The sequence below is a fragment of the Gossypium raimondii genome, chromosome 7 (genome assembly GCF_025698545.1).
Source record: "Gossypium raimondii isolate GPD5lz chromosome 7, ASM2569854v1, whole genome shotgun sequence".
NCBI classification, from domain to species: Eukaryota; Viridiplantae; Streptophyta; class Magnoliopsida; order Malvales; family Malvaceae; genus Gossypium; species Gossypium raimondii.
Genome location: NC_068571.1, coordinates 25,468,489 through 25,529,436, shown reverse-complemented (window position 1 = coordinate 25,529,436; position 60,948 = coordinate 25,468,489). Strand labels below are relative to the sequence as shown.

General features: G+C 34.1%; 1 protein-coding gene across 1 annotated transcript; it reads right to left on the bottom strand.

Annotated features, from left to right (window-relative positions):
• Window positions 1–6,563: 6,563 nt before the first annotated feature.
• LOC128042527 (uncharacterized) lies at window positions 6,564–7,427 on the bottom strand. The gene is made up of 2 exons (XM_052633893.1): window positions 7,194–7,427; window positions 6,564–6,980 (listed from the first exon to the last, which is right to left on the bottom strand). Exons 1-2 carry the CDS (start codon window positions 7,425–7,427, stop codon window positions 6,564–6,566), a joined length of 651 nt encoding a protein of 216 aa, XP_052489853.1.
• Between the last annotated feature and the right edge of the window lie 53,521 nt (window positions 7,428–60,948).

Below are 60,948 nucleotides of genomic sequence, written 5' to 3'. Positions count from 1 at the left end.
AAATGGAGCTAAGAATGATTTAAAAAAAAAAACTCATATTGATATAATTAAAATAGTCATATTTTATACTATAAAATATTTATTATAAAATATTTACAAATTGTAATATATTTTTATTATTAAAAAATTAATAAAAATGTTTTTCAATAATATACTAAGAATATTATTTAAATTTTAAATTATTTTCAAAAGTTGTTATTAAAATAAAATTAAATATTAAATAATCAATTATGTTGATATCTTGTTATAAAATAAAGAGAGATGAAGAGAATAAAGAACAAAGAAAATATGAAAGTAATAGAGAATGTACTTTATTGATTAAAAGGGATGATTACAATGCTTCATCGAGTTTCTATTTATAGGCATAAGAAGTATAAAAGAAGTAGAGATCTAATTTTAATAACTATTAGAATTTAAAGTATATTAAAACTTTGTCTTGATCATGATGGACATCCACTTAATAAGATATTCATAACACCCCCTTTGATGTCCATTAGTAGATAATGTGCCTCGTTAAAACCTTATTAGGAAAAACCCTGTGGGATAAAACCTAATGAAGGAAAAAGAGTACATAATCTATAATACGAATAATATATTGCCTTATTAAAAACCTTACCAGGAAAACCTAATGGGACAAAACCTCAGTTAAGGGAAAAGGAGTGCAACGCATATTTACTCCCCTCATGAAAACATCACATAGTTTCTCATATTCTACGTATTCAATCTTGAATACTAGTTTTTCAAACGACTATTTGAATGTATTTGATAAGCCTTTATATTACCATTCTTTTAAAAGTCATGAGTGAGGGAAATTTGGGGGAAATATATTTTGATCTCTTCAGGAGATTCAACAATAATCATAACAAACTTTAATCATGATTCTTTTATAAAAACACAAATAGTTATTTTGGATCATTTTATAATCCTCCTTCAACTACTATTCACTAATTCAAATTTACCACATATGTTCAAATTAGTTCAATTCATATAAATGAACAATTTCTCGAGAATTTCAATATGCTTCTAGTATCCTAAATCGTTCAAGGATTCTAATATAAACTTTACTATATAGTGATTCATAAAAGGTTGTAACAAAAACCATTAGACGCAAGTTAAATATTTTATGAATTGTCAATTTAATAATATATCTAAATGCTATTGTATCCACCACAAAAGAATATTATATCTATTCATAATCAACGCCAGGACTTAGCGAAAAACTTCATATTTTTAATCCGCTTTTGCAAAACTACTTCAATTGCACCCTCAGTGGCTTTATATCTTTAGATATTTGGACTATTGGTCCAAAAACTCCACGAATTTAAGTGTACTTGAGTTGTGTCTTTCTATTTTTATCAATTTATTCCATATTTATATTTCTCAATATATTTATTCAAGATCTTCATTTTATTTCATTATTTCAATAATAATATTTCATGCAAAATCATTATCGACCACTTTTATTATTCGGTTCCACATTTTCTCGAATTGACATAACTTATCTAGATATCTTATTTTCATTATTTTAAAATTCAGTTTCAGGTGCCTGGATCTCTTCTGGAGTTTTACTTATTAGTTATGTATTGGGTCTCTTTTAGAGCACCCGCCTCCACTATATAACCATTTAGAAGAATTTTCATCTTTGTAATCGATCAATCTATTATTTATTCTAACTGATTGTCCTATTGAGACTTTGATTCAAATTAAAATATTAGATGATGGTATTTAGCACTTGGTTATTCTCATTAAGTTTGTAAATACATCTAACAGTTAACTTGTAATGAGTTATCTTTATTGAACTTCTGGTTCAAATTACTCTCCCCCTACACATTACTCTCCCCTAATGTGGGGAAAACTATCGAATCAAAATTGTAATAACAAATCATGTATAATTGAATCTTGAATACATTAAAAACATTTAATAATATAAAGAAACTTGTAATTAATATATTTTCTCAAGTTTCTTTGAAGATTCACTCATCTTTGTGCGTTCTGGTGGAGTAATTGGAACATATACGCACATACAAAAATTCAAAGATGAGAAATATTTAGCTTTTGGTCAAAAACCAATTGTAATAGGGAGTATTTAGAACTTATTGGCTTGACGCGTACAACACGTAAATCAACATAATCTCATGTTGAAATAGAAAATTTAGTTCTCGTAAGTAATAGTTTAAACTTTAATCAGAGGTGTTCAATCAATAATTTCTCTAAACCATTATGCGCAAACTTTTACAAAAGTTTTTCAAACTCAATCAATAAAAGATTGAGATATAAACTCATCAGTATTAGCAAGATGAATTGTCTTAATTGCATGATCTAAAATTAATTATTTAAACAAGAAATCTTACAAACGACAGGTTGCAAATTGATAACACATATGTGATTATTTTGTAGACGCATCTACCAAAATCATATATTATCAAAACCATCTACATGGTGGATGAATGGACTCATATTCATTTCAGAAATGCAAGACATTAAATCTCAACTTTAGCTAGTGAGTTTCTAATAATCAATTTTCATTGAGAACAAACAACATGTGAGAATTCTTTTAAATTAAAGAACCTTCTGGTTTTTCAATGAATGTCCATATGAATTCTTAATTAATTTTCGCGTCATAAATGATACAGGATGGTCTAACTGGTCACGCCAAGTAGTAAATGCATTTGTATTAGTAAACTTCTGGTTTACTTTAACATTTGTTTCAATTGTACTAAATTGTAACAAATTAATAATTTTACTATAATTCATTTTACTTTGTATCCATATATAAGTGCTATTGTGACATTTACTACTGGAAATGTTTAAATCAATGTGAATATTATAATGTCACTAAGTCAACAAAATAAACATAATTTTCAAACAATTATATGCAATGTTCGCTTTAGGGAATATGCCAAAATCTTCAAATATCTAAAAAAAATTTGCAACTTCAGGTGCATCCAACCATAACGAGCTTTAGTTAGAATTATCATATTTTATTGCTCATAAATAGATCTTTCACAGTCAAATATTTTACTTCCAACCCCATAATGGGGATGATGACAAAAGATCACAAATATTATAAAATAAATATAAATTAATAACTCAATCCTCTATTTTCATCCTTTCAAAATAGATATTTATAGCAATAGTAATTCATATGAAATATAATATTTTCTTCCTTCACAATCTTAATATAATATCCATTATAAATATCTTTTAAAACCAATAGATTAACCATCACAAGATATTAATATATTAGCTCTTCTAGAGCTTTCGACTATTTTGTACTATCAAATATTGGAATAATCTTTGTTTGATTTCATACCAAATAAGATAAATACTTTCTATCTATAATGATAGAATTTATTACTACATTCACATATCCTTCCTCAAAGAATATTAATGAAACAAAATATTTGGGCATATGCCACATGTGACCAATAATCTTTCATATCACATTGATAACATAAGTTATCTTTACCCTTTGAAGAGTAATGTATTCCTTCGAGGAATATATATATAATACAAATACATGAGTATCTCATGTTATTTATATATATGGTTTTAATGTAAAACACATGAAGGTTTTATTCAACATATATCTTCTTAATCGAAAAATAATATTATATTTTACAAAATTTTGCATCGAAGGAGCTAAAATATAAGCTCCTCAGAGCATATAATCATTTTATTGTATAACCTTAATGAATACTTATTTATTTTAAATAAAATTTTATTTATTCATATAAAAATGAAATGAATAATTATAAATAAAACATATATTAAACGTAACAAATAATAAATTCATGTCACTAATAAATCATTATGGTTAGATAATATATATTTTATATATCATACCACAACAAAATAAAAATATTATAATGTCAAATTAAAATAGCTTTACAACTATAAAAGTTTAAACATAAATATTTTCTAACCTCCACCTCTTATAATATAATTTCATCTCAAATTTTACAATAATATGAAATCATCACAGATAGGGTGAATATCCCGAAGTTCATGACAAGTAAGTATTTTTACTCACATTCCACAATAATTATATATCTTAATCAAAATCAAAATTAAACCAATCAATTCTATTAAAAATGAAAAAATATTTATCTCCACATAAAAATCACAATAACTAAATGCGTGATGTAACACCCCAAACCCGACCCAGACGTTATGGCTAAATCTGGAAATGTTACGAAAAAGGATTTTAACACAAAAATTTCATGTTAAACTTCTCGATATTATCGTTCTAAAGGAGTCTCCAATTTCGGAAAAACTTATTATTATTTTCTCTAATGAAACCGTCATTTATTGCCCTTTTAAGTAAAACATAAATTAAAGCGTAAATTGGCATCGAAAGTTTGTAAGTCGTTATAGTTAAAAATTAAGCTTGAGTTTTCAAAAAAACATTTGTTTGTGTAAAATCGTTGTTTTTGTGAAACATTGCAGAATAAAAGTCAAAGCACAACCAAACCAAAATTAAAATCAAACAGTCCCGAGAGTTCAAAAGTTACAAAAATCTCAAGAAAAATTAGAAAAGTAAATAAATCACTAATTTAAAGTAGTTTTCGGACTAGTGGTCACCGCTGAGACGCCGTTGTACCAACCCACCTATGTCTGAGGATTACTTGAACAGAACAGACAAACAGATCTGAGTTTTCATAAACCTAGCGTGTAACCAACGGAGATAAACATTCAAATATACTTAGAATTTCCATATGCAGAACCGATACAAATACAGACATAAGTCCTTAACAGAACCAGATCATGTCAAAATTAGATAATTAGAACACATATATGTAAAATCCTACCCCCATCCTTTACACACCATCTCCGACCATCCCATCACACCATGTGGGGTATAAAACACTCACCCATCCCTAAACACCACATAGTGTCTGCACGACACTTATCAGAATAATTTGCAGCTGTGCTGCCAGAATAAGGGCAAAATATTGCCTCGCAAAACACTTCCTCCAATAAAAAGATCCCACCCCATATACAGATACAAATAGCAGATAACAGATACAACATAATTATCATGTCTTGCATGCTTATATATATATAACATACATGTTATTACGAACAAGTCAAATAATACATATCAATTTCTAAATGCTCAAATCAGTATATTAGAATACATATATCATACATTAGGGTATGTTTTGCCTTTATCAACCCTACGGAAGGCCCACAGTCGATTGAATCGACTTTTGTGACCCTAGGGAAAATTTCAAAATTTTGGGCCCACATGCCCGTGTGGGCTCACACGCCCAAATTGTCTGTGCCCGTGTGGCACATACGGCCTGGTCCATGGTCCACACGCCCGTGTGGCATGCCTTTGTAGGTCCACACGCCCAAATTGGCCAAGCTCATATGACCTACACGACCACACGCTCACTCTTCACACGACACACGGCTAGGTAGACTCCCGTGTGGCGTTGACAGGCCACTTTTTTGAATTTTGCCGAACCTCGTTTTTCTGTGATTTCGTCACACACCTCATTCATTTTTTATGCAAAGGCAAACCCTAGACAACCAGAACCTACAATCCATCAAGAAAATGCTCGAAATCTATCTTAATTCTTCGATTTCAATTGAATCACCCCATGATTACAAAGCAACAAAAAACTGTTTTGACTAACAAAATAAATTTATAAATATTTCGAAAGCTTACCCATGAAACGGCAGCCCCGAAGCTTTACTACATTACCGAGGAGTTTTAAATTTCCTGAGAATTATCTAACAAAAAGATGTACAGATTCATCTAGCATTAAACCAAATACTTAAACATTAATCAATACTTTTCCAAACCTAAATCAAAGCGAACCCTTACCTATGAAATCGCACGAAGAAATCGAGAATACCTAACGCAATGAGAAACGTGAGTTGAGGCCAAAATTGATGGAACTGAATGAGGAGAAAGTAGGAATGAAATAGAGAAGACAGAAGGAAAAAAAGAAGAAACAAAAAATGACGTCAAAAGGGAAAGAGAATTTTGAAAAATAGAAATTAAAAATTAAAAATTAAAAAAATAAAGTTAATAAACTCCTCCAACTCCCCACTAACCAACTAACCAACCTAATCCCACCAAATCTGACTCACTAACCACATCCAACTACTTCAGACTCCCAACTCCACCAAACATCTATCAGACAACCGAAACAAAATTAACATCCAAGCTCACACGGGGATTCGAACACGAGAGCTTTAGCAAACTAACTCCTTACCACTCAAACTAGCAGGCTCATTCTGATATGAGTTTACTAAAGATAAAATATAACTCAATCCACCAAAGATAAGTTTTGGGTCAAAATGACAGAATTTTCCAGAAAGCGAGACTTGAACCCAAGACCTCAAACACACATTCAGAACATTAAGCCACTAAAGCAAATACATATTTATGACAGAATTCATAGAAAAAAAATTAAATATTTCAGGGAATTACAACTCTACCCCCTAAAAAAAATTTCGAGCTCAAAATTTACTTGATCTGAATAGGTGAGGATATGCTGAAGCATGTAGTCCTCAGGTTCCCACGTGGCTTCCTCAGTGCCATGATTCTACCACAGAACCTTAACTAATGGAATAGACTTCCTCCTCAGAATCTTAACATCTCGATCTAAAATCTGAATCGACTCCTCCTCAAATGTCAAATCTGATCTATCCTCAATCTTCTCAACAGAAACAACGTGAAATGGGTCAAACCGATACCGCATCAACATAGAGACGTGAAACACATCATGGATACAGTCTAACATTAGAGGTAGCTCTAACTGATAAGCGACCGATCCTACACGCTTCAGAATCCGATACAGCCCAATGAACCTAGGGATCAACTTGCCCTTACGTCCGAACCGTAGAATCTTCTTCCACGGAGATACTTTAAGAAAAACAAAGACATCCATAGAGTACTCAATCTCCCTCCATTTCAGATCTGTATAAGACTTTTGTCTATCAGAAGCTGTCTTAAGATGATCCTGTATCAACCTAACTTTATCTTTAGTCTCGGAGACCAACTCAAGACACAAAACTCATCGCTCACCTAACTCAGTCCAACACAGTGGAGTACGACACTTATGACCATACAAAGCCTCGTAAGGTGTCATCTGGATGCTAGACTGAAACCTGTTGTTGTAGGCAAACTCAGCTAAAGGTAGAAAATCCTCTCAACTACTTCGAAAATCAATTACACAGCTCTGAAACATATCCTTCAGTATCTGAATCACCCTCTCAGATTGACCATCAGTCTGAGAATAGAACATAGTACTGAAGTCCAATCTCGAACCCAGAACTTCATAAAGTTTCTTCCAAAATCGAGAAGTGAAATGAGGATCTCTATCAGAAATTATCGAAACCAGAACTCCGTGAAGTCTTACAATCTCAGAAATGTAGAGCTTCACCAACTTCTGCAGAGAATAATCCATTCGAACCGGAATAAAATGGGTGGACTTGATAAACCAATCCACGATGACCCAAATAGAATCCTTCTTAGTAGGTGTTAAAGGCAACCCACTAATTAAGTCCATCTTAACATGTTCCCATTTCTAAAAGGGAATCTTAATGAGTTGGAGCAAACCCGAAGGCAGCTGGTGCTCAACCTTAACTTGCTGGCACGTCAAACAATGAGTAACGAAATCTATTACATCTCGTTTCAAACCCAACCACCAATGCAGTTCACGGAGATCCCGATACATCTTATTTCTACCGAGATGCATAGCATAAGGGCTACTATGTGTTTCCCGCAGAATCGGCTATCTCAAATCAGCCTAAAATTAGATGTACTGCCACTCTCAACCTAACGAAACCGCGAAACTAGAGGATCACCCCTTAACTACTTATCCCAAATCTCATCAATCCAAGTTGACTTAACTTGCAACTCGGCTAACAAACTTCCATCATCAATCAAACTGAGATAAACGAGCATCGCTCTCAAATTAGACATTGCTCTACGATTGAGAGCATTGGCCACTACATTGGCCTTATTGAGATTATACTATATCGTATAGTCGTAATCCTTGAGCAGCTCAATCCATCGACGTTGCCTGAGATTCAAATCCTTTTGAGTAAGGAGGTACTTGAGGCTCTTGTGATCAGTGTAGATAATACACCTCTCACCATACAGATAATGCCTCTAGATCTTTAAAGCAAACACAACGACAGCTAATTCAAGATCATGCATCGGATAATTCCCCTCGTGTGACTTAAGCTGTCGGGACACCTAAGCCACAACCTTACCATCTTGTATCAGTACACATCTTAAACTGATGTGTAATGCATCACTATAAACCACAAACTCTTTACCGAATTCAGGCTATATCAGAATAGGAGCCTGAGTCAGAATAGACTTGAGCTTCTCAAAGCTCGATTGTTACATATCAGTCCAGACAAAAGGAATATTCTTACACAAAAGTTTAGTCAGAGGTGTTGCAATCAATGAGAAGTTCAATAAACCGTTGATATAATCCGTAAGACCTAGAAAACTATGAATCTCAGAAACATTCTTAGGCTATTTCCAATCAAGTATAGCCTCAATTTTTCTAGGATCAACTCGGATCCCCTCAACAGAAACCACATGCCCTAGAAACATTACTTTCTTTAACCAGAATTCACATTTGCTCAACTTAGCGTAGAGTTGTTTCTTTTGCAGTATCTGAAGTACTGCTCTAAGATGCTCATCATGCTCATACTCAGTTTTAGAGTACACCAGAATATCTTCGATAAATACTAAAACGAACTAATCCAAATACGGCTAAAAAACTCTGTTTATTAGATCTATGAATGTAGCCGAAGCATTCGTCAAACTAAATGGCATGACTAAAAACTCGTAGTGCCCATAGCAAGTCCTAAAAGCCGTCTTAAAGATACCAACTTCCTTAACTCTAAGCTGATGTTAGTCAGAACAAAGATATATTTTCGAGAATACTAAAGCTCCACGAAACTGATCAAACAAATTATCAATTCTTAAAAGTGGGTACTTATTATTCACAATCAGTGTATTCAAGTATCGGTAATCGATACACATCCTTATAGTATCGTTTTTTCTTTACGAACAAAACCAATGCCCCCATAAAGACACACTAGGATGGATAAATCCATGATCCAAAAGCTCTTGAAGTTGAGCCTTTAGCTCCGTAAGCTCTTGAAGTTTACTACCAAACTCAACTTCTCGATTCGGAGGTAAACCCAGTAGCTCATCAAGAAATACATCCGAAAATTCCCTCACTATTCTGATATTATTGACAGAAGAGTCTTCAGAAACTGAAACACTTAGAAGGTCTTCACACCCCTTCCGAACTAGTTTTTCGGCTACTAGAGTTGAGATCACATTGGATAAGTAATCCCGATGATTGCCAGTCGTAATCAGTTCCACATCACCCTCGGCTCTCAAAATAACCCTCTTAGTCATGCAATCAAAATTGACTCGGTGCTCTACTAACCAGTCCATACCTAGAATCAAGTTGAACTCTCTAAACGATAGCTCCATTAGATTTGCCGAAAACACAACCCTTTGAACTTCCAGCGATACATTCCTATACAGTCTATTAACCTGAACAGATTGACTCAGTGGACTCAGTACAGGAATCCCACCAAAAGTACTCTCAACAGTAATCCCTAAGTTTCCAAAGATAGTACTAGCTACATACGAGTGTGTTGACCCTATGTCTATCAAAGTAGTATAAATAGCACCAAAAATAAAGAACGTACCCGTATTCACAACAGAGACGTCTCTATCCTCATGGCATCGAATAGCATAAACTAGTGTAGGCTCCCTCACCTCAGTCTGATTAGCACCTTTTCCCGATGCTCTCTGCCCTCTACCCAAACCATTACCACCCCTAGCCGGACCATAGCCCCTAGGTGGCTGTTGTACTGCCCTTTGAGGCTAAACAAAACCTGAAACCTAAGCTTGCATTTGATCTGAATGCCTCTAATCTGATACTCCAATGACCCACAATGCAAACAAGCCCCTAATCTCCTCCAACACTCACCCGGATAGCGCTTACCACAATCGTTGCATGGCTGAACCTCAGTGGGAGCAACTGGAACTCCCACTCTAGCAGGCTCATTAAGTCTAACCCATTTCTTAGGCCTCTTAGTAGAACTAGAGGGCTCCAAATCCCTCTTATTCTAGCCACTCTCATGATCTCTGTTCTAGCGCTCAACGTGCTTAACCTCTTCGGCGTTCTTCACCTTGCCCACTAGAATGACGAACTTTCACTCCCTCTGCGGAGCTAACAAAACCCTCAGAATGTCCTTCAAACAATCCTCAAAATGCACACACTTCTCGTACTCAGATGCCACCATGCCTCGAGTGTAGCAGCTCAGCTTTAAAAATTCGGCCTCATACTCGGCCACAGTCCTATCACCTTGCGTGAGATTCATGAACTCATGTCTGTGAGCATTTACATAACTCGCTCCCACATACTTCCTCTAGAAGGCAGTATTAAAATACTCTCAACTAATTCGATCCGGCTGAGTACCCTTCTCAATCGATAACCACCACTGATATGCCTCGTCGGGAAGCAAAGAAATTTCACCCTTCAGTTTTTGCTCAAGAGTGCAGTCAATGTCGTTCATTATTCTCTCGGTGGCCTCTAACTAGTATTCAGCCACAGTAGGGGCAACTCCAATAACGCCTCTAAATAGTTCAACTCCATTGGACCAAAGTCATTCAGTTACCGACCCACGGCCCCCAGATCCACAATGGGTCCAACAACCCTCTCCAAAACTCTCAGCATGGCTTGGGATAATATGTCATCCCCAACCGAGCGACTTTGAGACCCAGTTTTGGTAGTAGGTGAAATTGGTGTCTCGCTCGTATCTAGATTTGACATACTGCCCAAAAAGGAGACTCAGCTCGAGTCCCCTTACGACACCTGCCACGCCTACAAATACGACGACCGCGAGTTCCACGAGTGCTCATTGTAGTTCAGTTTATCTACGTTATAGAATTTTATGCATCAGTTTCAGTGTTTATTAGCAAATGTTTTATGCTTCAAATATTTATCAGAAGTTCAGAAATCTTTCAGAAATCACAGTTTTTAGCTAACTCAGTATAGTTTCAGATAGTTCTAACTACAATATTTCTAAGTCCAAAAGTACTTATTTGATCGGTGACGGAAACTCGGTGTACCACATACTAACTCAAAAAGAAACAAATTTTGTTTAAAAACTAGTTCTTTTACAAATAGAATTTTGAACCCAAAATGCACAGCCCGAGATTTGTAACCTGGCTCTGATAACACTAAATGTAACACCCCAAACCTGGCCCAGACATTATGGCCGAATCTAGAAATGTTACGAAAAAGAGGTTTTGAAACAAAACATTCTTGTTAAACTTCTCAATTTTATCGTTCTAAAAGAGTCCCTATTTTCAGAAAAACTTACTATTTTTTTCTTTAATGAAACCGTCATTTATTTTCCTTTTAAGTAAAACATAAATTAAAATGTTAAAAGGCAGCGAAAGTCTGTAAGTCGTTATAGTTGAAAATCAAGCTTGAGTTTTCAAAAACCATTTGTTTGCGTAAAACTATTGTTTTTGTCAAACATCGTAGAATAAAAGTCAAAGCACAACCAAACCAAAATTAAAATCAAACAATCCTAAGAGTCCAAAAATTACAAAACTCTCAAGAAAAATCAGAAAAGTAAATAAATCACTAATTTAAAGTAGTTTTCGGTCTAGCAGTCACCGCTGAGACTCCGTCATACCGACCCGCCTATGTATGAGGATTACCTAAACAGAACAGACAAATAGATTTGAGTTTTCATAAATCCAGTGTGTAACCCAACAGAGATAGACATTCAAATATACTATGAATTTCCATATGCAGAACAGATACAAATACGGACATAAGTCCTTAACAGAACCAGATCATGTCAGAATCAGATAATCAAAACACAGATATGCAAAACCATACCCCCATCCTCTACACACCATCTCCAGCCATCCCATCACACCATGTGGGGTATAAAACACTCACCCATCCCTACACACCACATAGTGTCCGTACGACACTTATCAGAATAATTTGCAACTGTGCTACAAGAATAAGGGTGAAATATTACCTCACAGAACACTTCCTCCAATAAACAAATCCCACCCCATATACAGATACAAGTAGCAGATAACAGATATAACCGAATTTTCATGCCTTGTATGCTTATATATGTAGATAACATACATGTTATTAAGAACCAGTCAAATCATACATAACAATTTCTAAATGCTCAAATCAGTCTATCAGAATACAGATATCATGCATTAGGGTCTGTTTTGCCCTTATAAACCATACTGAAGGCCCACAGTCGATCGAATCGACTTATGTGACCCTAGGGAAAATTTCAAAATTTTGGGCCCGCATGCCTGTGTGGGCTCACATGCCTATGTGGCCCACACACCCAAATTGGCATTGTCCGTGTGGCCCACACGTCTGTGTGGAATGCCTGTACGGGCCCACATACTCGAATCGGCATAGCCCGTGTGACCTATATGGCCACACACTCGCTCGTCACACGGCCGGGCACACGCCCGTGTGGCGTCAATAAGCCACTTTTTCATCTTTCATTGGACCTTTTTTTCTGTGATTTCGTTACACACCTGGTTCATTTTTGACGCGAAAGAAAACCCGAGACAACTAGAATCTACAATCCATCACCAAAATGCTCGAAATTTGTCTTAATTCTTCGATTTCAATCGAATCACCCCACGATTACAAAGCAACCAAAAATTGTTTCGACTAATAAAATAAATTTATAAACGTTTCGAAAGCTTACCCACGAAACGACAACCCCGAAGCTTTACTACATGACTGAGAAGTTTCTAATTTCCCGAGAATTATCTAAAAAAATGATGAACAAATTGATCTAACATTAAACCAAGTACTTAAACATTAACTAAGACTTCTCCAAAACTAAATCAAAGTGAACCTTTACCTACGAAATCGAACGAAGAAATAGAGAATACCCAACGCAATGAGAAATGTGAGTTAAGGCCAAAATCGACGGAACAAAATGAGGAGAAAGTATGAACAAAACAGAGAAGACAGAAGGAAGAAGAGAATAAACAAAAAATGACGTCAAAAGGGAAAGAGAATTTTGGAAAATAGAAAATAAAAATTAAAAATTAAAAAAATAAAGTTACTAAACTTCTCCAACTCCCCAATAACCTACTAACCAACCTAATCTCACCAAATCTAACTCACTAACCACATCCAAGTGCCTTAGACTCCCAACTCCACCAAACATCTATTAGAAAACTGAAACAAAAATTAACATCCACGCTCACACGAGAGCTTCAGCAAATTAACTCCTTACCACTCGAACCAGTAGACTCATTCTAATATGAGTTTACTAAAGATAAAATATAACCCAACCCACCAAAGATAAGGCTAGGGTCAAAATGACAAAAAATTCCAAAAAGTGGGACTTGAACCCAATACCTTAAACACACATTCAGAACAGTTAGCCACTGAAGCAGATACATATTTATGGCAGATCACATAAACAAACTTAAATATGTCAAGGCATTACACGTGAAGGGTTTTATAAAATTCATAGAGATACGGAAAATGAATTATATAAATTGAACTTTTTAATAAAAATCAAATCAAATTTCAAAAGAAGTTGATTAGATTGACTTACGTTACCATGGATGAGAAGTAGTGATTATAAACATCCTTTGTAATGAAGAGAAACATATCATCCTTGAGTAAATATCAAAAGAAAACTTTGAGAGTGAATATTACTTCTTAATTTCATATAGATAACGGTATTAAAATTTTCACCATCCTTAAGAACAAAATGTAAAATAAGTTAATCAAAATAATGATAACGATATAATGAGAGAAGAATGAAAATAATAATCAAATATGAAAAATTAAATAAAAGAAATTTTCGTAAAAACTTTGCATCTTGTGTCAAAGATATTGAAAATCATGAAGGATAAATTTGATCGTCGATAAAAGGAACTATCACTTTGAGTAAGATTGTGCTAATAACGTGTTATAAAATAAAGAAAGATGGAAAGAACAAATAACAAAGAAAATATGAAAGTAATAGAGAATGTACTTTATCGATTACAATGCTTCATCGTAGTCTCTATTTATAGGCATAAGAAGTATAAAAGAAGTAGAGATCTAATTCTAATAACTATTAGAATTTAAAGTATATTAAAACTTTATCTTGATAATGACGGACATCCACTTAATAATATATTCATAATGAGATAGTTTATTATATTATTAAATATAAATAATTAAATATGAATCTTTAATAATATTGAATATTATAATAAATGATATTAATAGTTTAATAGTTTAAAAATTAAAATAAAATCTATATTGTTAATATAATTATATTTGGCTTTATTCAAGTTAATTTTTATATAAAAATAAAATTACTTATAGATGAACTCTTTTCCAAGGATGACTTACGCTTTTTAAAAGAGTAAGTCAATTTACAAGAAAACGGTCTTATTTTACTCATAAATGAGCTCTTTTCCGAGGATGACTTACGCTTTTTAAAAGAGTAAGTCAATTTACAAGAAAACGGTCTTATTTTTCATTGACTTGTAAATCATTTTTTATAATAAATGATATTAATAGTTTAATAGTTTAAAAATTAAAATAAAATCTATATTATTAATATAATTATATTTGGCTTTATTCAAGTTAACTTTTATATAAAATAAAATTACTCATAAATGAGCTCTTTTCTAAGGATGACTTACGCTTTTTAAAAGAGTAAGTCAATTTACAAGAAAACGGTCTTATTTTTCATTGACTTGTAAATCATTTTTTATTGATCAAGTTATTTTTCATGAAACAAACACAGAGAAATATAAAAAAAAAAGTATTTTCCGTAAATTCTTTTTCACAAAACAAACGACTCTAAGTTGTCTTCTGCAGTACAACCAATCTATGTAAGGCAACTAATTATTAATTAAGCCCTAGGTAATCAATGAACCAATTCTTACTTAACCATTTGCTTTACATTTAAAATTGTTGAGAACATTCCAGCACAAAGATAATGAATGTTGTTGGTATATTTTCATGAATAAAGTTTGACTATCTTAAAAATTTATCAAATATGATGAAATTACTACACTTAATACACAAAATAACCTAACAAAATTCAAATAAGCATTTTCTTTAATTATGTTTGTCCAAGTGAATATGTAGACATGGTAAAAGCCGGGATCACTGATCTCTTGAATGTCATAAGCCTTGGTACATGCTGCAAGGTGATTTATAGAAGTCTTACAATCTCTCATGCGTGGTTTTTGTATTTTCCTTTTCTGTGAGCTCCTCCATCTTATTTATAACTTTTTATAAATGCATTGTCTTCTTTGATGACCACAACAAAAGCAATCATTACCAAACCACAACCTCCGACGGAATAGGCAACCGAGATTACTAGAGTTTTCACAAATCAAAACACAATGGGTATGCTTTGTTTCAAACTTCTTGACTTGAACTTTTATATATTTGATAAAAGCTGTAAACCTGAGATGAGATAAGAATATTTTAGGCTAGACAGGGGTGTTGGAATTCTTCATTCTTAAACTTTTTTCTGTCCCTTATTCATAGAGTAATCCATTGTTTTCCTACTTCTTGTGGTTGTTTATTGTTTCCCCCAGCATTCTCCTCCCTTGTTTCAAGTTTCCCGACATTTCATAAAATAATAGTCTTTCATGGTTAAGGTTATTAAGGTTACAATCACGCCGTGCTAAGCTCAAGTTATAAGAAGGTCGAGCTCCAACTCAGAAGTTTTAAGGCTTAAAGGTTGGCTTGAGCTTGATATTTTTATTTTTGAAGTTTGAGATCATTTTGAGATAACAATCTAATTGATCGAGCACATTTGATTAAGCATAATTGAGTTTGTTTACTTTGGTAAAAAGTGGCCTTTTCTCTTACAAATATATTTGTGGTTGACCTCCAAGTTCGTGTTCAAATTAAAATTTTTCAAAATTAAAAAATAAAACCTTGATAGACTAAGGTATTGGAGCTAAATATTTGAATTTCTCTTTCCATAGCTTCACTCAAAAATAACTTAAATTATGATTAGTTCTATCTAACATTCCCTACATAGGTGAAAGAAATAAAAATAATAGAAAATTTTAAATTATTAGATTTTTTTAAAAAAATAGTGATAAAATAATGAAAATACAAAGAATTTTGTTCATTAGGTAATGCTAAAATCTTAAAACTTTATGCATCCGATATCAAATATTAAAAAGTGGCTTTTATTTTATTTTTATAATAAACTAAATTACTTATATACCCTTTTAATATATGATTTTTTTAAAAATTAATCATTTGGTAATTTTTCAATTGAATTAATAATATCTTATTAATCTAAAATACTAACTCAATCAATAATTTAAATAAATCTAAAAAATTTAAACAAAAGTATAAAAATACGTAAAAATAAATATATATAAATTAAAATTTTAAACATGACTATATGATATGAATATACAAAATTTTAAATCTCGCATGCTAGTGGTGGCAAAGAATGTGATGATAGACTGTCAGTTGAACTTGAAATATAACATAATCAAAATAAGTTGTGTGGGTTATACGTAAGTTGTCATTCATGGCTTTTGTCTTTATTACACGTTCATGATATCGCCTTGATTTCTGAGTTGTGTCATAATGAAAAGATGCTGCTGCTGCTTGATTTAAGGATATTAATAAATGCTCACATTTGCATTGCAGACATTACTTATTCCTTGTATATGAATATCTATTAAATCATGGTTTCTTCGCCATTTGTTATCCACCTCAACCTAACTAGCTTCATGTCTCATATATATAAGTTTGAAGGACTAGATGGAAAAAAAATCCTATAAATTAATAAAACATCAATTAGATTGTTAATTGATTTTTAACTTAGTTGTCAATGATATTATTATCAGTTTAAAAAATATAGGTTCAAAAATATTAAAATATAGTTTATTCTCTTATTTAAAGGTATCGAAAAATTATGAATAATTTTAAGATTTGTATCAAAGAAAATAACTCAAAATTATAAATTGCAACCAATTAAGTATTTAGATTTAATTGTTTTGAAGTTATCTTTTGATCTATTAAGTAATAACGCAGTAGATGAAATGGCTGATGATGTGAAAAATATAATAATATAACTTAAAATCTATAAAAATATTTAAAATTTTAAAAATTTAAAAATTAAAAAGTTGTAAATTTTCTCTACTTTTCTTTTCTCAACCGGCCCCTCCCCTTTTATCCTTTCTTTTGTGCTCCTTAAGAATTAAAGAACTAAATAAGTGGATTTCTTTCTTATAACATAATGATAAACGAATGATACCTTTTCTGTTTTTTTTTTGTCACTCATTTTTTATCAGCATAATATTTTTCTTAATTTTTTTCAATTATTGCTGGACTCTAGACTATATATAGTTTAGATAACCCGCGAAAATTTTCGACATTTTTTATTGTGATCTTGATATAGACAGGGCGCTCCTTCGTCTCAAAATCTGAATAGAACAATCTTTATTATTAGAAGCGGTTTTTTCGGGCAGTTATCAAAAGAGGGCAATTGCTTCGAATTTGATCAATTGAGATATCTGGAAACAATAACAATATCAATATAACAATAATATATATTTCATTCGAATTCAAAGTGGATTCTTATTTTCTATATTCTGTATTCTTTTTAGATTCAATTAGATTCAAGGGCTAAGCACTAAATCAAAAAAAAAAAAACAAAGAATAGATTCATGGGCCCTTACTTTATAATATAATGAAAGGCATGCTTGATAGAAAGATTAGATCAGATAAAGTCAACGAATGAGGTGGGTTCATTAACAACTCAAGATAAAAAAATGGCAATAAAAATTATTTAAAGTTTTAAAAATTTTAAAAATTAAAAAGGATTCCAAAAAATAAAATATGCTAACAATGTGCTTGGATGATGGATTTGGAGGAGAAATTTTATTTCTAAAAAAATTTAAAATCTACTTTTTTAGAGAAAATAATAATCTTAAAATTTGTAAGGATTTTCAAAGGTTGTGAGTAACCCTATTGAAATTCTTTAAATTTCTCATAAAGAGTTGTTTTTTTCTCATTCTTCATAATCTTATTTCATTTACCATATATAATTTTATTTTTAAAATATAAAAATATATATTAGCAATAATTATAAAATACATAAATATTTAAAGTATAAAATATAAAATTTAACCCTTAGCATTTAAAAATTTTTCAATTTAGTTCTAACTCTAAAAGTTTTATAAAATCTGAAAAAAATATTTTGGATAAAAAACTTACACAAATGACATAAAAATATAAATAAATTAAAAATAAAAAACTAAAAATATGTATTAAAAATTAAAAAATAAAATATATCAAATTATTCAAAAATAAATGAACATGAAATGGATTGATAATTATTAGAGAGAGATGAAGTTGGACATCCCTATGAGACATGAAATCGACAAATTTATATTTTTAAAAAAATTATATTATTTTGCAAATCTAATTATATCCATATTGCATTTTATATTATTTATTTTAATATCATTATTCTTCTTCTATAATTATTTTTTAACTTATGAAATTTCAATAACTTTTCTAAAAAAATTATCCAAACAAAATAAAATAAACTAAAAGAATTCTTTAAAAATCTAAAATATTCTAAAACTCTAAAAATATATATATATATATATATATATATATATATATATATATATATATATATACCAATCAATAAATTTAATAAAAATTTAGTCCATATAAATGATTTGTCTAATTGATTGGTGAACATGTAGATGATAGTAAGTTCTTTTAAGAGTTATTTAGGTATTTCATAAATGTTAGTTTGTGTTTTAAACTGATCTACGTTATTTTCTTAAAGCCACTAGTTTGTGTTTTAAATTGATCTACTTTATTTTCTTAAAGTTGCAACCAAAAAAATTAATACACTGAGATATCCCACATGCTTTCTGAAAACATGTTTTATTTTTGCATCTTAGTTTTATTCGGGTAAGTTATAAAAGAAGTCACTTTTGTTTGTCTCAAATTATATTTTAGTCACTTATATTTGAATGTTACGTTTTAATCACTTACGTTATCGTTTTGTTATGAAGTGGTCACTCTACCGTTAAACTCGATTACCTCCCTAACGGCAGTCTTACGTGACAGTCCAAATGGGTTTTAAAGGCTAACTTGGATATCCAGTTGCTGAGATAAAAATAAGGCTAATTTGTGACTAAATAAGTTTATGACTAATAGGTGAAAAGCTGGAACTTAATTACAAATTATTTAAACCCTAATTACATCTGTCCAATCGGTCTTGCCGCTAGCTCGTTGAAACCAGAAATGAATTGCATGTAGAATCAAATAAATAGAAATGGGTAGAAATGATAAAATTAGAGAATTGGGTTACATTCTCAAATCAATGTGTTTTCTCACTAAGTATAGAAATGACTTGAGAATTAATTTAAGGATTATTTAATTATTATTTAATTAAATAATTGAAGTTCGAATATAAAAATTAAATTAATTAGTCATTGTGACTCTCTTGAATATGGAAATTAAATATAAAAATTAGAATTGGGTTGAGAAAATAATTTAATTGGAAAATTAATTTATCCAATTAAATTAATTAAAAATAATATTTATTTGGGAAATAGAAACACATGTATTGAATTAGATTAAATTATAAAATGTTAGGATAAAAGTCCATGAAACACATTGAATTGGACCCAATATAGGAGATACTCAAATTCCCTCATATTACATAAAAGGGACAGAAACTCTAGTGTATTTAACTAGGGTGTGCCACCCCCTCTTCTAGTTAGACTAGAGGGCTATTTTTTCTATTAAATAAATATTATTTGTGTTTTACTAATTCAACTAGGATTCTCTTATCTCTTCCTATAAATAGATGTCACTAGTAGAGCTTAAAACACAAGTTTTACACAAGCTTTCAATAAGGTCTACATAAGAATTTGTCTTTTAAGTATAAATTATATTTTCTGGGAATAAAAATTCTGTTTGTTTTTATTGAGGGAATTACTTTTCTACTGAAAGTAATAAATCGTTTCTGGTTTTGTGTTTGGTTCATGATTGTTTGAGCCCACACTCGAAGTGATTCGTGCAATGAGAATAGCGGAGAAGGTCATCCAATTGAAAGTCGAGAACGTTTGGGATTCGTCTCGTACAAAGCACAAGTAATTTTCGGGAAAATATGTATTAATATAAATATCATAAACTGACACAATTTTCAAAAATTTAATTTTCTATCGTGATAGAAAATTATTTTATCAAATTAGATTATTCCAAAAATTGGTATTAGAGTCAAGTTGTGCTTTGTTTATAGTATAGACCGGTACTGAATTTTCTCTTTTCTTCCTGTTTGATTGATTTTTGATAAGATGTGGCATTCTTGTATAGATATGTTTTGGATTATGTATGTGAACAAATGTATTTTATTATATATTTGATAAAGTAATTTTGTTAAAGTTGTGATTCTTGGAATTTAAATTGGATGTAAATTCAGGTTTTAATAAATTTTGGGATATATAATTAGGTCGTGGACTCTTATCTCTATGCGGGTTTTATTTTATTTATTTTAGAAAAATTCATATAATTCGAAAACAAACTTAAGTTTTTTATGTAACCAAAATTTTCGATGAATCTCGAAGAACCGAGATGCATCTAGAACTAATCAAGACATCACAAACTTGAGCTAGCAAACAGAAAAATGGCCACTCAATGATGGTCCAACGACAACAGTTAATGGTGGTGGTCGACGACAACCCGATGGTGGCCATCGACAGTCCGATGGTGGGTCAATGGTGCCCAATGATGGCGATAGAGATGACCTAACGTCAGTGACAGTGATTTCGATTATGGTTGGAGGAACGATATGTGGTGGCGACAAAATTTCAACCTCAGATCCCTTCTATGTTTTTCAAGTCATTTGGGTTTTTCGGGAAAACCCAAAAACCTGGATATTTAGCTTTCACCCAGAAGATCCAAAGTATGTTTTGTGGTAATAATTGTATTTTTAATCTATTTTTCTAGGATGTAATCATGAAAACATTGGCATATCAGAGTCATTTAATTTTATGCTTTTCTGTGATAGTATGATGATATTTATTTTGGCTGAAAAATATGTTCATGCATATGTATGATAATAATGTTATATAGTTTAGGAAAATAATGTCACATGTACTTGTCATGACGTACTTTTCATGACATTTTAATCATTAATGATTGAAAATGGAAATAAAAACCTTGCATGTTCTTTAAAATATTAAGTGAGACAAGGTCCCTAAACAAGACCTACAACGTCCATCAATGGTCTCTTGTGATTATATGACAATTTGCTCACCCCACAGTAGGTATTGCCATGTGGACTTCATTAAGGAGATTTTCTTAAAAATAGATAATTATTTTGTGATAGCATATGATAATTTATCGACCATGAGGTAGGTATTGTCATGTGGAATTTACTAAAGAAGTTTTCCCTTTTATAGAGGACAACTAGTTACACATGTTACTCGTTGAGATAATCCTACGATGGCTCATTTAAGGTACATGAGTGATAGGTGTTGAGTTGTTGGTTATACACTCAAGATCATTCTAGATAAGTAACTTCCTATGAAGCTCTACTAAGTTAGAATGATGGTCAAACATTAAGCGATTATTAGTACGTGTGAATACCTAAGATTAGTTCATGTATTAATTGGATGGAAATCCATATTTTTACCAGTTTATTAAGATTGCCCCTCAATGACTTAATTCAATGGGTGTAGGAATTATTGTAACGTCGACTTACAAATGTTTTCAAGGTTTACGTAAGAAGCATGCATCATTTTTTGTTGCAAAAGGTTTTTAATATTTGCTTAACACAAAGATATTAATGAATGAGTGTTTTATTTTTAGTTAGAGAAATAACACCTACTCCCTTACTAAACATACTTACTGAGAAAAACCTAAACAAGAATAACCATAAGGAATGAAAAAGGAACCACATGATTATCCCAAGCTGTGAGAAACTCAAAACGATTTTTGATAATAAATGCCCTCCGACCACTCCAGCTAAGGCTAAAAAATGTTGGGAGAAGACTGATGAGATAGCTAATTGCTACATGTTGACAAGTGTGACAAGCACCTTTATAAGAAACTAGAGAGCTGTAAGATTGCCAAAGTGATTCTAGAAAAATAAAGGACATTTTCGGAGGTCAAGCAACCTTGGCTGGACAGTCAGCTATAACTAGTTTCATGAATGCCCAGAGATAGTTAGTTTCATGAATTCCCAGAGAAACCTAATACTCCTATCAAAGGCCATATGATTACTCTTATGTGTTACTTTGTTAAGGCAACAAATAATGATGACAATCTAGACAAAAAATGTAACAACCTGATTTTCAGTGGTTTCAAAAAATGTGATTTTGAAACCCCAGTTCCATAAACTAGGCCCGTAAATATAAAATAAGAATATTTAAGAAGTTAATATAAAAATATATTGAAGATTAGTCAAGTAATTTTGTCTAATTAATAGTTAATTAAGGCCTAGGGACTAAATTGTAAAGTCCAATTGCTATAGAGTTTTGATTGATCAAAGGTTTGAGGACTTGAATAGCAATTAAACCATTTCCAAATAAGAGTTTGTTGATGATGATGCCATACTCCATTACGGATAAATAATAGTTTAATAAAACTAAGTTTAAGATAATTAAACTAGATTAATTATGATTAATTAAAGTACAAAGGGTGAGTTAGTGGAAAATTCCACTATTTTCTTCATCAGCTCATAGGCCACCATTGTAGAAGCTAAGGAAAAACTTTCCAAGCTTTGAAAGCATTCAACCATTGATTTAGGTATGAAATTCATGTTCTTTTCTTATAATTTTTATAGACTTATGATCATGAGAGCTTGTTTTAACTAGCCCATGTACCAATTTGATAAACATTTAAAGTTTTAGAGAGTTTCTATTATTGATTACTTGAAGAATTAGGCTTGAAATTGATATATTTTAAGCTTAGATTGTGAAATGATTAGATTGTAAAGTTAATTTAGCTTGTTTGTTAACTTTGTTACATTAGGGACCAAATTGAATAAATATAAAACATTTTATGAAATTATGTTATAAATAAAAAGTACAGGATCCCTAATAAGAATATATGAAATGGGATTTTAATCAAGCTAGGAATCAAAAGTTTTGTCTATCTTGAGTTTAGGGACTAAAAATAAAATGTAAAATATGAGGGAATCGAAAAAATGAATTATATAGGATCATGCATATCATAACATAGTATGAAATTTTTGGTATTGGTTTGTTATTTAAAATAATTGTGTCGATTAAGATTTGGATCAAAGTGGAGCAAATAAGAGAAAAGCTAAAATTATGGATTAAAGCTTGGAGAATACACTTGTTTGGGTGTTTGAATAGACAAGTTCATATGGAACATATCCGTTTTCAGAGGAATCAGAATAGTGGTTTTGGGACCACAAATTCAATATGTGAATATCTAATTATTTATTATTCTAATGTCTAGAACGTATTAGTAGTATCATATAAAAATTTTGTTAAGAAATTTTACCGTTTGCATGCTTAATTCAATAAAAAGATTAAATTGTAAAAGGTACAAAACTTGAGTTCTATAAATTAAAGGGAGTTATTAGCTATGAATTTATATTAACCACTGAGTTATTAGTTATAAATTAAAGAGAGTTATTAACCATTGATATGGTTAATGGACAAAAATGGGCATGGTTTAGTAAATTTTTAAAGGTTAAAAACTATGGTTAAAATGGTAATTAGTAAAATAATCTTAAAACAAATAATAGAAAACTTAGTGATTATCTTCATGAGCTTTCTTCTCCATTGAAATTAGGCTTGGAAAACCCCATTTTTGGAACTTGGAAGTTTGGTTGAGCTTTTGGGATTGCACGGTATGAATTTGAACTTTGTTTTTAATGATTTTTACGTTTTTGAAGTCGTTGTGGCTTAATCTAGCTAGCCTAGGGACTAATTTGTAAAAATATTAAAAGTATAGGGTGTTACTATGAATGAAGTCATGTGAATTTGATGTTTGGTGGAGGAAAATTAATATATGTTGTTAGATAAACAACTTTTGTAAAGTGAATTTTGTTGAAAATGTCAATTAGGGGTTAAATTGAAAAATGTGAAAAGTTCATGGTGTAAATTGTGAAATAATGAAGTTTATGAGTTGATAGGGAGCTATATGAAATTCGACTAGTTTGGGTTAGGTATGGATTTTCATGAATTTCATTTATCGAGCTTAGGGACTAAATTGAAAAGAAATCAAATGTGTAGGGGCAAAACTGTACTTTTGCTAACATTTGAATTTGGATTGAATTGAATAGACTAGTTATTAAATTGGTTGAATTTATTTATTTAGATCAAGATAGATCTCAGCTGGATTTAAATCGAGGGAAAGCGAAAGTTGTGGATTAGTCGATCATACTCCTTCGCGATAGTGTCAAAGTAAGTTCATAGTAATTAAATTATATCATTTGATTTCCTTATGTATTTGTATTTTATAATCAAGTAGTTAATTATTATATAATTATATCCCTGATTGCACTTACGTGCCTCTGTCGTACTTTGGTACCCCTGATCGCACTTACGTGCCCCTATCGTACTTCGGTACCCTTGATCGCACTTACGTGCCCCTGTTGTACTTCGGCACCCCTGATCGGACTTACGTGCCCCTGTTGTACTTCGATACCCCTGATCGCACTTACGTGCCTCTGTTGTACTTCGGTACCCTTGATCGCACTTATGTGCCCCTGTTGTACTTCGATACTATTGATAGCACTTTTGTGCCGTGGTTACGTTTCAGTAACATTTATTAAGAAAAATAGAGGTTCACTCATTTAATGTTAAGTTAAATAAATTTTTATGTACTTACTAAGTTTTATTAGGTTATTTGAGTTTGTGTCATTTTGTAGATTACGTTTGCTGACTTGGGATGAATCGAAACTTCGGCTCACACTATCCATCATCGTTAGTAGCTTTTGAACCTTTTTTGGGATAGTGCCATGTATATGTGGCTATAAGTATATATTATGTATATGTGTCTAGTTCATTTTGGTATAAAATTGAATCACTAAATTGTGTGTTTGGACACTTTGTTTTCTAAGTTGTACATATGTATCTTTTGACTTGATAAATTGGTATGAATGAAATCGCTTATGGATAGTTTAATGTTGATGAAATTAATTTGTTACGCTAGCAATTGTATTTGTGTAATACCCCGGAAATTACTACAAGAAGAAAGTAAGATAATATCCTTGATATAGTAAAATAAGGAAATAAAGTGATAAAAAGGGTAATATTGAGTTATGTCAACATTGGGAAGTATATTATGACATATTAGTTCAAGAAAGGATGAAATTGAAAAAGTGAGAAAAGTTTTGTTGCCCAAGAGTAAATACTCAAAATTTGAGGGGTTAAAGTGTAAATACAACAAAGTTGAAGGACCAATAGTGTAAATATTTTAAGGGTGGAATAATCTAGAAACTAAGGAAAATGATGAATTAGGACCAACTTGAACAGGTGAAGAATTTTGAGGGACTAAATTGTAATTTTACCAAATTAAGTGATGACTCAAGGATGAAATTTCAAAAGATTATAAAGGGCAAAATGGTCAAATAGAGAGAGAATTCTATAAGGTAATGATGATGTTTGTGATATTTTAATTAATTAATTAGATAAGCATTATTTAATTAATATTTTATTAAGATTTTAGTATTATTTTATTATTAAATGATTAAAATAAAAGGGAGGAAAGATGATGAAAAGAATTATCATCTTTCCATGCAACCAACGTTAGAAGAGAATAGAAGAAAGAAAGTTTTGCTTTCTTTACAATTTGATCCTTTCACCAAAAATTTACTATTTTCTCCTAGAAATCAAAAGAATTTCCATAGCTTCCAAGAGAGAAAAATAATGAGACAATGGGGAGCTAGAATGTCAAGTTAGATTCTAGAAATAGAAGCTGGAGGAGAGAGAAAATCAAGTTAAAGATTGAAATCAATAGCACAAGGTAAGAACATCAAGATTTCAATATATTTTTAAGTTTGTTATTGTTGAAAAAGAATGGAAATGATGTTATGGTAGAGTTTTCTTAAATAAAGTCTTATGTTCTTGATATATTAGTGAAGGAAATAAGTGAAAATGATGGGAAACATTATAGAGAAAGGGAATTACGGAGTTATAAACTTAGTAATCAACATTTTGCACTAAAATAATTTTGGACAGCAGCAGTAGGTTAATTTTGAAAAATCACCATAAATTGTGCAAATTGAATTAGAGGATGAAAATAATATGGAATTAAAATATTATTAAGTCTAGTTTCTCATAGAAGAAACGGTGTAACTAATGGAATTGTAAATCATGAGATATAATAAATTTTGTGAGACAATGTCAGAATGAATTCGGGTTCCCCTGTTCTAACTTTGGAAAATCATAAAAAATTGAATAAAAATAATTAGAGGCTTAAATTTATATGTTTAAAATAATGAATGAGTCTATTTTCAATAGAAACAAATGGAAACATCATCAAAATTCTGTACAAAGAGATAATTAATTTTTAGTGAAGACGGGTCGGAACTGTCAAATAGTGAATCAGGGGAAACTTTAAAGAATAAACTATACTTATTGGGCAAACCAAAAATTATAAAATTCTTATGGTAAGAATATATGTGAGTCTAGTTTCATAGGAATTTAGCAGATCTTAATTTGGAGTTCTGTAGCTCAAGATATAAATAATTTAGTGACTATGACTCAAGTGGACAACTTTGAATTAATATATAAATAAATGGTGGAATTATAGATAATGTTACATATAAGCATATTATACATTAAGGATGTGGAATGGAGAGGAGGAGGAGGAAAATAAATGATTATTCAACTAGCATGAGTTCTCATTAAAATGACCAATTTGCATGTTTTAGATTCAAGGACTAAATTGTATAAAAGTAATATTTTAAGGGTAAATTGGTAAAAATGTCAAAAAGTGACCAAATTGCATGAAATGAATTGTTTTATTATTTAAATTAATAAATTGAATGAAATCTTAATTTATATCAAGATTGAGTGGAAATTCGAGGAAAATAGAAAATTACCAAAATGTCCGTGGATTTTGATATTTCTGCAATTTAGCCTGGTAAGTTCGTGTAACTTGAATTATATTCTTAGATGAATGAAATATATATATTGGATTGAGAAATTGATTTGAATTGTGAACATGAGAAATTGTGAATTGAATGAAATGAAAATGAAGCTTTGAATTACATGAGTAAATACCGGGTCTCGTATCCCTATTTGTTATGAATATAATATTTCGAGGATATGTTGTAATGAATTATAAAAGCACGTTAATAATTTAAAAGTTTTAATTTGGATGAAATTTTGTAACTCGATTTAATACGTATGCAAGTGTATATCTTCTAGTAATGCCTCGTACCCTATTCTGGCGTCGAATACGGGTAAGGGGTGTTACAATGTGACATCACCAGATTCGGTCATAATGTTTAGACCGGGTTTGGGGTGTTACAATTTGGTTAGGTGTTTGAATCCTGGAAGATGAAATGTTAGTAGTGAATTGGTACTTTGTTGTGAATGGCATATATAAATGTTAATGCTAGTAGTTGAATGGCTTGGTTAGCACCATTTGGTATGTTTTGGTAAGAAAATTATATGGTATGTAAAGATGCAAATATGCCTAGAAGTTAGTTGATTATTTCCGCCAAATTGAGTACATGGTTTTACATGTTTTGATGTAGTCATTGAGGTGCCTTTGCGCATATTGGTTGTATGTTATTATATCACATGTATATAGCTAGCATATGCATGATTTTGGTGCCTTGTTATGGCTAGTAATTGTGTGCAAATGTGCTTGTAGGTATATGCCTTGTTGGGTGAGAAAAATGGCTTGGAAATGACCTATTTTTTGTCCACACGGGCAGAGACACGGGCGTGTGTCTTAGTTTGGTGTGACTGAAGGCCAGGAAACAGTGCCGTCTGTCCCCTGTAGCTTTCAAAGGGTTACAAGTCAGGCTGTTACATGGCCTGACACATGGGCGTGTGAGGTTATTTCGAAAGGTACATGGCCTAGCACAAGGGCATGTGGCTTGGATGTGTGACCCAAGTCAGTGAGTTACACGGGCACAGACACGGGCTGGGAGACATCCTTGTGTCCCTACTTTGAATGCCCACATGGCCTGGCTACACGGCCGTGTGACCACTACAGTGTTGTAAATTTTCGCTATTTTTTGAAAAATTTTCTGAGTTCCCGATTTAGTCCTGACTTGTTTTTGACGTGTTTTTAAAGCTTCGAGGGCTCATATAAGGGACAACATGTATGATTTGGATTGGTTTTAATATTATTATCGATATGATTTGAAATGCTTGAAATTTTGTTCGTTTGATTTGAAAACTCCAGTATGCTCCGTAACTCTATTTTGGCGACGGATACGGGTTAGGGGTTTTAAATTTATTGGTATTAGAGCTACGATTTAGTCAATTATGGGACTAACGTAGCGAAATAGGAATTAGTATATACATGCCACATATACCTTGTGATAGTGTGATACGTTTTAATCCATTCTAACAATATTATTTCTTAAAGATTCAACATGTCAGCAGAATCCAATCGAGCTATAGTTAACGAAGCTGAAAGTAATGTTCAAGCTTTGAAGCCAGAAGTAAGTAACAATGCTCCTATTCCTCAATCAGTTGGTGATGAAATGAAACATATGTTTATGGGAATGATGAACCAGTGGTTCAACGAGTTTAACTTCGCCTCTTCCACCCCCGGTTATGCCTCCTTTGGCACCCTTGAATACTACCAGCCCTGTGCTGGTGTTGGTTACTCGGGTATCTGTAGATAAGGTTCAGAAATGTGGAGCGGAAGAGTTCAGAGGTACAGTAGATGATGATCCGTCAAAAGCTGAGTTTTGGCTATTAAATACAAAGAAAGTTTTTGCAAAATTATTGTGTACCCCTGAAGATTGCTTGAGATGTGAGGTGTCTTTGCTAAAAGACGAGGCATATTTATGGTGGGATACCTTGAGCACGATGGTATCGGATGACCCAATTAATTAGGGCTTCTTCCAGACTAAATTCAAGAAAAAATATGTTAGCCGATTGTTTATCGATCGAAAAAGAAAGAATTTCTCAAACTAAAACAAAGAAATCGGACTGTAGTTGAGTATGAATGAGAATTTGTGCAATTAAGCAAGTATGCTCATAACATTGTATTGACCGAGGAGGAAATGTGTATTAGGTTTGAAGCTGGACTGAATGATGAGATCCGGTTGGCTGTAAAAACACTAAAGTTACGGGAATTTGTAGAATTGTTCGAGCGAGCACAAAAGGTTGAAGAGATTTGTAAAATTAAACGACAATCAGATTCAAGATTCAGAGACTATAACAGGAGAGGACCATTCAAGCCTGCTCAGTCGTCTCCCTCAACGAAAGTTAGAAATGACACAAGCCGGTCAGTTACTCCTTCAGAGTTTGCTAACCGAGAGAAATTAAGACAAAACAATTTCCAGTTAGTCAACAATTCAGCGGTAAGTGTTGGAAGTGTAAGAAATGTGGAGAGAACCGTTCCAACATGTGATGACTGTAATAAAATACATTTTGGTGAGTCCGATCGAAATTAGGAGCTTTTTTCCATTGTGGAGCTACCGACCACTTTCTTTGTAACTGTCCTAAGAAGCAAAGTGATTTCAGGAATCAATAGGGGTAGAAGATTCAGAAATGCTGGAAATACTACTCTCGGTTGAGGAAAGATTAACGAGATGAATGAACGGTCAGAAGCGAGAACACCGGCTAGAGCTTATGCAATTCAGGCTTGAGAAGAAGCTATTGCTCCAGAAGTTATTGCGAGTACTTTTTCTCTCTTTGATATTAATGTATATACATTGATTGATCCTGGATCAACTTATTCTTATATATGCACTACATGAGTAGACAAAAATAAAATACCTATTGAGTTTATTGAATATACTGTTAAGGTTACAAATCTTTTAGGTTGGTGTGTTTTAGTTAATCAGTTATGTAGGTCTTGCCCACTGAAAATTAGAAGTTATGACTTTCCCGCTAGTTTGATGTTGTTATCTTTTGATGAATTCGGTGTGATTTTGGGAATGGACTGGTTAGCACAGGATAATGCTATTGTGAATTGTAGTAGAACATATATTGTGTTAAAATGTCAGAATGGTAGGTGGGTCTGAATTGAATCAAACAGATTGGATGGTACATCCAGTATCATTTCTGTTTCGACAGCACAGAAATATGTTGAAAAGGGTTGTGAAGCATATCTCGCTTATATAGTTGACTCTAGAGCTTAAAAAATGAAACTAGCATCAGTTCTAATGGTATGTGAATTCTCGGATGTATTTCTAGAAGAGTTGCCTAGGCTACCTCGAACCCAAGAGGTTGAGTTTGGTATTGAATTAATGCCAGGAACTTCTCCGATATCTATAGCACCATACAGAATGACATCTACAGAATTAAAAGAGTTGAAAGCACAGCTGCAAGAGTTGACAGATAGAGGCTTTGCTTAAGCTAGCTTTTCTCCTTGGGGTGTTCCTGTTTTATTCATCAAGAAGAAAGATGGATCTATGCTGTTATGTATCGATTATCGACAACTCAACAAAGTGACGATAAAGGAAAAATATCCATTGCCGCGTATTGACGATCCGTTTGACCAGTTGAAAGGTGCAACAGTATTTTCAAAGATTGATCTTCATTCTGGCTACTATCAATTGTGAGTTAAAGATTTGGATGTACTAAAAATTACATTCAGAACCAGGTACAAACACTATGAATTTTTAGTGATGTAGTTTGGTTTAACCAATGCATGTGCAATATTTATGGATCTGATGAACAGAATTTTCAGACAGTATCTAGATCTATTTGTTGTGGTTTTCATCGATGACATTTTGGTTTATTCACAAGACGAATCTGAGCATGCTAAATATCTGTGAATTTTCTTGCAAACTTTACTCACAAAATAATTATTCGTTAAGTTTAGAAAATGTGATTTTTGGCTTTGAGAAGTTTGTTTTCTGGGACATGTTGTGTTGGCAGATGGCATTAGAGTAGACCCGAGTAAAATTTCAGCTATAGTTGATTGGAAGCCTCCAAGAAATATATCTAAGACTAAAAGTTTTCTGGGGCTAGCTGGATATTATAGAAGATTCGTCAAAGGATTCTCGATAATAGCTGCACTGATGACACGACTATTACAGAAAGATGTAAAATACGAATGGTCCGAGAAGTGTTAGCAAAGTTTTGACTAGTTGAAAACACTGTTGACCGAAGCACCCGTTCTAGTTCAGCTTGAATCGGGCAAAAAATTGTAATTTTTGGTGATGCATCTTTAAATGGTTTAGGTTGTGTTTTGATGTAGGAAGGCAAAGTAATAACATATGCTTCCCGACAACTGAAGCCGCACAAAAAGAATTATCCGACACATGACTTAGATTTGGTAGTTATTGTGTTTGCATTGAAAATTTGGCGACACTATTTGTTTGGTAAAAAATGTCACATTTTTACTGATCATAAGAGTTTGAAGTATTTAATGTCGTAGAGAGATTTGAACTTGAGATAATGCAGATGGCTCGAGTTGTTGAAAGATTATGGTTTGATTATTGATTATCATCTGAGAAAAGCAAATGTAGTGGCTGATGCTCTGAGTAGAAAATTTCTATTTGCTTTGCGAGCGTTGAATACGCAACTGTCATTGTCTGTTGATGGTTTGATTTTTGCTGAGTTAAAAGCTAAATCGTTGTTCTTACAAGAGATTTGTGAGGCTCAGAAATGCGATAATCTTTTGGTAGCTAAATGGAAACCATGTGAGTCAACTCCTAATTTATATTTTCAGATAAGGTCTGATGATTGCTTACTTTTTAGAGGTAGATTTTGTGTACCAAAGAAATCAGAACTCATTCGAATAATCTTGTATGAAGCTCATAGTGGTAGCTTGTCTATTCATTCAGGAAGTAATAAGATGTATAGTGATTTGAAACAGATGTACTAGTGGCTTGGAATGAAACGCAAGATTTCGGAGTTTGTATCGAGATGTTTAGTATGTCAACAAGTTAAAGCTGAACATCAGGTACCTTCTGGATTATTTCAGCCAGTGATGATACCAGAATGGAAATGGGATCGAGTTACAATGGACTTTGTATCGAGTTTACCCCTATCTTTGAGGAAAAAAGATGCAATTTGGGTTGTTGTTGATCGTTTGACGAAATCTGCAGACTTTATTCCACTGCGTACAAATTACTCCCTTGAGAGATTAGCTGAGATATACGTTTCTGAGATTGTTAGATTACACGGGGTGCCAATTTATATTATTTATGATAGAGATCCACGGTTTACATTGCGATTTTGGAGAAAGTTCCAAGAAGCTCTTGGTGTTCGGTTACGATTTAGCACTGCATTTCATCCTTAGACCGATGGTTAGTCCGAGCGAGTAATTTAGATACTCGAAGATATGCTTCGTTGTTGCGTATTGGAGTTCGAATGCAACTGGGAAAAATATTTTTCGTTGGTTGAATTTGCATATAATAATAGTTATTAGTCGAGCATAAAATTAGTGCCGTATGAAGCTTTGTATGGCCGAAAATGCCGAACTCCGCTATATTGGACTGAGCTCAGAGAGAAAAAGATACACGGGGTTAACTTGGTTTGTGAGACTGAACAAAAAGTAAAAGTGATCCGAGATAGTTTGAAAGCAGCTTCAAATCATCAGAAATCTTATGCCGATCTTAAACGTAAAGACATAGAATTTCAAGTCAACGACAAAATATTTTTGAAAGTACCGTCCAGGAAGAAAGTGCTTTGGTTCGGTCGTAAAGGAAAGCTAAGTCTGCGACTTATCGGGCCATATGAGATTATTGAAAGAATCAGACCTGTCGCGTATCGGTTGACTTTACCGTCGGTACTAGAAAAGATTCATAATGTCTTTCATGTGTCTACGTTAAGACGGTACTGATCAGTCCCTTCACATGTTATCTCTTCGACGGATATTGAGATTCAGCATGATATGTCGTACAGTGAAGAACCGATCAAAATTATGGCTCGAGAGGTGAAAGAATTGAGAAATAAGAACATATCTTTAGTAAACGTTCTCTGGCAGCGACATGGAATAGAAGAAGCTAACTGGGAACCTAAGGAAGCTATGAGAAACATTATCTGAACCTCTTTTCTGGTAAGATTTTGAAGGACGAAAATATTTTTTAGGGGGAGAGTTGTAACAGCCCGTTTTCAGTAGAATCAAAATAGTGGTTTTGGGAACACAAATCTGATATGTGAATATCAAATTATTTATTATTTTAATTTCTACAACATATTAGTAGTATCAAATAAAATTTCGTTAAAAAATTTTACCGTTTACATGCTTAATTCAATAAAAATGATTAAATTGCAAAAGGTGCAAAGCTTGAGTTCTATAAATAAAAAGGAGTTAGTAGCTATGAACTTAAATGGTTTGAGGTTTTATGTTGTAATTATACCATTGATATGGTTAATAGGAAAAAATGGACATGGTTTAGTAAATTTTTAAAGGTTAAAAACTATGGTTAAAATGGTAATTAGTAAAATAATCGTAAAACAAATAATAGAATTCAATGCTCATCTTCATGAGCTTTCTTCTCCACCGAAATTAGGCTTGTAAAACCCCATTTTTGGAGCTTGAAAGTTAGGTTGAGCTTTTGGGATTGCACAGTATGAATTTGAACTTCGTTTTTAATGATTTTTCTGTTTTTGATGTTGTAGTTGAATCTACCTAGCCCAGGGACTAATTTGCAAAATGCTAAAATTATAGGGTGCTACCATGAATGAAATCATGTGAATTTGGTGTTTGGTGGAGGAAAATGAATATATGTTGTTAGATGAACAACTTTTGTAAAGTGAATTTTGTTGAAAATGTCAATTAGGGGTTAAATTGAAAAATGTGAAAAGTTCATGGTGTAAATTGTGAAACAATGAAGCTTATGAGTTGATAGGGAGCTATATGAAATTTAGCTAGCTTGGGTTAGGTATGGATTTACATGAATTTCATTTAACGAGCTTAGGGACTAAATTAAAAAGAAATCAAATGTGTAGGGGAAAAGTGTAATTTTGCTCACATGTGAATTTGGATTGAATTGAATAGACTAGTTATTAAATTGGTTGAATTTATTTATTTAGATCAATATATATCTAAACCAGATTTAAATCGAGAGAAGGCAAAAGTTGTCGATTAGTCGATCGTACTCCTTCGTGATAGTGTCGAATTAAGTTCATAGTAATTAAATTATATCATTTGATTTCCTTATGTATCTATATTTCATAATAAAGTAGTTAATTATTTTATAATTATATCCCTGATCGGACTTACGTGCCCCTGGCATACTTTGGTACCCGTGATCGCACTTACGTGCCCTTGTCATACTTTGGTACCTGTTATCGCACTTACATGCCCTTCTAGTACTTTGGTACTCCTGATCACACTTACATGCCCCTGTTGTACTTCGGTACCCCTGATCGACTTACGTGCCCCTATTGTACTTCGGTACCCCTGATCGCACTTACGTGCCCCTATTGTACTTCGATACTTTTGATAGCACTTCCGTGCAGTGGTTACGTTTCGGTACATTTATTAAGAAAAATAGTGGTTCACACATTTAATGTTAAGTTAAATAATTTTTTATTTACTTACTAAGTTTTATAAGCTTATTCGAGTTTATGTATCGTTTTGAAGATTACTTTTGCTGACTTGGGAAGGATCGAAACTTCGGCTCACACTATCCATCATCGTTAGTAGCTGTTGAACCTTTTTTGGGATTGTGGCATGTATATGTGGTTATAAGTATATATCTCTAGTTCATTTTGGTATAAAATTGAATCACTAAATTGTGTGTTTGGACACTTTGTTTTCTAAGTTGTACATATGTATCTTTTGACTTGATAAATTGGTATGAATTAAATTGCTTATAGATAGTTTAATTTTGATGAAATTAAGTTGTTATGCTAGCAATTGTATTTGGTTAGGTGTTTGAATGATGAAAGATGAAATGTTAATAGTGAATTGGTACTTTGTTGTGAATGGCATATATAAATATTAATGCTAGTAGTTGAATGGCTTGGTTAACACCATTTGGTATGTTTTGGTAAGAAAATTATATGGTATGTATAGATGTAAATATACCTAAAATTTAGTTGATTATTTTGGCCAAATAGAGTACATGGTTGTACATGTTTTGATGTAGTCATTCAGGTACCTTGGGCATATTGGTTGTATGTTATTATATCACATGTATATAGCTAGAATAGGCATGGTTTTGGTGCCTTGTTATGGCTGGTAATTGTGTGGAAATGTGCTTGTAGGTACATGTCTTGTTGGGTGAGAAAAATGGCTTGGAAATGGCCTATTTTTTGTCAACACAGGTAGAGACACGGGCGTGCGTCTCAGTCATGTGTGACACATGTCCAGGGAACACAGTCGTGTGTCCCTTGTAGCTTTCAAAGGGTTGCAAGTCAGGCTGCTACATGTTCTAGCACATGGCCTGCCACACGGGCTTGTGGCTTGGCCATATGTCGGTGAGTTACACAGGTATAGGCGTGGGCTGGGACACGACCGTGTGTCCCTACTTTGAATGCCCACACGGCCTGAGACACGGGCGTGTCTCTTGGCCGTGTGACCCCTACAGTGTTGTAAAATTTCGCTATTTTTGGAAAAATTCTCCGAGCTTTCGATTTGGTATCGACTTATTTCTAACGTGTTTTTAGATCTTCGAGGGTTCATATAAGGGACAACACATATGATTTGGATTGGTTTTAATATGATCATTGATTTGAAATGTTTGAAATTTTGTTCGTTTGATTTGAAAACTCTAGTAATGCTCTGTAACCCTATTTTGACGATGGATACGGGTTAAGGGTGTTACAATGTATGTTTTGTTTCATTATAATTATGTTTGAATATGACTTTCAATGTTGATTAAATTGGCATATATAGCTAGATAAGGAATTGGACTTGATTAAAATTGAAATGAATTAATAATGGTTGAATTATATTAATTGGTACAGGATATGAATATGAAGGATTATGGGATGTGAAAATTGAAAATGGTTGATTATAGAGATGATAATGAAAATATGTATTTTAGATGCCAATGTGAACCTAATAAAAGGTTAGGATACGATTGGCATGTAAATAGGGTCATAAACGAATGTAAGGAATTTTTACAGGTTTAGCTCAGACGAGTAACCTAATGTGATATGGTATAGGTTTACCCGAACGGGTAACCTGGTGTATTCGAGTCCAATTTACTAGGGATCCATCAGGCAAAACATCATTATTGAAAATCGAAGCTTGAAAATGTATTAAAATGGATATTGTACAAATGGTGTGACTTTATAGACTAAATATAGAATGTGACATTAACATGTTATCATGAATTGTGTTATTTATGACATGTTAAGTGGTATGTAAGTACTTTGGTATTAAATGATGTTATTCATGATATGTTAATGTGTCTAACCTATTTGGATGTCAATGTTGGCTTGTGACTAGCTATGACATTCTGTGCTAAGGATAGCCAAATTGTATGCCAAAATTTTTGGTAGTTACCATGCTTTTATGTAATCAAGGTAAGCATAGTACTTTCCAATTGAAATTACTAAGTATTTGTATGCTTGTTATAGTTGTTTTTACTACTTGTAGATCATCACCTTGCAGATTTTGCCGAGCCAGGTCAATATGAAGCACACACACTATCAATAAGGCGGTACAAATATTTTCATTTCGAGTCCAAATATTGTGGCATGCATATAAAAGCATCATGTGTGCCTATGGTCATTTTGAGTATATGGTTTTGTGGTAATTGTGGTGTTGGTTGGAATTTTATGTAAAGCTTAACATGTGAACTAAGTGTTGCATGAGTTTGTGTCATTATTAACGCTATTAAGTATGATGATTTTAAGTTATATGAACTTGGCATGATATATGTTGCAAAATGAAGTAAATAGGTAGAGATATATTGATGAATGGTAAAAAATGTCATGTTTTTATTATGATTTTTGATGCCTTGGGATGATTGTTTGCCAAGGTGTTCTTGAATTGAAATGGCATGAGTTGGAATTAGAAAAATTGAACAATGTAAGTGAAATTGTAGGTTAATGGTTGGAAACATGAAACTTGTATCAAATGTGCTTTTTGACCAAAAAAGGGGGCAACGTCGTGACATTACTCGACAATGAGTGATGTTGCGATGTTGTGAAGTTGCGACGTAACTCACTGATTGACGTTGCTACAATGTGGAAACTATGATGTCGTGACATCGACCTGAACTGTTGAAAACTTTACAGTTGGTCCTAATTCGACCTTGGATTAACAAAAGATCTTTCTTGAATTCATATGGGACTCAGAAATGATTATATAACATCGAATGAATGTGAAATACACTTAATTGCATGTGTGAATGGTTGTTTGGTGTATATTTGATTGTGGTTGCTCTAAAAACGGTTGTGGCATCTCGTAGCTTGGACACAGTAATCTGAACAGGTATGGGGTGTTAAAAGAACACATAAATAGATATGGTTTTCAAAAACTTATCTAAGGACTGTTCAGGATTTAGGGTTGGAAATAACCTTGGGAACAAGAATCTGACAGTTACACAACTCATAAAGGAATTATAATTTTATGTGTTGATGTTGAATAGCGATCAACCAGTTCGAAATTCAGAAGCAAACTTAGTAGTTGTTTCCTCCTTTAAAAGGAAGGGAAACCATGCTAAGAGAAAGAAGGTTAAGTCCTCTAGGCCGCTTAAAGTGGAAAGGAAGAGAACCAAGAAGCCTAAATACTTATCTAAGACTAAGTGTTTCTTTTGCAACTAGAAAAGGCACTTCAAGGCCAACAACAAAGAGTGGAAGAATTACCTAGCCACTAAGGGCAAAGGTATGAAACTCTTTATGATAGAAATTTGCTTAGTGGAAGATTCGATAGACCAATGGATTATTGATTTTAGAGGCACTAACCATGTGTGCATTTCTCTACAAGGATTCAAGGAAACGAAAGATATTAGAGATAAGATTTCATCGTTGTGGACCCGAAATAGGACAAGTGTGGCAGCTAAAGCAGTAAGAGATGTACATCTTTATTTTGATTATTTTAAGAAGATTTTTTGAAAAACTTTTTTCTATATACCAAGTTTCAATAGAAATTAATTTTTACTACATGTTTATATAAAGATGACTCGACCATAACTTTTAATAATAGTGTTGCAATGATAATGTTGTAATCGATTGACCAAAGATGTACACACTGTTTGAAATTGAATTAGTGAATAAAAGACTTAAAAAATTTCACTCTAGTGAGGTGTACCTTTGGCATTTGAAACTTAGTCATATTAACAAAGAAAGAATCACTAGACTTAAAAAGTTGATCTTCCACAATGTGAATCTTCCTTAAAAGCTAAAATGAATAAACGATCTTTTAATGCAAAAGGAATGTAACAGCCCGGTTTAGACCCTAGACAGAACAGTGGTTTTGGAACCACAAATCTGAGGTTGTAAAATTATTTTAATATTATTTTTGATATTTACATCATATTATTTGATATGTGTGAAAATTTCGTGAAGTAATTTTACCATTTGAATGTCTTATTTGATAAAAGGACTTAATCGCATAAAATGTAAAAGTGGCATGCAATTTGTTAAAGTGCTATATTGTTATGGCTTTTATAATGTGGGTTCCTTAAATTGAAATTTGGCTATTTAATATTATCATGGACGGTAGTGGACAACAATTATATGGTTTTCATATTATTATTTTAAGGTTAATATGGTAATTGTATATTAAAATGTAATTAAATAAAACAAAACTTAAAATGACCATTATTATCATCTTTTTGGTCGATTTCTAAGTAGAAAAGAAGCCATGATGAAGCCTTTAAGTTCGGCACCTAGGGAGCTTGATTCGAGTATGTGTTTTGCTCGATTTTTTAATAATTTTTATGTTTTTAAGATCGTTGCTTCGTTTACGAGTTAGCCCATGCTTTAATTTTTGGATTTGATGATGAATTTGAGATTTTCCATTTTTGGTAATGTGATGAATTTTTTGTTTGATGATGAAAAATAAATCTTTGTTAATGGATTATTATGTTTAATTAAGTGATTTTTGATAAAAATGTGTATTAAGGATTAAATTGTGAAATTTGTAAATTGAGGGGTCAAGTTGTGAAATAAATTGAATAAATGCGCTGCTAAGGACCTAAGGTAAATTCGGCCTAACATGGGTTTGCTGAAATTTTGAGTAATTTGTGTTATTTTGAAATAGGGACTAAATTGTGAAAATGTGAAATTTTAAGGGTTAAAAAGAAAAATGCCCAAATTATGTATTTTTGGATGAAATTAAATGAATATGTTATTAAACAAGCCAAATTTGAATTGAATTAGATCAAGAAAAAAGGAAATCAGATATGGATCAGGAAAAAGTAAAAAATTGTCGAATAGTCATCCGGTTCGTTCGTGTCCGTACGAGGTAAGTTCATAAGTAAATAAATGTTGTTAAATTCGAAAAATATGTGTGTTATATGTGTTGAATTGAATTATAATAAGTATATATGTATATGACGAATTGAATTGAGCATTGCAGAACTAGTTACGAGCTTGAACCGATTGAATTATGACGTCCGAAAGCCCCATACGAACCATAGGAATAGTATAGGATACATATGTCATAACATAGGATTTTGACATGAATTATCGTGTAAGACCGCATCTGGGAAGTTAGCGTCGATTTAAGATTTACGTGTAAGACCATGTCTAAGACATTGGCATTGTATACAATTTCGTGTAAGACTGTAATGCCCCAAGATTAAGTATTTAATTTTTGTATGTTTTGTCAAAAATTGCCTCTTTGGTTTAATGGCTAAGTGATTTGGGTGTGTTTGGGAGTGTTTGAGGAGCCTGGGTTCAAGTCTTGGCTTTTGCTGAATTTTTAATTTTTGCTCTTAAGTGAATCTGGACATAGGCAGGTAGGCATTATAAATTTTATTGTTAGTTTTATGTCACAAAAGAGCTTGTGGTCTAGTGGCAAGGTGGTGTGTGGAGTTTCCTTGAGGTTTGAGATTCAAATCTTGGGTTGCGCAATGGGGTATTTATTTTGCTGCTTGAGCCGTGTAGGTGACAGAGTTGGAGTGAAATACTGCCGAAGGAAGTTTGAACTAGTCATAGAGGGAGTTGAGGAGGAATCGGTGGAGTGATAAGGGGAGAGATTTGAGAAGAAAATCGAGGCGTTGATAAGTGGAAGAGTTGTGCCGAATTTGGACTTTGGCACTCTAGGAAATTCGGCTAAGGGGTTATTAGTGTCGAATTGGTCTTTTGGCTGCTAAAGTTTTATGTATTGAAGAGAATTCTCTCTTTCGCAGTTGAAATTTTGGTCAGTTTCAATTTTTATTTTTACGATTGGTACGGATTTTGCCATGTTCTCAGGTACATTGTAGCTCTTCCTCTCTCTCTCTTTTCTTCTTGCTATTGTCTGAATATCCCTTCCCTTCCCCTCTCCTCTTTTCCTTCTTACCAAAATCTCCCTATCCTATTTTCTTTCACCTTTGTTTCTCTTTCCCCCTTTCTCCTTTGAAAAAACCCCAATTGTTTATTTCTTTTTCTTAAGCCGACCTTCTCCTCTCACCTTGTGACCGAATATTACACCTCCTTTTTCCCCATCTCATCTCATCTCATCTCTTCTTTTCTTTTCTTTAATTCTGGGTTACCTTCATTTATTGGTTGTGGCTCAGCCGTTTATCACACCTCTCTGTAGGTTCGAACTCCTAAAGGATTAAGGAATATCAAGGGTTATCAAGTAAAGAAACCTTCCTATCCTCCCTCACTTTAAGAAACCTGTCTAAAGGATCATAGTCAACTTTCGTCAGTGGTATAAGTGGGTTAAGTCACTGTTGTCGATCGAGAATCTGGGTGGTCGTGGATCTTAGTGCGGTTTCACAAACAGGTGTGTAATCACACCCTCTCTCAACAGTAAAGCGGCAAAAGCTGAAAAGTCGTGAACACTGTGTTCGAGACCACACGGGCATGCGAGCGCTCGAGTGGTAAGCCCAACGTGCGATTCGTGGGCAAATTACCAAAATACCCTTGAAGGGTAAAATTATTGAAATATCCCGAAGGGTAAAATTACCAAAACAACCTCGAAGGGTAAAATTATCGAAATACCCTCGAAAGGTAAAATTACTGAAATACCCTCAAAGGTTAAAATGACCGTTATACCCCTAGGAGATAAAATGACTGTTATGGCCTTATGGTATGTATGATCATTTTGCTTTATGATATTTATATGACTGTTACTGAGTATGACATATTGCATACACGTATGATTTATGACATGACATTCTGCATAGGGTTGGGATTCTGATATAGGTGAAGTGTACTGTACTAGTGGCTTTGCCACAAATACTGTTACTGGTAGCTTTGTTGTGATACTGATACTAGTAGCTCTGCTGCGTTACTGTTACTGGCAGCTTTGTTGTGTTATTGATACTGCTAGTTTTGCAACGATATTGGTGTGTTGGCTGGGTGGGTCGATTTTATCCCCACATGGTGTGTTGGTGGTACGGAGTGGTGTGTTGGTTAGATTGGGATGGGTTGCATTACTGCATTTGTACTGATTACTGTTTTGGGCTAAGGCCACACTGTTACTGTATTGGGTTAAGGCCCACACATTATTACTGTATTGGGCTAAGACCCATACTCTGTTACTGTATTGGGCTATGAACCACACATTGCTACTGTATAGGGCTCAGGCCCAAACTGATTCTGCATGTTGCATTCTGATTGTTTGCTAGAGGATTACACACTAAGTTTTCGTAAACTCACCGTCTCTTCTAATTGTATAGGTAATCATCAGCCATAGGCGGTTCGGTGTAGTGAGGGACTCGGAGGTGGCCACACAATCACTTCTATTCACTTTAGCTTTTATTTTTTATTTTAATTAATAAGTTGGGTTTTGGTTTTTGTAATAAGGCCTTTTAATTTGGTTTTAAATTTTTAATTGGGTTTTTTTACTTTTATATTTTATACTGCTAGTTATTTGAAAACAGATTTTCAAAATAATTACTGTTTTCAAATACACGAGCTTTAAACGTTAGAGTTTTTAAAATGCTTTCACGTCTTAAAGCAACTTAGTGTAACAAAAAAATAGTTAACAAGGCAAGCGTATGAATAAGTGCTCCGTTAGATATTAATAAGAGGTTTCCCAAAAATAGAAATGAGTTTGTCAACAAGCTAATTTTTCGAGAGAGACTTCAATGTGATACACCGGATATGACCATAACGTCTAGGCCGGGTCTAGGGTATTACATTTAATGGTATCAAAGACAGGTTGCAAAACTCGGCTGTGGAATGAGTTTAAAAATATCTGGAATTTTTGAAAAACTGTTCTGAATTATTTATGAAGGTTGCAAGTATGGCACACCGAGTCTCCAGCGCCGAATCTGTAAGTTTCTATATACTGTAGACTACTTAAACTGAAAAATATTGAGAGATTACTATAGATAGACTGTACTAAAACTCTTAAGTTAGAGTAAAACTGATATCGTAGGAACTGAAAACTGTAGGGAGACCAGGTTTCGCGAGAACAAAACTTTGATTATTGCTCTACATAAGACATTTCTTAATAATTACTGGAACTACAAACTGGTGCAAAAAATTTCTTAAAACAGATAACACGTTATTCGATATGAGCACTAGGGGTACTCGCGGAAGGGGAACACGTTGTCGTGGTAGAGGCCGAGGAAGAGTTATGGCTGGGTCTTCGGCATTGGGCCACATGCCTAATGTTGGGGCTAGGGAAGCACCAGCTTCACCGGTGACTGAAATGGAATCATTCGATCGTGCGGCTAGGGATGATGCACTATCCCAAGCTATGCTCCGTATTTTGGAAGGGGTCGCAGGGGCCAGTACAGGTGTTGTGGGTCGTGGGTCAATTTCAGAGCGACATGTTCAAATGGAGCGGAAATTTTTAGGGGTGTTCCTAGAGTAGCCCCCAATGTGGCTAAATACTAGTTGGAAGCCACGGAAAGAATAATGGATGATCTCGACTACACTTCTGAGCAAAAGATAAAAGGTGCAGTGTCTCTATTACGAGACAAGGCATATCAGTGGTGGCTTACCGTGAGAGAGGGTACTCTGGCCGATCGGTTAACCTAGGATTTCTTTAAGTCAGCTTTTCAAGGAAAGTATGTGGGGGTAAGTTATGTGGACGCCCAAAGAAAGGGATTTCTGAGTTTGACCCAGGGGAATAAGATTGTGGCAGAATATGAGGTAGAGTTCTTACGATTGAGTCGCTATGCATGTGGGATAATGGCAACTGAGTATGAACTTTGTGTGTGTTTTGAGGATGGTCTCCAAGATGAGTAGCGAGTCCTGATAGCTCCGCAGAGGGAGCGAGATTTTGCTACTCTTGTTGAAAAGTCAAAAATCGTCAAGGATGTGAAGTGCTCTGAGTGCCAGAATTGTGAAAAAGATAGGGGTAGATATAGAAGGGATTTAGAGCCCTCAATTTCTTCTGGAAGGCCTAAAAAGAAGGCCAGGTTTGATGAGCCAGTCCGAGTTGGGGTTCCTGTTGCAAGACCACAACCTTGTGCTGATTGTGGGAGGCATCATCTGGGTGAGTGTTGGAAGAAGATTGGGGTGTGTTTTAGATGTGGGTCCAAGGAGCATCAAGTTAAGGACTAGGAGCATCAAGTTAAGGACTATCCTCAGAGGCCTACTCAGATGCAAGCTACAGGTTAGGGTTTTGCTCAGCCAGTGAGAGGTGGTTAGCAGCCACTGAGAGGTCGTGGGCAGGTTAAAGGTGGTAATGGTGTAGGGCAAGGTCGTGAAACGTATGGCAGAGGGGTTGGTAGCATTGAGGCGTGGTAACCAGCACTGATATATACTGCTCGTCGCTGAGAGGATGGTAACGAGCCAGATGTGATAACCAGTATGTTCTTAATTCATCATGTACCTTATATTGCCTTGATAGATATAGGGTCTACGCATTCTTACATTGCATGCACTGTGTCTGGCACTTTGGGTATCAAGTGTGAGAGTACTGTTAATGAGATGACTGTGTTAAGTCCACTGGGACAATAGGTTAAGGTAGACAAATTATTCAGAGATATGCCCTTAGAGGTTCAAGGAGTTATATTCTTAGCGGACTTAATGGAGCTACCATTTGGTGAATTCGACCTAATCTTGGGGATAGATTGGTTGGTTAAACACCTTGCTAATTTGGATTGTGCTGCTAAATATATGGTATTAAAGACTAATGAGGATGTGGAAGTGGCAGTGATTAGGGAGCGAAGGGACTTTCTGTCTAATGTGATCTCAGCATTGAGGGCCGAAAAAGTGGTTCGCAAGGGTTGCGAGGTGTTTCTAGCCTATGTTAATGCAACTGTTTCTGAGGGTCTTTCTGTTGGTGACATTAGAACTGTTAAGGATTTTTTCGATGTTTTTCCTAATGAGCTCCCTGGGCTGCCTCCTAACTGTGAAGCTGAATTTGGAATTGAGCTTCTGCCAGGAACAACTCCAATGTCTATCGCACCTTATAGGATGGCACCGAAAGAATTGGTAGAAGTAAAAGCTAAAATCCAAGAACTGTTGGATCGATGATTCATTCGACTTAGTGTGTGTCCGTTGGGAGCACCAGTGTTGTTCGTAAAGAAAAAGGATGAGACCATGCGCATGTGTATTGACTATCGGTAATTGAATAAACTGACTATCAAGAATAAGTATCCTTTACCGATGATTGATGATTTATTTGATCAGCTGTAAGGAGCTTCAGTTTTCTCCAAAATAGACCTTCAATCTGGGTACCATTAGTTGAGAGTTAAGGAGGCTGATGTGTATAAGATTGCATTTTGGACTCGTTATGGTCACTACAAGTTCCTAGTGATGCCGTTTGGGCTGAGGAATGCACTAGCTGCCTTCATGGACCTAATGAACCAAGTATTCCAGCCCTACTTAGATAGGTTCGTAGTAGTCTTCATAGACAATATCTTGGTGTATTCGAAAATCGAGGATGAGCATGATGCAAATCTCTGAATTGTTCTTTAAATTCTAAGGGAGAAACAACTGTATGCTAAGTCTAGCAAGTGTGAGTTTTGGCTGCGAGAAGTGACTTTTCTGGGTCATGTGGTATCTGCCGAAGGGATTAGGGTAGATCCTCGAAAAATTGAAATTGTACTAGATTGGAAACCACCTAAGACCATATTTGTGATTCGAAGCTTTCTGGGCCTGGCAGGTTATTACAGACGTTTTGTTGAGGGGTTTTCCTTAATTGCTGCACCTCTGACTAAGTTGTTGCGTAAAGGGGTACCATTTAACTGAACTGATAAGCAGCAAGAAAGTTTTGAGAAACTGAAGAATGTTTTGACTGATGCCCCTATTTTAATACAGCCAGAGTATGGAAAGAAATTCACTGTCTACAGTGATGCATCACACGTTGGCTTGGGTTGTATGCTGATGCAAGAGGGTAAGGTGGGGGCTTATGCGTCGCGGCAGCTTAAGCCTCACGAGGCAAATTACCCTACTCATGACTTGGAGTTAGCTGCGATGGTGTTTGCATTGAAAATTTGGAGGCACTATCTCTACGGCAAAAACTGTACTATCTACACAGATCACAAGAGTCTTAAGTACCTCCTCACTCAGAAGGAGTTGAACCTGAGGCAGCGAAGATGGATAGAGATGCTTAAGGATTATGATTGCTCGATTAAATACCATCCTGGTAAGGCTAACGTGGTAGCTGACGCACTGAGCCGTAGGGCTATATCTGATTTGAGAGTGATGTTTGCTCGTCTTAGCTTGTTTGATGATGGTAGCTTGTTGGCTGAGCGACAAGTTAGACCGACGTGGAATGAACAGATTAAGGGTAAACAGTTGTTGGATGAGTCGCTGGTTCCTCGTTTCCGTCAGTTTGAGAATGGGGAAACTTTTGATTTTGGGTTGAATAATGAAGAACTGTGTTTTCGTGGAAGATTCTGTGTACTGAGGGATAATGATTTGAGGCAGTCTATTCTACGAGAGGCACATAGTAGTCCTTATGCTATACATTCAGGCGAGAATAAAATGTATCGAGATCTTCATGATTTGTGCTGGTGGCCTGGACTGAAACGGGAAGTAACTGATTTAGTGGGTAAGTGTTTAACTTGTCAGTAAGTTAAGATTCCACTTTGGAAATGGGAGAGAGTAACCATGAATTTTGTGAGTGGGCTGCCCTTAACACCTACTAAGAAGGATGCGGTATGGGTTATTATAGATCGATTAACTAAATCTGCTAATTTTATACCAGTTCGTACTAATTACTCTTTACAGAAGTTGGCTAAACTGTATGTGGCTGAGATTGTAAGACTGCATGGGGTACTGGTTTAGATTATATCAGATAAAGATCCTCAGTTTACATCTCGATTCTTGAAGAAGTTACACGAGGCTTTGGGTACAAGGCTAGACTTTAGTACTGCATTTCATCCCCAGATAGATGGTCAATCTGAGAGGGTCATTCAAATACTAGAGGATATGTTAAGGTGTTGTGTAGTGGATTTCTGAGGCAGGTGGGAAGACTTTTTGCCGCTAACAGAGTTTGCTTATAATAATAGCTACCAGTCCAGTATTCAAATGGCACCGTACGAGGCGTTATATGGTTGTAGGTGTCGTACTCCTACTTGTTGGACCGAGCTAGGCGAGTGGAGAGTTTTGGGGCCTAAGTTAGTTTCTGATACTGAAGCGAAGGTAAAATTGATTCGAGATCGGTTGAAGGAAGCATCTGATAGGCAAAATTCTTATGTGGATCTCAAACTTCGAGAGATTGAGTATTCTGTGGGGGATTATGTGTTTCTCAAGGTTTCTCTTTGGAAAAAGATACTCAGATTTGGACGGAAGGATAAGCTTAGCCCTAGGTTCATTGGGCCTTACCGTATACTGAAACGTGTGGGACTAGTAGCTTATCAACTTGAGTTGCCTCCAGAATTAGATCAAATTCATGATGTGTTCCATGTCTCATACTGAGAAGTTACCGCACTGATCCCACACACATTGTTCAAGTTGAGGAAATCGAGGTTAGGCCAGATCTGACCTTCGAAGAGGAACCAGTGCTGATTTTGGACCGTGAGGTTAAAGTACTGAGAAAGAAATTGATTCCTTTAGTCATGGTGCTATGGCGTAATCACAGTTCAGAGGAAGCCATGTGGGAACCCGAAAAGGAGATGCGATGACAATACCCTCGCCTATTCTGATCAGGTAAATTTCGAGGCTGAAATTTTTTTAAGGGGGGTACAGTTGTAACACCCCAAGATTAAGTATTTAATTTTTGTATGTTTTTTCACAAATTGCTTGCTTGTTTTAATGGCTAAGTGATTTGGGTGTGTTTGGGAGTGTTTGAGGAGCCTGGGTTCAAGTCTTAGGTTTTTCAGAATTTTTAATTTTTGCTCTTAAGTGAATCTGGACATAGGCAGGTAGGCCTTATAAATTTTATTGTTAGTTTTATGTCACAAAAGAGCTTGTAGTCTAGTGGCAAGGTGGTGTGTGGAGTTTCCTTAAGGTCTGAGGTTCAAGTCTTGGGTTGTGCAATAGAGTATTTATTTGCTGCTTGAGCCGTGTATGTGGCAGAGTTGGAGTAAAATACTGCCGAAGGAAGTTTGAACTAGTCATAGAGGGAGTTGAGGAGGAATCGGTGGAGTGATAAGGGGAGAGATTTGAGGAGAAAATCGAGGAGTTGATAAGTGGAAGAGTTGTGCTGAATTTGGACTCTCGCATTCTATGAAATTCGGCTAGGGGGTTATTATTGCAGAATTGGTCCTTTGGCTTGCTAAAGTTTTCTGTATTGAAGAGAATTCTCTCTTTCGTAATTGAAATTTTGGTTAGTTTCAGTTTTTCTTTTTCCGATTGGTACGGATTTTGCCAAGTTCTCAGGTACGTTCTAGCTCTTCCTCTCTCTCTTTTCTTCTTGCTATTGGCCGAATATCCCTTCCCCTCTCCTCTTTTCCTTCTTGCCAAAATCTCCCTATCCTCTTTCCCTTCACCTTTGTTGCTCGTTCCCCCTTTCTCTTTTATCGAAACCCTAATTGTGTATTTCTTTTTCTTAAGCCGACCTTCTCCTCTCACTTTGTGATCGAATATTACACCTCGCTTTCCCCATCTCTTCTTTTCTTTTCTTTGATTAAAGGTTACCTTCATTTATTGGTTGTGGCTCACCTATTTATCACACCTCTCTGTAGGTTCGAACTCCTGAAGGATTAAGGAATATCAAGGGTTATCAAGTAACTAAACCTTCATCTCTTCCCTCGTTTTAAGAAACCCGTCTAAAGGATAAGAGTCAACTTTCATCAGTGGTATCAGTGGGTTAAGTCACTGTTGTCGATCAAGAATCTGGGTGGTCGTGGATCTTAGTGCGTTTTCACAAACAGGTGTGTGATCAACTGCAAAGCGGCAAAAGCTGAAAAGCTGTGAACACGGTGTTCGAGACAACACGGGCATATGAGCACTCGAGTGGTAAGCCCAATGTGCGATTCGTGGGAAAATTACTAAAATTCCCCCGAAAGGTAAAATTATTTAAATACCCCCGAAGGGTAAAATTACCAAAATACCCTTGAAGGGTAAAATTACCGAAATACCCCAAAGGGTAAAATTACTGAAATACCCCCGAAGGGTAGAATATTTATATGATTGTTACTGAGTATGACATATTGCATACATGTATGATTTATGACATGACATACTGTATAGGGTTGGGATTCTAATATAGGGGAAGTGTACTGTACTGGTGGCTTTGTCACAAATACTGTTACTGGTAGCTTTGCTACGATACTGATACTGGCAGCTCTGCTACGTTACTATTACTGGCAGCTTTGTTGCGTTACTGGTAGCTTTCCTGTGTTACTGATACTGTCAGCTTTGCTGCGATATTGGTGTGTTGGCTAGGTGGGTCGATTTTATCCCCACATGGTGTGTTGGTGGTACGGAGTGGTGTGTTTGTTGGATTGGGATGGGTTGCATTACTTCATTTGTACTGATTACTATTTTGGGCTAAGGCCACACTGTTACTATATTGGGCTAAGGCCAACAAACTGTTTCTGTATTGGGCTAAGGCCCACACTCTGTTACTGTATTGGGCTATGGCCCACACACTGCTACTGTATAGGGCTCAGGCCCACATTGATTCTACATGTTGCATGCTAATTGTTTGGTATAGGATTACACACTAAGTTTTCGTAAACTCACCATCTCTTCTAACTGTGAAGCTAATCCTCAGCCATAGGTGGTTCGGTGCAACGATGGACTCGGAGGTGGCCACACAATCACCGCTGTTCACTTTAGCTATTATTTTTATTTTAATTAATAAGTTGGGTTTTGGTTTTTGTAATAAGGCCTTTTAATTTGGTTTTAAATTTTTAATTGGGTTTTTTACTTTTATACCTTATACTGCTAGTTATTCGAAAACAGATTTTTAAAATAATTACTGTTTTCAAAGACACGAGCTTTAAACGTTAGAGTTTTTAAAATGCTTTCGCGTCTTAAAGCAACTTAATGTAACAAAAAACAATTAACAAGGCAAGCGTATAAATAAGTGCTCCATTAGATATTAATAAGAGGTTTCCCAAAAATAGAAATGAGTTTGTCAACAAGCTAATTTTTCAAGAGACACTTCAATGTGATACATCGGATGTGGCCATAATGTCTAGGCCGGGTATGGGGTGTTACAAAAACCCTGTCTGAGACAGTGGCATTGATATTTGATTACATGTAAGACCACGTCTGGGACATTGGCATTGTACGAGCTTCCAAGCTATCCGAGTATCCTTATTGATTCCGAACAGTTCAACAGGCAATATCGAGAAATGAATGATTATGTGAGAGTACATATGATTCAGGTACGTACAAAATGGATATGATATTCAAAAATGAAAGGTGAGCACATTTCCAATGATGATATGTGAAATACATGACATTGAATGAAATGTATGTATACAAATGAATGTTGTGATACATACGCTGGTTTATGAAAAGTGAAATTAAGTAAAGTACTTAATGTGATCATATAAATTTATGAGTATGATGAATGTACATGTGGTTGAGATTTGTTAATTTCGACCTATTTAAATTGAATTATGGATATCATTGAGATAATATATTTGCTTATGGCTTACTAAGCTTTTGAAGCTTACTCCGTGCTTTTTTTATATTTATAGATTTTCAGAGACTTGCTCGGGTTGGAAGTTGTTGGAGACTTCATCACACTATCCGTTTATCGCTTCGATAAATAAAAGCTTTGAGTTTTTGGTTATGTGGCATGTATATGCTAGTTTTGATATATTTGGTTTAAAATTTGTATGTGTATAACCATGCAAAAATGGCTTGATCATGATGCTAATGTTGGTTATATGATTCGACAATGAGGAAGGGTAGTAAGATGTATATTCGGCTTATTAGTTAACTCATTTTGGAAGCATGAAAAAGTGGCATAATATGGCTTGATAATGTGGTAAAATGATGATTATATTTTGGGTATGCTTGATGGTCATTTGAGTAACTATAAGTGATATATTTTTTTGATGTTAAGTTATGAGATAGCATATTTAGCTTAAAAGATTGAGTGATGGTAATATGGTTAACGAATCGGTTAGATGATAAAGTTGGTACGTGTTTATAATTGCTATGTAATGACTATGCTATGCTATGTGAATTTGGCTATTTGGTGTGACTTATTAATGATTTATGTTTTGAAGTATAAATTGCCTTGTAAATTGATTTGTGAATGATGGAAATTTCTTAGGTCATTTTGTGAGATAAATTATGATATATGATGTATATTATATTCGGCTAATGATAGGTAAAATAAAATCATACGCCTATGACATGGTTGTTTTGTGGTTCGTTATTTACAGGTCAAGTTGTTGGTTTAAGACTTGATTTCAAAATGTGTTATAAAAGCGGTTGTATATTCGGCTATGGTATTAGGCTCTTTTGATAAGGTTTTATGTTTGGATGAATATTAGGCCGTATAATATGCTTTGTTTTGTATTAAAATGCGAATATGCTTAATAAAATAGATGTATACAAATGGATATCTTGATATATGCTCGGTATTTGAAATGAAATATTGATTATACTTGAGATATTCGAATGCTATGCATTTGATTTGGTATGGTGAAATGCGTATAAGGCTATAATGTTGACACAAGGTTATACTTGACAATTTTGTGAAGTTGTTAATGTTACATATGCTAATGGACAAAAAGCCATGTGATATGATTTATTTGGTTTAATATGAACATATATAGAATTGTGAAAAAAATGTTCGATTTTTATTAGGTACTCAAATACCATTAAGGTGATGTGCAAATGATTCGAGTTATGAATTTATAAAGCATATATTGAATAGCTTTGAGGCATGTTTATTGGTTGAAAATATGATTATGTGTATGATTTGGATAAGGTATGCATGAATTGATGTGCACTCCTGAATATTGTTTGAGATGTGATGTGTCGTTACTAAAAGATGAAGCGTACTTATGGTGGGACGCTTTGAGCACGATGACATCAAATGATCGTGTTAATTGGGATTTCTTTCAAATGAAATTCAAGAAGAAGTACGTTAGTCGGATGTTTATTGACAAGAAAAAGAAAAAATATCTTGAGTTAAAACAAGGGAATCAGACTGTAGCTGAGTATGAATGAGAATTCGTGCAGTTAAGCAAATATGCTCGTAATATAGTATCAATTGAGGAAGAAATGTGTTTTAGATTTGATTATGGGTTGAATAATGGTATTCGTATGTCAGTGGCAGCACTAAAGTTACGAGAATTTGTGGAACTTTCAGAACGGGCACAGAAAATTTAAGAAATTTGCAAAAGCAAATGTCAATCAGATTTGAAATTTTGAGATTTTAACAAAAGAGGGTCGTTCAAGACTGCTCAAACGTCTCCATAGAAGAAATTTAGAAATGACAAAAGTCAATCAGCTGCCCTTTTAAAGTTCACTGGTAAAGAGAAACTGAGGCAAAGTAATTTCCAGTCTATTAACTCTCTAGCAGCTAGTGTTGGAAGAGTAAGAAATGTTGAGAGAACCGTTCTTGTTTGTGAGCATTGCAACAAAAGGCATTTTGGTGAGTGTCGATCAAATTCAAGAGCTTGTTTCCGTTGTAGATCTACTAACCATTTCCTTAATGATTGTACGAAAAGGCAGAATGATTTTGGAAATCAATCAAACAAACCTGAAGCAACCTCACAGAGAGGTAGACAATTTGGAAACGCTAGAAATACTACTCCCGATCAAGGGAAGAATAACGAGATGAACGAACGATTAGAAGCGAGAACACCATCTAGAGCCTAACCAATCAAAGCTTATGAGGAAGCTACTGCCCCAGATGTTATTGTGGGTGCTTTTTCTCTCTTTGATTTTAATGTATATGTATTGATTGATCTTGTGTCAACTCACTCATATATATGCACAGCATTAGTAGACAAAAAGAATTTATCAGTTGAGTTCACTGAATATACACTCAAAGTTACGAATCCACGAGGTCAGTATGTTTTAGTTAATAAGATATGTAGATTGTGTCCACTGAAAGTAAGGGGTTTCGATTTTCTCGCTAGTTTTTTGTTAATACGTTTTGATGATTTTGATATCATTTTGGGAATGGACTGGTTGTCTGAGCATGATGCTATGGTAAGTTGTCAAAGGAAGCAAGTTAGTTTGAAGCATCCGAATGGTGAATTTATTTGTGTTAGGGCAGATGGGGTTGATTGTATGACAAATTTGGTTTCAGCACTATCAGCTCTAAAATTGATTAAAAAGGGATGTGAAGCTTATTTAGCCTACGTTATGAATTTAAAAGTGGCTGAATAAAAAATTGAGCAAGTGTCGATAGTCAAAGAGTATGTTGCTGTTTTTCTTGAAGAATTGCCTGGGTTGCCACCAATTCGAGAAGTAGAATTTGTGATCGAACTTGTGCCTAGAACAGCTCCAATTTCGATAACACCATTTGCAGATTTATTTAACCGAGTGTGTCACCTTGGGGTGCTCTAGTTTTGTTCGTGAAGAAGAAAGATGGGTCAATAAGACTATGCATAGATTAGCGACAGCTGAATAGAGCCACTATCAAGAATCAATACCCGTTACCTCGTATTAATGATTTGTTCGATCAGTTAAAATGAGCTACAGTGTTTTTTAAAGATAGAATTGAGATCCGGATATTATCAGTTGCGAGTTAAAGAGCAAGATCTACCGAAATCTACATTCAGAACTAGATACAGTCACTATGAATTTCTTGTGATGCCATTTGGCTTGACTAATGCTCCTGTGGCATTCATGGACTTGATGAATCGGGTATTTCAACCATATTTAGTTCGGTTTGTTATGGTATTCATTGATGACATTTTGATTTATGCACTAAATGAGTCAGATCATGCTGAACATTTAAGAGTTGTGATGCAAACTTTGCGTGAAAAAAAAATTTATGTGAAATTCAGTAAATGTGAATTTTGGCTTTGAGAATTTGATTTTCTAAGACATGTTATATCTGCTGATGGAATTAGAGTTTATCTAAATAAAGTATCTGTGATTATTGATTGGAAAATTTCAAAGAATTTTTCTAACGTTCGAAGTTTCTTGGGATTAGCCGGATACTATCGACGATTTGTTAAAAACTTCTAAACCATTGCTTTACCTATGACCAACTTACTACAGAAAAATTTCGAATTTGTTTTGTCTGATAAATGCCAACAGAGTTTTGATCAGCTGAAAAACATGTTAACAAAAGCTCCAGTATTAACTCAGCCTATATCTGGAACAACATATGTTGTTTATAGTGATGCGTCTTTCAATGATTTAGGTTGTGTGTAAATGCAGTAAGGGAAAGTGATAGCTTATGCTTCTTGACAATTAAATTCGCATGAAAAGAATTATCCTACTCACGATTTTGAGTTGACCGCGATAGTTTTCGCTTTGAAGATATGGAGGCATTATTTATACGGTGACAAATGTCACGTGTATACTGATCAAAAAAGCTTAAAATATTTAATGACCTAAAAGGAAATGAATCTAAGACAGCGATATTGGTTAAGCTATTGAAAGATTATGATTTGGTTATTAACTATCATCCGGGAAAGACTAATGTGGTTGCAGATGCACTCAGCAGAAAGTCATCATTGTTTGCACTTCGAGCGTTGAACACTCATTTGGCTTTGAATGCCGATGGTTCTATATTGGTAGAATTGAAGACTAAACCCTTATTTCTACAACAAATTCGGGAGTTGCAAAATGACGATCCAAATTTTTTAATAAAACAAAACTTGATTCAGAATAAATTGACTATTGAATATAGTATTGGTGATGACGGTACATTATATTACCGCAATAGAATTTGTGTTTCGAATAATTTTAAGTTGAAAAGTGGCATTCTATCTGAAGCTCACAATAATATATATTCCATTCATCCTTGTAGTACGAAGATGTATTATAATTTGAAACATATGTATTGGTGGCCGGGTATGAACTGTGAGATTTTTGAGTTTGTAGTCATATGTTTGATTTGTCAGCAAGTGAAAGCAGAGCATCAGGTGCTGTTGGGATTATTACAACCTGTTATCATTCCTGAGTGGAAGTGGGAGTGAGTCACAATGGATTTCATATCTGGTTTGCTCATAACTTTGAAAAAGAAAGATTCAATCTGGGTTATTATTGAGAAATTGACTAAGTCGGCCCATTTTATTCCAGTCAGAATAGATTACTCACTTGGGAGGTTAGCAGAATTATATGTGTCTGAGATAGTAAGATTACACGGAGCTTCAACATCTATAATTTTTTATCGTGATCCATGGTTTACATCGAGATTTTGGAGTAAACTACACGAGGCTTTGGGCACTAAACTCAACTTCAGTACAACATTTTATCCTTAAACGGACGGGTAATTAGAACGATTAATTCAGATTTTAGAAGTCATGCTGCGATGTTGTATTCTCGAGTTCAAGGGTAGCTGGGAAAATTATCTACCCTTAGCTGAGTTCGCTTATAATAACAGTTATCAATCTAGTATCAAAATGACACCATTTGAAACTTTATATGGAAGAAAATTTAAAATGCTGTGGTATTGGTTTGAGCTAAGCGAATCCAAAATGGTAGGGATTGATTTGATTTGAGAAACTGAAGACAAAGTTTGAATTATTTGAGATTGTTTGAAAGTTGTATCTGATCCTCAGAAGTCATACGCGGATTTGAAAAGAAAAGATATAGAATTTGCTATTGGCGATCGGGTATTTCTAAGAGTTTCTCCGTGGAAGAAAGTGCTACGATTCGACAAGAAAGGAAAGTTGAGTCTGAGATTCATTGGGCTGTAAGAGATTACAGAAAGAATTGATCCTGTAGCTTATAGATTAGCTCTACCTCTAAAACTCGAGAACATTCATAATGTATTCCATGTTTCAATGCCAAGACGGTACAAATCTGATCCAACACATGTGATTCCTCATAGTGAAATTGAAATACAACCAGATTTAACGTATTTTGAAGAACAAGTAAAAATTTTGGCTCGAGAAGTCAAAGAACTTTAAAATAAACAAGTACCATTGGTGAAAGTCTTCGGCATCGGCATGGTACTGAGGAGGCTACCTGGGAAACCAAGGAATTGATGAAATTTCAATATCCGAATTTATTCTCAGGTAACAATTTTGATGACGAAATTTCCTAATGGGGAGAGTTGAAACAGCCCGTTTTTCAACGGTGACAGAACTGTGGCTTTGGGACCACAAATTTCTGTTGTGTCAACACGTAAATATTATTTATAGAATATTTATAAGGTCATTAGAGTCGTATTATTTTTTGGTTAAGAAAATTTATCATTTAGATAGTTAATTAAGTAAAAAGGACTAAATTTAAAAAAATGCAAAACTTGTTAATTTTAGCATTTGGATGATTTAATAGTTAACTAATAAATGTGGGAGGGCCAATAAGGCAATTAAACCCTATTGTGGGTTACATGGATGGATTGGGATAATGGATTAAAGAAAATGAAAGCTTATAATATAAGATTATTTTAGTAAATTAGTAAGTTAACATAAATTAAATAAAACAAAAGATGATACCATTATCATCTTAATCTTATTACACCTTAAAACCGAACCCTTCATGGTTGTTTAAGGAGGATTTTGGCCAAAGCTAAATCTTCTTGCATGATAGGTAAAATTTAACCATTTTTGATGATTTTTCTATTTTTAATATCGTTTCAACTAGGCTCAACTAACATGTATCTTTGTTTTGAATCTATTAAAATTTTAAAAGTTTCCATTGATGAATCTTGAAGATTTATGATGATAACTATATGTTTGAAGCTTTGATTATGATATTTGATTGTTATGTGGAATGATTTTTGTTAGATTTTGATTTAGGGATTGAATTGTTAAAAGTCAAAATTTCAAGGTTTGATAGTGAATTTGATGTTTAATAGGGATTGTTAAAGGACTGTAATATGATTTCTTGAGAATTGTCAAATTGATGATTTTTGGGTTAGAGGACTAAAATGTAAAAGATGTAAATGCTTAGGAAAATGTGTAATTAATGAGAAGTTAAGGGTCATATACATTGAATGGAATGTGAAATGTTTATGATATTAATATATTGTATTTAATTATTATATAGATCAAAACTTGGATAAAAAGACAATAATCGAGGAAAAGGAAAAATAGCAGATTAGTCCCTGCGTGTTGATTGGCATTAAATATTTTGTAAGTTCATAGTATTTCAATATGTAAATGAGTTTCTACATTTTCTCTTATATTATGGTTCTTTAATTAATATGATTAAATAAAATTATTGTATGAATACATATATGTGCCCCTACTTGTGCTTCGATACCCTTGATTGCACATTCGTGCCCTGTTTGTACATCGGTGCCCCTGAATGCACATACGTGCCCTTGTTTGTACTTTGGTACCCCTAATTTCACATACACGCCCCATGTTTGTACTTCGATACCCTTGATTGCACATCCGTGGCTTTGTTTGTACTTCGGTACTCGTGAATGCACATACGTGCCTTTGTTTGTACTTCGGTACCCCTAAATGCACATACGTACCTCTGTTTGTATTTCGGTATCCCTAAATGCACATTCATGACCCTGTTTGCACTTTGGTACCCTTGAAAGCACTTACATGCCCTGCTTATACTCCAGTAACTCAGAATTATATAGTATATGAACTGTATTTAGTTGTAATTAGATTAAATGTTATATTATGTTCTTACTAAGCTTTGTAAGCTTACTGGTTCTTATGGATTTTTTGGTAGATAATCGTTGCTGACATTATGGAGGGATCATTCAACCGACTCACACTATCCATCTAAGTTGGTAGATTTTGTATCTCCTAAGGTAGTGGCTTGTATATATATTTACATAGATGAATTTGTGGTTGAAATGCTTAGGATGTTATGCAATGGTGATTTCGATGTTATGTTTGGAAGGTTCTGTTGATTTGGTAATTGCAATGTCTTTATCAAAACATAATATTTTGGTCACTTATAAGATTATTTATAAAATTTTGTTTTTTTATGTTTGAAATGGCTTGACAATGGTCATTTATGGTGTGTATTGACGCTTATTTGAACTAGGTTTTTATGCAAGAAATGAGGTAAGGTTGACTTGATTTAGTAACTGGTGTTTGATGCAACTGTGGAGCCTTTCAATGGCACATTGGTTAGGTGATTTAGGATGATTGAAATGGCATGTTAATGTATGTTTGAAAGGTGTTTGATTCCCTTAAATATGTGCTTATATGGTTTAAGTTATTAGGTATTAAGTGGACTTGTAATGGTTTGATTTTAGCTACATTTTGGGTTCACACACTTGGGACACAGGAGTGAGGCATAGCCGTGTGAGGCACATAGCCTGACAACACGGCCATGTGAGGCACACGGCTTGACAAAACGGCCGTGTGTCATATGGGAGTTTCTTATTGTACAAGTCAGTGAGTTACAGGGCCTAGCACACGGCCTGGCACACAGCCATATGGGGCTACTTAGTGAGTTACACGGATTGGCACACGGCCATATGACCCTACTAAGTGAGGTACACGGGTGAGGACGCGGGTTGGGACACGGCCGTGCGTCCCTTGTTCGAAAGTTACATGGCCTGAGGCTATGTCACACGGCCTGGCCACACAACCGTGTGACCCCTGTTTCCAATTTTTCTACTTTTTCCCTAACTTCCCGTTTCATTTCAAATTAGTCCCAAAATGTATTTAAACTATTTTTAGGGCCTCGAAGGCTCGATTTAGGGACGAAATGTATATGATTGAAGGGTTTATGATATATTTAAGTTATTAAATATTATGATGTTTAAATGTTTCTAATTGTACGGTAATGCTCCGTAACCCTAATCTAATAATGGAGACGGGTTAAGGGTGTTACAATTACGTAACATTTATAGATGACTATTCCAAATATGAGTATTTGTACCTAATGTTCCTCAAATTTGAAACCTTTGAAAACTTAAAAAAGTTTCGTGCGGAAGTGGAGAATCAATTAGGTTTTCCCATAAAGAACCTTTGGTCTGATAGTGGTGGGAAATATTTATTGGATGAGTTCTTAGGGTATATTGTATAGAATCAAAAACTATCTCTATTAACTACGTCAGGAAATCCATAATAGAATGGCGTGGGAAGGAGAATGAATCAAAATTTATTAGACCTAGGTCGATCGACGTTAAGTTATTTGTAGCTTCCAGTGTTCTTTTAGGGATATGTTTTGCAAATGACTTGCTACATTCAAAATGATGTTCTAACTAAGGTCACACCTTAGTTCTAACTAAGCCTCAAAAAAGCTGGCACGAAAATAAATCAAACCTAAAGAATTTTAGGATTTGGGGATGCCCAAATCATGTATTGGATAAAGATGCACGGTAGTTGGATTCACAGACAGAATTGTGCATGTTTGTAGGATATCCTAAAGGAACAAAAGGTGGTTTTTTATAACCCAAAAAATAAAACAATTATAGTGTCGACTCATGCTACTTTTCTTAAGGAGAGTTACATGAACGACTTTAAACCTTAATCTAAATATGTATTCAAGGAACTTTTGGAAAATACACAAAACCCTATAGTAATGATTCAAGAACCAACTCCAAATAGTAGACTTTCAAATGTTCAATAACATAGGGAGCTTTAACCTAATAGGAGGTTCTCTTATAAACCTGAGTTCCTCTAATCTGGAGAAAGTGTTTTAAATACTATGTTTGCCGAACAGGAAGATGATGACCCACTCACATTAGATAAAGTGATGTAGAATGTTGATCTCAAGCTCTAGAAAATAGATATGAAAGCTAAGATGAATTTTATGCAATACAACTCGGTGTGAGAACTTATAGAATTGTAAAAAAGGAGAAAACCCATAGTGTGTAATTGGATCTACAAGAAGAAAAGAAATGTAGATGGAAAAGTGGAAATTTATAAAGCCAGACTTGTAGCAAATGGCTATACCTAGATATAAGGTATCAATTACGAAGAAACCTTCTCTCCAGTTTCCATGCTCAAATCAATCCACATATTGTTATCCATTGTGACGACTTTTGATAACAAGATCTAGAAAATGGATGTCAAGACAACATTCTTGAGTGGCTAATTAAAGAAAGATTTTACATGACGCAACCTACCAGATATATAGCTAAAGGAAACGAGCATAAAGTTTGCAAATCTACTTAGATTTTTATGTGGACTTAAGCAAGCATCTCACTCATGGAATCAAATATTTGATCAATTGATTAAAAAATTTAAATTTCATGAAAATGTAGATGAACAATGTCCTTACATCATTTCCAATGAAAAAAGTGATAAAATTATTACAAGCTTCATACACAGACAAGATTAAACCAAACAAAGTTAGCTTCTCCCAAGTCATTCATAAAATTATTTCTAAGATGATTGGTTTAATCAATGGATGTTTCAATACCCTGCTAAGTTCTATAATTCTACATTTTAAGATTTATGAAGAATAGGGATTTTATAATGCGTAATAACAGTAGAGTGTGAGTGGGAGGCCCTGCATGGGGGTAGCATGAAATTTATATATTGGTAAATTATCTATAAATGGAGTTTTAATGGATGTTTCATGATATTTTAAGCAGTTTTTGCTTCTAGTTCGGGTAAGTCTTTAACTTGAATCATGCATGTTAATTTACAATGGTTGTTTGTACATTGATGTCTTCTTCGATAACTGATGACTGTATATGTGTGAAGTATCGTAAAGTTTTGTATGGTCAAAAATGAGGTATGATGTGCTGCATAAATAAGATGATGTGTGGTGTGTATGCATTTGAAATTAGGTATTAGAAAGTATGAATGAAATCTAAGTAAATGTGTTCAGTCTTAAATGAAAAATGTCTGACAATTTTGAGTTATCTAAAAAGGTGAGAAAATGATTTGTTTGTGTTGCCTCCGATAGGGTAGGTACATTGCTAATTAGACAGACAAACCACTATGAAAATGGAAATTTATTGTGTAGCCTCTGGTGGGGTAGCTATAATGCTAATCGAACTGGCATATCATGAAATAAATCTGTGGAAAGACCATGGCTATGACACTTTCTGGAAAATCAATACGATAAGATCGATTCCGTGATGTCTTTGTAGCGTATTCTTTGATGCCCTTATGGCGTATTCCATGATGCCTTTGTAGCATATTTTGTAATGACCTTGGGGCTAAATCTGGTTAACTGCCTTTATGGCGAGAACTGGGTAAGCTTTGAGATTTCTCCGCTAGCTGACTCTACGAAAGAGATCTAGGTAAGTTTGAGTATATCACTTTTTGGATAACCTTATGGCGAAATTTGAATTTTCCCTAGGGGTATTTCCTGAAGGAGTTCTCAGCAGTATTTCTAAAGAGTGAATCTGCCATAATAGCTCGTCA

Excerpts from the sequence above, each read along its gene's own strand:
- LOC128042527 (XM_052633893.1), bottom strand. The coding sequence starts at position 7,427 with ATGGATTATTCTCTGCAGAAGTTGGTGAAGCTCTACATTTCTGAGATT. Across the intron at positions 6,981-7,193 it reads AGGATATGTTTCAGAGCTGT|GATCATCTTAAGACAGCTTC; the intron begins GTAATTGATTTT and ends AGGTTGATACAG.